Source organism: Manis pentadactyla, chromosome 6 (genome assembly GCF_030020395.1).
Source record: "Manis pentadactyla isolate mManPen7 chromosome 6, mManPen7.hap1, whole genome shotgun sequence".
Taxonomy (NCBI): domain Eukaryota; kingdom Metazoa; phylum Chordata; class Mammalia; order Pholidota; family Manidae; genus Manis; species Manis pentadactyla.
The window spans coordinates 126,310,837-126,382,925 of NC_080024.1; the positions used below are offsets into that span (position 1 = coordinate 126,310,837).

Consider the following 72,089-nt stretch of genomic DNA (forward strand, 5'->3'; position numbering starts at 1 on the left):
CTGCATAGATCAAATTATACCCTAATAACTCCCAAATCTCCACTTTAGTTTATGTCTTAGAGACATAACCAAAGGTGCTTCTACTGTTACGTGCTGACCTGTCCATTTGTAGAAAAGCAGATCCAACTTTCAAAGTTATTACATATTTAAAAAAAAGTTCTTGAAGTTTGGAGGTGTCAAAAATAGCTATTAATAGGTTTTTACTACATTTATCCTCCTTAGGTCAACCAGAATGTACATTTTGTTTGCTTTGCCATTAGTTCTTATGTGTATAGTATGAAGTCCATCTCAGTCAGGATCCATCTCACCACTTATACACAGATGTTTCCACTTGTCAATGAAAAGTGTTTTATACCTGGTCTTCTCTTAGCTATGGGAATCTGATGGATAAAAAATTATGTCAATCTAAGCATATACTACTAAAAGTAATTATTCAGGTATTCCTTCTTTTAAAATTCATAATACCTAGCTTCTGTACTCTCCAAAGATAAAGATGATAATATTCATGTGTATATCACTAGAACCTTACTAAAGCATAGTGGATATTCCATAAATGATTGACTAAGCATAAATATTATAGGTATTAAACATGAATATTATGGGAAAAAAGAAAATAACAATAAGGAAGAAATACAATAAGATCACTCATCTAATCACACTAAGAAAACTTCTGTTGATGTTTTGGTGCATCCTTCTAGAAAGGGTTCAATGCCTAATTTATGTATTTTCAATATTGCATTATATTATGGAAAGAGCTTTTGTAAACCTTTTTTAGTAACCAGTATATCATATTCTTCTCCACATAAATAAATACAGTTCTGTGACTGTGAGGAACTTGGTTTACATTATCATCATATAGGTTTTCACCACTGCCATGCTGCCCGCCCTTATGCAGATGCCCATCTTATCCCATTCAGGCTCTGGCATCTTATGTGGTGTTACCTCCACAGTCCTTCCTGCTTAGGATTTTACACCTTTTGTCAGGCTGCCCCCCTTTAGTCTTGCTTGGACTCTAACACCATGGATCACCACCCCTGGGCCGGGACACCCATTCTCAGACGTTTTCTGTATGGATGCCCTTCCCAGTGCTCAGGCTCTGATACCCACACAAGGCTACCACCACACACAGAAAACCTTCCCTCTTCGCTAGGGCTCTGAATCCCCACACTGAAACTTCCTTCCCTCAAGGATGCCCTGCTCACTCTATGCGAGTTTTGACATTCTTTCTGAGCCATCAGTGGATCTACTCAACCTCTACGTATTAGAATTCCAAAGACCACAGTACGAGTAACACTGGATTAGACTATGATCTCTAATACTCACAGCTGTAAAATACTGTATATGTTTCCAGTTTTTCTCTCATCTCTAAGTATAATCACAAAAATGTTTATTCTCAACTTGTCTTCTATGACATGGTCTTTACAGTGTTTCTACCTGGGTCTTTTGTTATTAGCAAGAAGAATAAAATTGTCTAAATTCCATACTCAGAGATTAAAGAGAAAATGGTGACTTAATTCCAAATTTGACCTTACTGTTATCTCACAAATTCATTCTAGACCTTGTGTAGCTAAGAGAGGAGCCAAAATGCATATGAATGATTAATGGTCCTATTTCTTAACCCTGATGATCTCAACAAAGCAAAAATTTAAAGATATGGAGCTTACACCATTTAAAAAAATAGTGGATTGTATATATTCCATGCATAATTGTAAATAGCTTGTTTAACAGAAAGATGACCAAAGGTACACATTCTTATAGACCCCTTGGAACACCTGAAGTGTCTGCTAGACAATGTCCATCATCCCATTGAAAGGAAATACAGTAAGAAATTCTTCTGTTCATTTCCAAATCTTGTACATTTTTTTTTCTGTCTGTAGATATTTACAAATTCTTTTCCTCAGATATATTAATTTCCTTTTGTTGCAGTATCTTTATTTCCCATCAAAGACTGCTATACCTATACAACTTTATGTGGAGTCTATAAAGGAAAATAAGGAGTGGCTATTCTCATACAGAGAAGGAGGACTGCCTCGCCACTGTGTCACTCACCAGAGGACCCTCCTTACAGCAGGATCAACAGACTGAGAAACTGCAGCCAGACTTCCTGAGTTCCAGACCACTGCCAGCAACTAGGTCATTGGGGATTGGAAAGAGCAGCTCAGTGGACACTCCCTGGCAAGGAGTTAGCATTTTTACAGACAACAACATTTACACCAAAAATAAGGAATGGTTAGTACACTGGAATTCAGGTGGGTATATATATTTATGCTGGAAAGGTTTTAGAACAGGGGGTCTGAATCAGAGAGTAAATTAATAAGGATATTAAGATAAAGCCAACTTCTGTGATATTTAATCCCATCTGGCTCACACGACAGCATACCTAACTGAAGAACCTGAGGTCATGCTAGTGGATTCCAATCCCAGTGGAACGGGAGTTGTTATGAAAATCTGCCTAGATTTCACACCTACCTGTTAAAAGATGTTATCACCCTGCCAGCTCTCTGAAGGAGACTGGCTGTTCTGGGAGAAGGAGAGCAGGCTGACAGCCCTGAAATGCACCCTGGGTTTTTGCAGCTGGAAAAGACATTGATCGGAGTGGTAATTCAAGAAAATCCTGTCCCACATGGATTCTGATAAATACGCAAGCACTGAAAGATTAAGCTACCTTTGTCAGCAATCTTAGATACTATCATTTTTTTTTCTTTCCTTCTAAATTCTTTTATTAGCTACAATGCTAATGATGCTAATAATAATCTACTTATTCCAGCTTCTGGAATGATTCTTAATAATTTATGATCTCCATTTTCGTCTGAAATTCAGTACAATTCAACCTTAAAAAAAATGAAGTTACACATAGAAAATGAATTATGCACCAAATTGTAAATATTCCATTTCTTTTGCTGATCTGAAACTCCCCAAAGAAATATGAACACTTGATTTAAAATTCAGCTACAGTGACATTTCCTAGCTGGAAAGAATACTTGCACAAATTCACAAGTATTTGCAAAAATATAACTTTTTAGTGGATACTGGTACATTCTACTGTGTTTTTAAAAACTATCCTGTGCTTATATTCCCAAAAATGAATAAAATATTTCCTAGTGGAAGCTTGTTCTGTGAATAGACTTTTGCAGCATTTCAGCCAGAAGGGACTTTGCTTTGCTAGGGATAACTTCATGATGGTGAAGAGGTTTGTGACAGCAACTTCCTTCCTGGAAAGTAGCAAAAATCATATAAATGCTCACCATTACTCTCTGCCTTAACTGTTAGATATCTTGTCCAACTAATATATCACAACTGAAAACTATGAGCCCATTAAAGTAAAAAAAGAGTTGAGTACACTACCTCTTGTGTTTGCATGAGGATTTTCAAATGTAAAGGGTCACACTAAGCTCAGAGAAATGTCTTTTTTTTCCCAGGGACTTTTTAATTTATTTTTCTCTTTTGTTTTGTTTGCTTGTTTGTTTGTTTCTTTAAAACACTGGTCATCTATGACAGGATTAGCTTCCATTCTAGACCTGCTAATGTTAAGTGATTTACAATGAATCAAATTCACCAACTGTCCAGGTACTTTAGGCACGTGGGAGAATAATCAGAAAATGTAATTTAGCCAGCATTGTTTATTTTAATGATATTCAGAACACACCCCCTGATGAAGCACATTATTGCACCCTAAATATCTTAACACTACAGTGAATAGTTGATATAAACAATTTTATTTTTTGCATTTTAGTAATAACAAGTGTATCAGTAGTAATAGCTTCTATTGATACTAGTTTATTTAACATTAACTCAACACATACATGGTGATTATATATTTCATAGCTTTTTTCATGTCATTTAATTAATCACACACCTCTGATAAATGGCATGGCAGTGACAATTCACCTTATTTTTTTCTATGGATAAATTGAGGATTATAGAGTTTATAAATTAGAATTCTTGGTTCCTGCTTACTAACATGAATCATAATTAATTAGCAATCAAGAGGAAGTCTACAGACTCTTGATGTCAGAAACACCTTGGGCTTATTAAAAATACATAGTCAAAAGCTCTAACACACAGGTAGGTGCTATAGAATCAGAATATGCGGAATCAAGACCTGACAATTACATTTAACAAGCACTTCAAAGAACCTGCTTCTAGGAACTTCTTCCCTAAATGTCCTTGGGATTTACTTCTTGCTTGTTTGTATGTGCCATCAATATTAGCTGGTAAATCCATAAGCATTCTTTTAATCTGGAACAGTGGCAACAGCAGCAGACACTTGGTCAAACAGCCCAGATTAGAGGAAAAGATGATGATAAGCAGAGGGAAGCACTTCAGAGTAAGGCCCGTGTCTGAAAGAAATGGAAAGTAAGAAACAAAGTAAAGACTGAAACAGGAAGTCCACTATGTGGTGGTAGATCCTGATGCGCAAACACAGAGATCTCAGCCTTCCCTGAGCTCCATAAAACACTGTTACCTCTCCAAAGGATTTCAAATTGGGCAAAAGATAGTGGAATGAAAACGGGGAGATTTTATTTAATTTTATTTTGGTAACTGATTCCCGTAAGCAAATCTATCTCAAAATGTGAGTGATATGATTTGTTTTTATTATTCTCCCACCTCCCCTTCAAACCTTTCTTCTTTCCAGACCTGCATACTCTAACCTCACACACTTCACTATTTCTCTGACAGTCTTAAGAACCCAAGCAATAGACTCTCTAATGGAGGGGGAGTGACCCCCGTGGTCACCACTGAAGGATCACACAGCACTTGTCAGGTGGTGGTATCATTCCTTATTTCCCAAACCACCCAACACAGATGTTGCCTCCCAATCTGCTAGGAAGACACACCCAGATTCTTAGACTTGTGGCCAAACCAATCCTGCTTTTATTTCAACATACTTCAACTCAGATTGCTCCCAGATTCATTGTAGTTCGTCTATAAAGCCAGCCTGGGACAAGATTGGAAAAAATACTGAGATGAGTCCCTCAGGAGGTGCCAAGTCACTTTTCCATTACATTGCATCCACCCACAGTGAGGCAGCAAGTTGCAGGGAACCTAAAGAGCTAATCGATTCCGGCAGAGAAAAAACGTCAGTTACACCATTTTTTGTTTTTGCCATTGTCCATAAAAAAAAGTAACTAGTAATTGACCTTTTTCACTTTTTCTATAATTTTGTTGTCCTTAAAGAAATAATGTGGCTGAAAAGCAAAAAAGTGATCAAAATAAAATGGACATACAGGTTTCCATTCTCTCCTCCTACTAATATTTTACATAATATGTCTTTGCTAGGTAACACAAAGCATTTGTCACATGCTAAAATGACATAACACACACACACACACACACGCACACACACACTTTCCAATAAAATGCTAGCACTATTATAATTGACAAAGTAACCAAATACCATATCACAGTATTGCTAAAAGCAATAAAGCTCTTGCTTTTCCCATGAGATATATCTTAACAACAATTCACCCTCCCTCTCTCTCTGTCTCTCCTTCTCTTTCTCCTTCCTCTTGCCACCCCCTTTTTGGTCTTCTGGCTTATCAATATATCAAAAAGCAAATGTGGTGACTCCTCCATATATCTGCTTTTCAGATTTCATTCACCTCTGACCTGTAATGTCCCAATTTAGCTCAAGTACTTTTATTTATGCTATGCCTAAGACCTATACATTTTGATCAAAGAAAAGACACTCACTGTTCAGTGCCTTCAGAGAGCATTTTGCAGGTACCATCCGTTCAGAAAAAGCAGTCACCCAGTACATGAGATTGTGACAAGGTATAATGTAATGGTAGTTATGCGAACCTCCAATAAACCAGTGCTACTTCACAGATTACTTGGAGAGAAAGTCTCTTAGCGTGCTTGAAGAAGTATGAAATGAATTTCATTTCCTTCTCATTTGCCTTGCTTCTGAAAGGTTTCATGCAAGATATGTGACCAACTATTATAGTACTAATCCATCCATGACAGAGCTCAATTTTCTCTGAGAATTTACTTCTGAATGGGCTTCCGAAATACTTGAAAGCTCAAAATTAAAGTACACTGAACAGAACAGCCACTGAGCTGTGGACAACTGTCAGTCAAGAAAACCAGTTGAAACAAAATGTAAATTAGATTTTATTTTATTTTATTTTATTTTTAAAGTGATCTATAACGATGAGGTGGTAAAGTTTTATAGCCCATTTCCAAACAAGAACAATAAGGAGGGAAGTGGCAAGAACTGTTGTTGTGAGTTTTTCTCATTACTGCAAATGAAAATGGGAGCTTGTGTTATGGAAACTCTAGAAGTGATGTGCAAACACTGTGGCTTGTTGCATGCACTCTTTGTTCTGGTGGGTGAGAAAGTGGAATGAGGGGGACTGTCTGCCAGTCACTTGAGATAATGTCTATAAAACAACTGACACGGCGTGTGGCGCTCCAGGACTCAGTGAGGAATTGTGGTCAGGATAACATCACAGATGTTACCGATGCCAAAGACAGTTTAGATCTATTGAAGAGCAGCATGGATGGGGGGGAGGAGTGGATGAAGAGTGATGCTTCCAGAAAGTCACCAATTCATAATGTAAGCAACAAATACAGCATCACATAGCTGCTCAGTGTGGAATGTATTTTTTTTTTTGCTGAAATATGAGTGATTCAGTGAATAGATCTATGTAAACAATAAACTCATGTTATTCTAGTTGAATTAGATACTTACAGAGTATTTTTATTTCTTTTTGAGAGGCAAGGCTACAATATTTTAAGGGGACAATGACAACTAGGGGGCCATCAGGCATCTGAGTACCTCATAATGACTTTACATGATCTGTAACTCCCAGCCTTATAAGAAGAAATGACTTAAGGGAGAGTTGCTTTATTAAAATATAAATAGGATATACATGGGCGTTATGATGCCAAACAGGGGAAGAAAATAAGGGCAAAGGTAAAGTATCAGAGAAGAAGCTACCAGCAGATTTCATTCTGTCACTGCCCCAGACTTTCTGGTTTTGTTCTTTTCTTTGTGTTCTGTTGTCATTTTTCTCAATTTTTTCTTTCTTGTTTTTGTTTTGTTTTGTTTAATAAATAGAGGAATTTAGTTTCCTAAGCCCAGAAATCAACTTTGTGATTTTAATCCAATCCAATCAACCAGATAAAGAATAGAAAGTGATTATGTGGGGTTTCATAACGGGGTTTCATAAATCTCCAACAAGCAGCTCTATCTTCCAAGGTTTGTATAATAGATGAACATTTACAGTAGGGTGATGCATTTCAGAACCCTCTTTTTCCTTCTCTTTTGCATGCCAGAGAAGCATATGTTCTAGTATCTTTCCATGATGACATTTCAGGACACTTGATTAAAAATGCCAGTTCATTCTGAGGCCTGGACTAATGGAAAATTGGTGGATTGTCTTTTTTTTTAAAGGCCAAATTTAGCAGGTTTAAATCATCTTTCCAACTTTAATTACTGAAAATAGGCTTGGGCTTAATATTATATTTGAGTGCAATAATTAAAAGAAATTTATTTAAAGCTGTTTTAATAACCTAAAAGCTTAGAAAGGTCATTGCAGTAAAATAATCATTTAGGCATTTATATAAGCATAGATGTGAAATATAACCTGGGATGGAAGGCCTTATTTCCAGAGTTAAAATTTAAAATATGATGTGTTTCTTCAGCAAAATGAAACAAGAGTGAGTAAGAGAGGAATAGAAGGGGACAGGATGAAGGACAGTGCTTCCAGAAAGTTCTCAGACTGTAAAGGGAACCTCAAATTCAGTGTCACATAGTTGTTGGGAAGGAATATAGTCTGAAGCTGAACAGAGAAAGAGTTATTGAAAAGATATGTGGAGACAGGAGTCATTATTGTCCAGTCAGACCCCTTTTAGAGAATCTTTTTTTTTTTCTTCAATTTTTGATAGAAACTTTTAAGTTTTGATTATGACAGGCAACAGTATGGCAAAAGCACAATCACGAACTTGTATGAAACATGGTCAAAAGACTAAGGCAATTTGAGATAGAGGACAGAAGACGGAGAGAAGGCAGAGGGATTCAACAGTACAGTCACATAGAAGACTCTTATTTCCTTCTACTTAACATGGATTTTGAAATAATTTGAGGTATCAGTAAAAAGGGAATGTCTGTATTCTTCGGTCTGTATTCTAAGGTGATAACTTCTGTCTATATTCTGAAAAAAAACAACAAAAAACAGTTGATGTTGCCATGAGGCAGTGGATGGTAGAGAAACTAAGAGCATGGGCTCCAAGTCTGGACCATCTAGGTTTAGTCCCCAGCTTGACCTCTAAGTTCTCTACAACTGGATATATTAATATATCTCTTTGGGCTAAACTTTCTGTAAAAATATAAAAATAGGAATGTAGTGGTTCCTGCCTTGAAGTGTTGTCTTGAGCATTACATGGGCCAGTACTTGTAAAGGGCATAACGATGCTTGGCCTCTGCAGCGCATGCAGCAGATGTGAGACACTATCTTGCTGTCCATGTGAAAAGACCATCTAGCAGCAAGAGCTGGTTGCAAAAGGAAAGGGCAAAAAAAAAAAAAAAACCCTGAATGCCCATCTGTCATGATGACTATAGCAGGGTAATTGGTTTATGGTTCCTTCCAACTCTAATCATTTCATTTAATATTCCCATGGACTAAAGAAGAATTCCTGGAAGTGCTTCAAAATAGCTGTATTGCAGGAATAGCCCAGTCCAGCAAGACCAGGTTCTAGAGTAAAAGTTAACATAAAACCTTCCGGAGTTTGTCTCTTCCCCTCCCATTTTTATTGTGCACCTAAGAACCCCAGAACCATAGGACTACTATGAGGGTTGGACTGAGTTTGTCCCTTGGCCTATGGAGAAGTCGCTGAACCCCTATCATCTGAATTCTGTTTGTTCACAACCTGCACTACAAACTTCCCCAAATAAAATATCTGTACATTTCCTTGTTTCCACCCATTGACAGAAAGAACCAAGAGGATGTGGATGTCATAAAGGAAGGTAGATCCAGATGATAGAGGGATCTTGGGCCACGAGTCACAGCAAGGAAAACCATCCACCAAACACCTGAGTGGAACTCAAAGAAGTAAGAAATTAGCTTGTATTGTTAAACCCCTGGAGCCTGGGGTTTAACACAGTTTTTGTATTGTCTATCCTAATACAGCAGGGAAATAGATATTATTCCTATTTTGGTCATGGAGGAGGAAACTGAGACTTAGAAGACCCCAGGCTTCCTTACTCCATTTCCATTTTCTTCTTGCTGTAATAGATGTCTTCAAACACTGCACCCAAAGAGTAACAATAGATAATAAATTAGGCTCACAATATGCAAAGCATGCTCTTATTGGTGTGCATGTGTCACATCCTTTGTATCTTCAAGTGCCTGTAGAAAGTGAGCATTGTAATTGCTCTCATTTAACTAATAAGGAAATAGAACTATGAAGACACAAAATAATTTCCCCAAGGCCATCACTTAGGTAGGTGGTAGTGTAAGGGTTAGAACTCAAATAACGTGACTCAAACTGAATATATACTCAGCATACACCACAGCCTCCAGACAATAGGAGATTCTGCTTCATTAAGGAGCTTGTGCATTTTGGAGAGCTGATCAACATGGAAAAAGATCATAAGTGAGAATTATATACGCCCTGTGCTATGTGCCTCCTGCTTATGATTTTGCTTGATTTTCAGTGTTTCCATGTAGTAATTGAAATCATGCAGGGCTTTTGCAAGAGATTTGTCCATTTGCAGTAAATAGAGGGCTGTTCTGCACATGAATGCAGAAGTCTGAATGGCTGACATAAAATTCATTGAACTACCTGCTCCTGGTTTGGGGTTATGGCAAAAAGAGCTGAATTACCATCTTGTTAGCTCCATTAGAGGTACATCCCTCAGCAGCAGTGACTGATAGCTACTTCTTGCTTATTCCTTTTCCAAGGTAATTAAAGAGGAACGGACAGGCTCTCATCATATCTAGTCAAAAGACTAATACAAGCATTACAAGTATTCAAAACCAAAATGAAACAAGAGAAAACTAACAGCTATATTTTGCTTGGTTCCTCTTACCTGTGTTCTCCTCTGCAACTTCACTGTAGCTAATGTACTGTGACATTATTTTGTGTCTCCAACATGGTTTCTTCGTCTTCCATTTCCTTTCTTCTCCCTCCTCTTCCTTCTCCTTCTATTATCATAATCACACTTTGCTCTTGATCTAACAGCATTGTAATGGGTGCAAATATAATGAGAAATCAGAATTTCTGTCTTCTAGAATAAGTACTATCACCATCTGAATTATTGAGAAAGTCCCTTAAATTACCTTAGCCTCAGTTTCCTCAATAATTAAAACAATGATGTTTAAATTAGTCCTATTTATTCTCCATATATATCATCATAATAACATTCAAAGATATTGAATTTACATACATTTTAGTTTTAGTGAAAACATAATATCAGCTGTTCCTATTTTCATCTCAAGCTAATTACTGTACCAGAAGACACCTTCATCCTTTCCTATGCTTTGGGCATGCTCTGTGGCCCATTTGGAATGGTCATCTCATATATATAACTGCCAATTCTTATAATTCAACTATTCTCTTTATTCTCTTTCTTTTTTTTTCTTTATCATTAGACCTTGACAGATCAAAGGACACAACCATCTTATTTCTGAATTCACCACACATATTTGTACTATTCATTTGGCAGTGTTTGACACATGTAATACTCTATTTTGAATTGCTACAAAAACTTTAAATGTATTTAAAATTTTGCAGATATCAAATTCTATTTAAATTTTGTTGATATAAACTGCTTCAAAGCAAAGGTGTTTTTCTATATCCACAGTAATATCTTGCACAGGGCTTTAAACATAATAGCTGTCCAAAAAACCCAATTATTAACATTGGCCCAATTACCCAATGTTGACAGTTCTGTACCCCAGCAAATGCTGTAGTTGGCTGATGTTTATGGCCTTTGTATGAAGTCTTTGGTGTTCTTCTGTAAGAAAGATTTTGTTCCTAACTAGTAATAATCCCACAGATGCTTTTTTGTGATTTTCATGTTTACATGGAACTTCCTGGAACTTCTTAGTATTTCCAGAGGTTTTCAGTTATTTTACACTCTTTGATGGAGATGAGTGAGGGTGAAGAGATGAGGCATACAAAAATTTTCTGGCAATGAGATTTACCATCAATTGGTTAGTGCCCACCTAATTATGATTTAGCCATGTCTTACCTTCTCATTCATTCCCTGTGATTTTGGCAGGGTAGAACAACAAAGAATTCTGTACTGTCAACCATAAGAAGTAAAAGTGGAATGTGAATATTTTTCATCTGCCAAGTAAGTATTTTTATTCCATGGGCATAGTGTTTTTTGTGTTTAAAATGACAGATCCTGTCACAAAGGGTCTTGATATTATATTGAAAAGATATCTGTATTACAGCAGAGGTTAAAAAACTCATTTATTTATAAGACTCTCAGGTCCTGGAGAGGTCTTCTGCCTCTTTCTCCCTGCAGACAGTTAATATCATTGAAAATAAAAAGCTGTTATATTATATGACAAGGCTCAGTGGTAATAAAAACAAACACAGGCTGGCTGGTGCCAGAAATGTGCTCCAATGCTGGTAAACTGCTGGCTCTAATTGGAAAAAAGTAGGTGCTGTTTTTTGTTGTGTTTTGCTTATTTCCTTTTTTTTTTTTTCCTTCTAGCTGTTTTTGCATTTCTGCATGCAGAACCTGTTTCATTAAAAGCTACACAAAATAAAGTAGGCTTTATTTCATGGGGTTTTTAGGTTAAGACAAAATAAAGCCACCCAAGGAGGAGATGAAAGATGAAGACTGACCATGGATCTGGCTAGAGGTACAGCAAGGCTCACTTAAAGCTACAGAGAGTTTGCAACTTTAACAAGGCAAGGGGCAACCAACCAAAAGAGCTGGCTGAAAGGAAAAGGGCCATTAATTCACTGGCCTGCAGTTAGCATGGACTTTTATTGACTTCATCCCTGAAGCTTTGAAGTTTAGCTGAAAGACTGAGGGCAGTTGGAGACTGCTATGCTCCGTACTGAACGCATGGCCAGTGGGATACAGGAGCATTTTCACCTCACGTCAGACACCCACTAAGCTTCCCCCACCACATTCCACCCATCTCCCATCTGAGAATCAGCGCACCAAAGAAGGCCAATGGCAGCAAGTACTGCTAAAGTAAAGACCATGGAGTGAACAAGCCTCAGGAGTCACGTGTGACTACAACCAACTGCCACAGACTAGTGGGCTATTTTAAGAACCACCTGGAAACACATTAGCAAACCTGTCTAGAAGATAACGTATGCGAAGCTAAAGTATAATTCAGTGAGAAACTAGTCTCATCTTTCTACTCAAATATACAAACTGGACAGAGAAAATAATATGACTGAGGCCTTTCACCCAGTAAAAATTTCGTTTAACTTTTCTTCTCTAAGCCAGGTTTCATAAAAGGTGAGGAAGAAACAGCTGGAAGGGTGGTGATAATTTCATTTTTAAATTTGTCCTCTCTGCTCTAGGCATTCTTCAGCTCAAAGCAATGCCTTCAGCTTCCTTCATTCTGCTTGTTTGTATGTGAAGGAAAATCAAATTAAAACTAGGGCTGTATCAGTCAAGGCCATGGTACACCTTGCATCAGTTCATTCAGCAAGGATTTACCTAGTAGTGCTATGGAGATGGCATTGGATAAAGTATTATGGGGAATCCATAGTCCCAACCCAAAGCACCTACAACCAAGGAAGGAAGATAGACATGCAGACAAGGGTCTGACAAGCTGTGCCAGTGACAGGGATGCAAAGCATAACATAATTTTGAAAGAGTCAGTTCCTAGATTAACTTTACTTAAAATACAATTATGTTTTTTTCATCTTGATTATCTGAAAGAAATACATCATGTATCTATTATACTTGAAAAGCAGACCTAGTTTATAAATATGCTAGTGAAAGTGCAAACATTTTCTTTTTTCTAGTTTGAAGGAGAAACTGTGATTTAAATAAATTTAGTTCATTTTTTGAAAAGTTGAGACTGGAGGACAATGCTTATTATTTCGATCAGATTCCAACATTCTACAATATATTTGTAAACTATGGTGATACCACCTTAAGATGCAGTGGCAGCTCTCTGTTCTCTGCCATGTGAGACCGTAATGAGAAATTGGCATTCTCATCATTCTGCAATCAGAAATAGGGTCCTCACCAGAATCTGACCATGCTGACGCCCTGATTTTTGACTTAGCTGTGAGAAATAAATGTCCTTTATTTATAAGCTGAGCAAAAACAAAAACAATGCAATAATAAAAATTTGTCCCAGAAAAAGTGTAAAGTGTATTTTCAGAGATCTAGAACAATGGGTCATGCAAGATTAGACCTGTACTATACCATTTACAGTTCTCTAGGTCATTACGGAAGAGGGAGATCGAATTGTGGTTTAGACAGTGATAAAGCCTTCTCTAAAAGTTTTCCTTCACTAGTCTTCTTGGCCATAGGAGAGATTAATTGAGCTCATATGTATATGTTTATGTATCATTTAGACCCTAAATTCCTGGCAGAAACTGGTTATAAGCAACACGTGGCATGAAGTTGTGGAACAAGCCTTCTCTGCTTACTCTCTCAATCGGACTACTAAAGTTACAATCTTAACAACAGTAGTTCTCTTCCATAATAGTTGATACTATTGCAGATGTTATTTTTGACATACTTGGGTGTGGCTAGATATTGACATGTAATTCTCAACATGTGGTTGAGATCAAAATTTCTGATTGGGATATTATTGGCAAGAATTCTAGTTTCTCTAGTTTCCTATTCAGCTCACATGGATTCCTTCCTTGAGTAACCTTCCCTAATGTGTGTGATATGATATGAAGCAGATATTTTCATACATTTAAAATTCTGTCTTTCCTATTTGCAACTTTTTCTATATGTGAGAACTTACCTGCTTAATCTATAGAGCAGTGGCTGAGATTTCTTATTTGTATCTCTGTGGGTCTTCTTTTGGGAATGAGTCCAAAACAGGTGCTTGAGATGCCTTCAGGAGACAGTAATCAGGCTCTTGCAGAGAAGGTGGTTCAAATATGGTACGTATATGGCATGAGGATATCAGGATGTGGCTTTATGCAGAATGGGTTCGACTTCCAATGCACTACAACAAGTTTTTAAGGAGTGCCTGTGACGTAGAAGGCATTGTGTTAGGTACTGTGCCAGGGACAAGGCACAAACATGAAGAAAACATGATTCTTACCTAGCAGGTTTTTCCATTCAATTGAGAAAGAGATGTTCCCTAGAACAATCACAAAATGCCCTTAAATTCAAAGGAGGCTGTGATTAGTATTCAAGCACAGTAAATTGTTATGGCTGTAGGCAGAGGGCGATAAAAATTCCAAAGGGCATAATTTTATCAACACAGTCAAAAACTATTACATAAACCCACTTTCTACAAAGTGAAAGCCATGCTGTCTGGTTAAAAGGAGGGGGAGAAATGCAGGCAACAACTGGGGTGATTAGTCTAAATGGTGACAGAAATCTGTATGTTTTAAAATATCCAGATAGTCTAAAGTCTCAATTTTTATTCCACTATTTGGTGATCCATTATTTGGTGATCCATAAACAATGTAATTCAAGACTGACTTGGCCATAGAAATATTCTGTGTGTTTAGATTAATCACTTCATCAAATTTGTTTCCTGGGGATACGTACTTCTGTTTTTAAAAGTCCGTATCTATTTACTACATTGTGTCAAACAACCTAATAGAATGGCATTCACTGCTTTCCAGAAGGCGCTGCCCATTCCAGGTTTAGATATTCTTTCAGACTAAATTTACATATATAGAAATGTCTTTAACATTTAAAATAGGCAAAAGGTGAGCCAGAGTTCAATCAAACTAATGGTGAGGGATCAGTTTGACTCAGAATGCAGATGCTGGATAACAGAGCTGGCAATTTTAGGGTGTGTGTGTATGTCTTTTTTTTTTTCTTTTCTTTAAGTTTCTTTACAGACCTAATGAGATAAATTGCTATCTGACCCATTGCTTGGGGATAAACATTAAATGCTTTATCTGTGCAACCCAATCACCTCCAGCCAGAGTGGAGAACTGGCCTAAATAATGAAGGTGTGTGTCATTCATCTCTTTGTCTGGCTCCTGGTAACCTTGACAGGAATGAGTGGAGACACGCTGATTTGTATACACTCAATAATTCAAGGTGTTTGCTTATCTTTCCTTGTCAGATGCTGCTCATCCCAAGTCTGTGTTACCATCTAATTAGCCATTTTTTTTTACTCTGCTTTTTCATGAAGCTTTCTTTTCCTTTTCATGAATTTAATTTGCAAGCAGCCTCACTTTTATTCAATGCCACACTTATTTCATTAGTTCACATGTTTATTAGTTTTTTATTCACATCCTTAAGGTACCCCCTCATATTTGATTTAGCCTCAATGTAATAATCCATTTGATTTTGCTTTTTAAAATATATATGAAGTATTTGTACTAAAAATAGTATTCTTTAACTCTCTTACTGAAATCAGATCATATGTATTTTTGCTTCTCAATTTTTTTCTCAGGCATATATCCACCAGTTTTTCTGGATTTTTAATGTTCTTTATAGAACACTGTGCTTTTTCTATTTGGGGTCCCATACTAGTTCTTATAAGTATAAATAATAGGGCTGCTTATCAATATTTCTGTTCCACCTGCTTCTGAGGAATAGGGAGTCTGTGTCCCAGCCTATGCAGGAAGGTAGTACCTTAACTTTGTTAGTAATGCCAGTTCACAAGCCCAGTTGGGTTTCACATGGACCAGCCTTTTCTTCCCTCTTTTTACGGTGTTTCACTCCGTCTCTACTGAGTCTCCCCTCCCCTGCTCTTATTCCCTTACTCTCTTTGTAAACTGCCCAGTTCTGTACAAATCAAGGTTGGGTTCAGTTCACACTGGACTCTTCTCTCTATTGTGACAGTCTATTACTGACAAAAATGTGTCCTCACCATTTTAACTGGTATCTGGCTTTGTTTATTTTTGACAGGGTCTAAGCAGGAAATATGCATGCAGATGGCATTCTAAGGATGGAAATTTATGATATCAAGGGTGAATTGTTTTTCTAATACTCAATAGTAATACCAAATGCATTGCCCAGCTTTCCAGTGAGAGTGCCCCCGACCCTGCACCCTGCCTGCTACCTTCTCAGACATTTGTACCGACAGCGCAGGAAGAGATACAACACCTCCTTTGTTTGGGATTTTTCCTCTTGAGATCTAAAACTCCTCTAGAATCTAGTCATCTTTTTGACAACAACTAACAACATTTAAAGCACAGAAAACAATTACCTACAATCTATCATAGTAAAAACTTTCTGGGTCTTAGATGACTTTGAGAATTTCTTATTGTTCTTCAAAACTATAGAAAATGATTCTAGAAATGTGCTTTTATTCCCATGTTGTATAATATAATGAAAATTTCAGTTCCATGTACAATAGTTTGAAGCAGTTAATTCAGACTAGGTGAGTTTATATATTAACTTATCTCATCCTTTTCACCTACATTTTTTTAAGAATGGCATTGGTCCCTTCTCATTTTCCTGCTCAGATCTATATGTTTCTCATTTCTTTAAGGACAAAAATGCTTTCTAAGGAAATTCATTCATTTACTCTTTCAGAAACTGCCTCACTATGGTCTCTGAAAAATGCTGGAAATGGTGGTTGGGGGCTATGAGGTACTTGAGTTCCTTTTCTTTCTTAGGTAATCTGTTCAAAGGGTCACCATAATTTAATCCTATGGTCCAGCTGAGTGGAAACAATTGACTCCTCATGGTCTGTACCATTTATCGCTTTTAATACTCTCCACTCCAACATACATACCTCCTATGCACATGCTCAAACTCACATGTTATTAAGAAAATAAGCCATGTTTGGCCTCTGCAGAAACTATCTTTAGTCAGAGTGATGTGTTTGCCTGTCCAGCATCCAAAACCTCAAAGTTCACTCGAAGACCTGACTTTATTTTACAAGATGCTTTTGATCAGCTGGACACATGCTCACCATTTGATTCGAACCAATGACCCAAGTCTCAAGTGCTCCATCTATTAGACCAGCGTAATCATCCGGTTTAGCTGCACGTTGTCCATTTTAATTAAGGGTGTGATACACCGTTAGAGAAAGTTTATGAGCCAGAAGCTGAACTTATCTGTGCATGTACCAATCCCACAAATGGAGCTTTAGCACCTCCAAAAGAGTAAGAATAATAATAATAATAATGAGAGTTGTGTTGTCTTGAATACCAACTTCCTGTTAAGTGCCCTTTCTCTGTTTGAATTTCTTGCTAATTCAATGCCATTAAAACAGATTCTCTTAAAGACTCTGTTCTGTCAAACACAGAAAAGAGAGATATATAGAGTGTGGGATTTAATTATCACTGCTCTATATCTCCAAATGTGAGTTTTCTGAGTAATAATTGCCCAAGTTTGTCTTCAAAAGGCATTTTAATAGTGCTAATACTAGTAAATATTGCTCATTTTGATACTGATGTGCCGTTTTAATGGTTCCCACGGTTTCCAGAAGTCATTTCTTATCGTTTTACTGTAGAAAGAATCTTACTTTAATTATGTCATAATTGTTTGGAAGCCATAGAATCTTAATTAATGCCAATGGCTTCAAGGCACAAACCAAATGTAGAGTTTATATTCGTGTTTGTTTCTTTATCTTTTCCTGCCTGAAAAGAGGCCCCGCATGAGCTTTTTCAAACTACAGACATTCATAGATGTTTTTAAAAGATTCTGGTGATGTCATTCCTTTATTTTTTCAAGTCAGATTTTCTCAGCTTCACCTCAGATTTTAAAGGTTAATAAGGAATCAACATTCTGTTTTCACAGGGAAATCTTTATCTCGAGGATGCAGTTGTTCATCCTTTATGGTAAGAGCAGGAACCTCTGACTGCTCCTTAGGTGGAATGGGATGAACTCCAAATAGCTTCTCTTGGAATTCCTTGATGCTACAAAATAACAGTATTTTGAAAAATCACCTCCAGTTCACATTCCACCCCCTTATTCTATTGATACTTCCTCACACATGCATTTGCTCACTTTCCTCCCTCTACCCAGAACCCTACTGTGTCCCATTTCAAATCCCAGAACCTCTCCTTGCATATTACACCAAAGCACAGAAGAATGTACTCCACTCACCTGGCTTCAGGAGTCACATGTTGACTTCATTTACATCCATGGCTCTTTTATCTCTTAAAATCACTCTACAGAAAAGACCATGTCTTAAAAGCTTTTGGATTTCCCATGGCATTTTTTATAAGACCTTGCTTGAAGCAGATATTCCTTAAATATTGGCTTAGTGATTGTTTGTTAACTTTCTCCCTAGGACCTAGCAAGATTTCAAAGTTAATCTAGAAAACATATTTCTGCTTCGTACCAAGGAAATCAACATAGAAATTCATTCTCCTAGAACAGAAAGTTGGAAGTGTTTTGAAGATCACACTTTCCTACATTTAATAGAAAGAGAAAACCTGTGCCCAGAAAATAAAATGATGCTACGCAGGGTCCCACAACTAGTTAGTAGCAGAGCAGCAACTAGATCACAGGTTTCATGATTCTAAGTGATAATGTTTTCCTTGTAACTTTCACAAGTATTACATCACATTTCTGTTTAGCTATTCCAAGTATGTCTGATTGCTGTAGTCAAATCTCCATTACACATGCTAGCTGGTAAGCAACAAAGAGCTGTACGGAAACCATTGCCACTCTTACATCTCATTTTCTCTTTTCTCTCAATCTCCTCCACAAACTGAAATTCAAATAACAAAAATCCATTTATCTGAATTGATTTGCAAAAGACTTTAGATTTTGACTGAAGTGGGGAGGGAGTTTGTGAATGGGCCCCTGAAAAATAAGGGGAGGGAGCAGAAAAGGAGCAGGGAAAAGGGAAAATAGTGAGGGGAGCTCTTAAACTTGGTTCAGCTCCATGACCCGATGCCTCAGTACAGCCAGGCATCCTGAAGTCACAACAGAACCAGCAATGCTGTGAATGCTATAGAGGTCCAGAAGAGAAATGCTGGTGACTTGTGGCAGGGAGAGACAATCTCCTCATTCTCTTGGAAAATAACACAGGTGAGGAATGTAATTTAGTGACTTTGGAAGAGAGGCAGGAGAAAGCCCTATCATTCTGGCACTGTCAAGGTTGGCCATGCTAGTCATGGCAGGAGTAAGGCTCCCTTAAGTCTTCCTCAGACATGCAACGTAATTTGGGTGAGATAGAACCAGAAAGGCAGAAACAGCACGGAGTCTGGCCACACAGTGCAGCAGCAGACTGATCAGACCAATGAAGTACCCTATGGACTGCAGATGTAACTCAGGAGACATTTTCAGGGGGTTTAATTGGGGAAATTTCTGATACAAGACATCTATTCTGATGACCTTCTCTTATGCACAGGGTTGAAGACACTTAAAAACTTTGCATTCTACTCCATCATTGGCATCCAGAAGAGTCCTGGAATCTGTGCTGGACACTCCACAATCAAAGCTGCAGAAGTGCTCGGAATTTTCTCTTTAGTTCTTCCAATGACCTTTGTTGCTACTATGGCAAAATTAGTCATTACCTTTATATGCCTCCAGAGAACACGTCAACCTGAGCATTCTGTGGGTGGACAGCAGTGTTGGAATACAGGAGGTTTGTGAAGTTCTTAAGAATTCTTTTACCTTCATGTCCCAGGCCTCAACCGCCGTATCTGTGATCTTGGAACAAACATTGCCTCAAGATGAATTAAAGATTTTGCAGATAGAAAGCCTATAATCATAATTGCTATCATCGATATACGTTACTGACTATGATCACTGTTGGTACATAAGATGGCATTTAGAACAAGGTGTTATCTGAATCAACTTTGGGGAGCAGGTATATGAGAATTATTATGAACACATTTCTGGACTGTTATCTTTTCTCATGTTTACCATCCATTATCTGCCTTTGTTCTGGTTCATGCTAGTCTTTTTATAATCCTTTTTTAAAAATACAAAATCAATACAACTTTAATTACAAAAAGCCTGTGGTGCCTCTTGAAAAACACGACAAACAAAAAAGGACATTTTGAAAAGGGGCTAGGGATCTAAGCGCGTGACCTCAGGCGATCCTATTTCTAAGGGGTGATGTTGTTGATCTGTTGGTCCCATTATAATGATTTACACATCCATATCTGGCACCTTTTGTTCTCCAGCAGGCTTTGTGTGTGGCAAATGGAGAATTGCATACCAACCAGGGGTTTGACATTTACAATGCTTTGTAGCATAAGATAGAGTCACATCTGGGCAAACATTGTCCCTGGTGGTTAGCGGCTCATATCATCTGTGCATAGTCTGGCTGCCAAAATGATGAGCACTCATTAGAAATGTCCCATTTACTCTCAGAGCCAAATAAAAAGCACAAACTAATCTAGAATGAACATTTGCAGGGTGTGTATGTGTGTGTTCAATTTGTGTTGGCTTCTTCCAGAGCATAAGGCTGCTTGTTTTTCCTTTGAATATTATTTATATCATTGGTCTGCATCAATGTGAGTGTAACAATGTAGAAATCCTAGTCCTTCATCATGTTCCTCAGTCTGAGCTGAGGGACATTATACAAAATAGTCAGATGAAACTCTTTTGCTGATATGCAATGTGTAGATGTCGCACATTAAATTAGAAAATCTGTCCACTGCTTGACACAGCCTCAGGATTGTGAGAACCATTGGAGAGATTTTCTTTTTTCCTGAAAATGAGAAATAACTAGGTTTTCCCTGAGCAACTGTATTTTTGGGGTTTTCTCTCACTGTTATTTGCTTGCCTGTGTTACATCTACTGTAAATTAAGCACCTGATTATGAATCCATCTTTGAATTGGCTGTTAGAAAGATAAAACATACAAAAACCCATATAAAGTGTTGTGGAGAACTTCACAGCACACACTTGTATCTATCAATCTCATCCTTGAAATTCATCTTGTTTTCTACCTTGATTTTATGTCTTAATTTTTCACTTCCTTATGCATTTATCTGGCTGAATTGTGAGTTCTTTTAGTCACTTAAAATCCTTTCAGGAACAACTTAGATATAAATACCTGAAACAAATAAAGTAAAACAAAACATAACTGATCTTTGACCTCAAAGAGCTCATAAATTACTTTTGGAGACTGTATAAACTTAGGGAAAGATAAAAATATAAGGTCTATACATTGTAGACATTTAAAGCAATAGTACCTGATGGGATGGGAGATTATTCTGGGTTGCTGGGCTTAGGGCAAATGAATAGGATGGGATTCAAATACTGGATCTCTAGTCAGTTATGTGATACTAAGCAGGACATGAACATGCAAGATGATACTACATGCAACATAACTGAGTAAGGGAGTGTGCCCCTAGCTAGGCAGACAGGGTAACTGAGGTCTTAGATATTCAAAATTTCTTGAGTCATTCTCATGGCTTTCATTCAGACCTTCCTTGACCTTATTTTTAGACACAATTTCAATGCACTGTTTTTGTTTTTTCAGTCACAGCAGATTAGGAGCGGTAGGAATGCCTACAACATGAAGTGACAGCCTGATGAGAGTGGTGGAGGGGAAGCAGAGAGCAGAGACAGGACTCCTGAGTTTAGCAGCTCAGGGCTAACCCCGTGGGCAGACACACCTCTCGGCTCGGCTGCCCTGAAGCAACGTTCTGCCCGTGCCACTCTCTGATTTGTAAGAAGTGGGTTTACAGGCTTTAAATCAACTTTGGATAAGACAGGTCATATATCCTGTATTGAAGAACATAGATAAAATAATTACAAAATGGCTCTAGGCAAATAACCAAAATCCCCCAATCCAATTCAACCTGTTTTTCTGTGACTGTGTTCAACAATCACCTTATAACAACACCATCTTCAATGCCATCACTGTTCGTATAAAAATGTTTCTAATACCACTTCTCTACAACTGCATCTTCAATCTTTCATAGTAGTTTCAGACGAACAGTTCTTTTGGCTTCTGACCAGTCTTTTAATCCTGCAGCTCTGGTCTCATTTCTCAGCTGATGGCTAATCAGGACCAGGGTTTAGGTGATCAACTCACCTCGTGCCTCTAGTACTGACACATAATTATTGAATCAAGCTTTCTTTCCCAGGAAAAGTTTCTGTTCCTCATGTCATAAGCCTACAGTTGCACAGTTGGGTCACATTTCTACATACAAGTAAAACATAAAAATTGTCCTTTGGACATAGCAACGTGGTGGTCATCAGTATCTTTGACAAGAATCATTTTGCATGTGTTGGGAATGATTATCTGCTCAGAGTATCATAAAAAGGTATACAGAAATGTGGCAATATAGACAGTGTTTATAGAAGCTCTGTTTTGAAAAGGGAGAAGGGAAATGGGACAGTAGCTAGAATGGGATATGAGCTTACAGAGGCTTGTTTCACTGTTATTTGTTTTCTTTTAAAATTGTAACATGTCTTCAGCTAATGGAAATGATCCAATGTCAAAGAGAAAATTGGTGGTACAGGAATGAAGAATTTGAATAAATGAGAGGGATCTCCTGACAAGGGGAAAGCAAAATAGGAAGCCAGAGAAACACATGGGCAAGGAACAGCTGGGGTAAGGCTGTCCCATGCAGTGTTTTCCTCTTGTCTCCCAAGGTCCCACCTGTATGAGAGACGGCAGAATGGTCACGTAGTGGGGACAGGGATGATAACTGAACTCCACATGTCTTGAGATTCCAGTTGACACAACTTGACCATGTTAATTTTATTGATAACGAAGTCTATTTTAAAAGTCTATTTTGTAGAAAGAGAAAAAAAAAGAAGTTTGAAGACATAGAGCAAGCTGGAATGAGAAAACAAAGGAGATTAATGGGCTAATTTTCTTCCTTTTTGTAAATACAGTTTGAAATCTGACCAAAAACAACCCAGACTGAAAATAAGCTGCAGCACTGAAAACTCACACTAGCAATTCAGTCATCAGTTAAAGAACAGTCCCCTGGCATTAGGGTCAGGGCACTAGCACATGAAAGGGAGGAGGGAAGAGAGAAAAAGACGTCAAGGAGGGCAGAGGGACCTGAGAGGACAATAAGGTAGGAAAGAAGTTACAGCAAGAGAAACCTTAACAGAAAGAAGTGGAGAGAAGAGAGGAAAGGTAAATAACAGGAGGGATAAGAAAGGTTTTCAGCTGTAAACGGTTATCATTTCTTTCTGCACACAAACGCCAATCAGAGCAGCGATATGCTGTTAGATTAAAATGCTGCAGCAGTCCAGGCTCACGGAGTGGTGTGATGTTTTTGGTCTGGGATCTTGCTCCCCAGATACAATCGTTACACAAAATAAAGACAAATGAATAATGTTGGTATTTTTTAATGGACAGTGCCTTTGAGTCTGACTCACAGTGGTCTGTGGCTGCATCTGATTATCACTCATCTCCATGGGGGCAGAAATAGCTGTTGTGAATGTCTGAGAAATTGTGAGCTTCTTTAGCAAGATGAGCTCTGTGATTATAATGACACTTGGCATTTGCACATTTCGTAGCCTTTTTCATCTGAAAATCATAGTTATTTTTATATTATAACTAGATTATATATGTCTCTTTTGGTTATATACCAATAAGTGTTCCTTTCTTTCCCTTTATTTTTCTCTCTTTTCCTGAAGAGGAGGGTGATGGGCACCTATTTGTAATATTGTCATTCAGATAGGTATTACCAGAATTGGAAGAAATGTGTGAGACAGAGCTCTCAAGGAAGCAGGTCCAAGGTAGGTGTGGCTATATACTAGCTCTCTAGGAGAACATAGATGATTGGAAGTTAGCCTAAATGTAACTCCAGAGTCCAAAGATTTTCTACTCCCAGAAGGCAGAACCATCCCTACTTCTAATTAGTCTCCAGTATGGCCTTGTTTGAGATACAATGAAAGATTTCCTCATCTGTAAACATCCTCTCACTGGCTAGTAAAGATTAACACTTTACCCCTTACTTCAGGACAAGTATCTGAAGGATCTTACTCGCATATGTTGCCAATTGAAACTATTACCACCCATTACGATTTAGCATGTCTTAGTCTACAGAATTTGCTTCAGCCATTTTATAGGAAATTGCGAAGTTAGGGGACACTGAACAGATTTCAGATTTGTGTGTGTAGCAAAAGCAAAAAGAAGGCCAAAATGTGTTTGGGAGAGTGGGAGCCAAAAGACACTACAAGGGCTCTAGCTGTGAGAGGAAGAGGTAAAGCAAACAGGAAGCAGAAAGATACTGTAAACTGGCTCTGACCATGTACTAAGTCAAGTGACTTCCATGTCAATAATAGTTTGGTTACATTTTCCTATGTACTTTCTACTAAGAAGAAAACAGAGTAAGGGTGGAATAAAATACCATGAGATATATAGCAGCGTTGGAAGTTTCAGAGTCTCCAGTTAACCAGATCCTTGGCTTGCCCTACTTTCCATCATTGACTGACTCTGTTACCAATTGGTGTCAGAACCCTTCCAGCTCTGCTTCTTTCCCTACTCCTGTGGGTCTAGCGCTGCCAGATAAAATACAGGAGGCAAAGCTAAATTTGAATTTCACATCAAGAATGAATATATACACATATATATATATATGTTTATATATATATATGTGTGTATATATATACATATATATATACACATATATATACACATATACATATATATGTATATGTGTATATATATTTGCATAAAGAATGCACATACAGATAGATATTAGTCTAAGTACATCTCATGCATTATTTGGGACATCTTATACTAAATATTTTTTGTTGTTTATCAGAAATTCAAGCTTAACTGATGGCCTGTATTTTCATTTGCTAAACTTGTCATTCCTACCAGAGCCATTCTATCCCAGTAGAGTAAAACAGATCACAGAACTGGTCTACCTATATGTTAAAAATTCGTCTTTGGGCTGCTCCTTGACTTGAACTTGCTGGTAGTGTCTGACATTCCATATGCCAGATTCTCATCATCAGGGCTGCCTCTGGCATCCTGCCTCAGATTCCGGGGACACCTGCCTGCTGGTACCTTGGCCTACCAAATAGTGAGTGAATCACCAACTCTGCATCCTGGGCTTGCTGTACTGGCCCTGTCCGATTGCCAACTAACTAGACCAAAGAATGCAAACAACTGGGGGAGACAAGACTAGGGGCTCCTAAAAATCTTAATTTGATTCATCAGATACTTGAAGAAAATTCATCTCTGTAACTTACAATTAGAATTGCAAAGCTCTGCAAATGTTAAAGAGACATAAATTCCATGATGCTACCCAGATGTACAGCGAATATTGGCAAGTTATGCAGTGGAGAAGGAAGTTAAAAGGAAACACTGAGATGTGCTTCCTCACTTACTGTAGCCTAGTCCCTTAGGTCCTAAAATCCTGAAAGCTCTTTTCTTTCCTACTCATCTTGCCTTCATCTCCCCTTGAGAGTGACCTGGTTTACCTTGTCACAGGGTAAAGCTCAGTTTTGGCAATCAGCAAATGTCTTTACTATTCAAAATTGCTGTAGCAGCTGCATTTCAGTCCCCTGCTCAGTGAGCAGGTCTCTGGTCAAGTTCAAAAAAGGAGCCATACCTTCATTTCTGGGATGCTGTGTTGAAGTCAGACTTCAGAGACATGGCTTTGTGCAGCCTCCTGGGATTTAGCTAGGCTTGAATCACCGTGACCTCTGTGCCCTTACAACATCACAGAAAACACCATCATGGTGCTCACTAATTGGTCACCTTGATGTCAGTCACAGCACGGAGATCAAGGACAGAGCCGGTCCCGGAAAGTGAACTACACACGCGCTCCGAGGTGGTCTCTACAGGTCAGGCTAGCATCCTGCTGAGAGCACAGTGCGAGGGAACCTTACCCCAGGACTACTTGAAACATGGTTGTGCTGCTCATGAACAAAGGACAGATGGCCTCACAAGTGACCCTCTCCTTGCCACCTACAAAGTCTAAATTGTCAGCCTTTCACACCTATTATGCTTCCATTATCTGTGGAAAATACTAAGTGCCATGCCCTAGATCTAACATGCACAGGGCAGGCTCCTGAAATTAGTTTCTTCTTATTGACTTTAAAGATTAAGATTATTTTATTTTTAAGGTAGCAAATCAACAAAAGATTGCTGGGGTGTTACATGCAGAGTTCTTTTTAGAGACTCATTGTAATAACCAAACTTTTTTAGAATCCAAAAGCAGTGTGTTTGGGGAAATAATTTACACAGCAGTAGGAAAAACAGGAAGACTCAAAGGGAATAAATTGAATGCATCTTTCTATTATTTCCCTTGGGTTGAATACATTTATGGGTTACCATCCTTACCTCTTTAAACCAGACATTTTAGATGGTAGGAATGACTGGGATTAGGTAGAAATTCTAAAATTCTAATCAAAAAAGAAAACAAAAGCAATAACCACTGCAGAGGGTGAGGTTTATTAAAAGTACTTCATTCTGTGGTTCAATTTACCAAATGAGATATTACATGGAGCCCAGTTAAATAATATAAGATATCTCTCCAAATGTACTGATCTTCCTCTGTTCCCAATGCAAAGGCCCAGGAGCCACTGGAAAGATTTACTTCTGTCCTTAACATGGGCACCAGTGCTGTAGGAATGGAAAACAAATATTAGAACAGAGGGGATAGTTTGGTCTATTAATGGTCTAGACATCTACAACCATAATAGGAAGCTACCTGAAACTCCTAAAGATAGAATCTGCTGAAAATATCACAGCCTGAAGTCTTGGATGCTCTTTTAAACATATAAGGAAAAATGCGATTTTTCATATGGAGACGTATGTGGGGCCTCAGGGTCTCTTTCGTCTTTTGAAGCAAAAGTAGTTGAATATCTTTTGAGTAACTTTGGGAAGGCAAAGCTTTTGGGAGTTGTCTAGGTATGGTATGGTTCCCCTTTGAGAAGTTCCCTATGCTAGGAAGGTATGAGAACCAGACTGAAGCAGGTTAATACCCACTCATTGGTCAGGTCCAGCTATAGGGACCGAAAACCCAGCTAGTCAGATGGCACTGAAAGGGCCAGGAATTGAGGCATTATGTATATGCATTACTGATTTTGAGGCAACACTGACATTTTAAAGAGTTTCCCTTCTATGGAATACTTGAAGGAAATAGGATCAAGCATTGATTATGGAGCTTACTAAGACAAAATAAGAAGAAATTGTGTAAGAAATAGGAGGAAGAATTGGATCAATCATTGGTATTCTGAAGAATGAAATTGAATGAAGAATTAACTTGTCTGTTTCTCCATCTTCTCCTTAATGTGGCCAATTATCAAAGCTAGAGAGTGGTTCATGTAGAACTATCTAGGTCAGGGTCAGAAATAGAGCTCCTAAAGTAGTATGTGCCTGCATTGTCAACACAGGACTATAGCAAATAGTCTGGGATAGTGTACATTATTCTGCAAATGAGCTAATGAAAACTGAGCTGGGAGAAAGAGAATAGGGAACGCATTAGAAGATTCCTTCCCTAAATGTCAGACTTACAACAGACTGCAATGATAACTGTTCAGCTTACTTGCTTAACTGATTTAAATAGATTTTTAAGCACCCTTCTATCTCTACCATCCTGTGACAGAAGAATCAAGAAAAGGCCTGAGAGAGGGGAAAAAGAGGCACCAGAGAAATTGTTTTGTAGCATGATTCCATTTGAAAAGGGACCTGAAGTTCCAACCTTAATAAAAGCTTAGGTAACTTCCTCATATCATGGGAATGAAATAAAAGGCCCTGAGGGCTAAGTCCTTGTTTCTCATGCAAGATTACTATTGAGAGTTCATCATTTCAAATGTGAACTCTACTGGGTAATCATTCATCCCCATGGTAACCCAGCAACTTTTAATTGTCTTTAATTAAGGGGCCACAGAGGCAATCAGCTACATTTCCAGCACATTAATGAGAGAAGCATGAAGTGCAAAATGGCTGCCAGTGGAAGACAGTGCTTATATAAACTAGGACTCCTGGCAGAATTTTTAAGGGCAAGTGTGATGGTTGGCATGTATCTTGAGTTTGCAGGGTCTAGGAAACTCAGTTTGAAGAAGAGAAAAATAAAGAAAATTCAAGACTGTCTAGAGAAAAGAAGAAATATGAGAAGGAAATTAAAAAAACAAAAGATCTTCTTGGTTACATTAATTTTAAAAATAGGGCAGGATTTGGGGGAAAAAGATGGTGGAATGTGAGGGAGCAGAGCAGAAATCTCCTCCCAAAAGCACATATAACATGAAAATACAGCAAATACAACTAATCCTAAAAGAACAACCCAAATATTGCAGAACAGACTGCCTAAAATCTGGGGAAAAGAAAAGACCTCACAGAAAAGGGTAAAGTAGAAAAGCTAAGATCTGGAAGGAACCAAAACCTCCCCGACCCCACCTCAAAGGTGGTAGAAGGAAGAGAAACAGAGTCATGAGGAAGTAGAAGCCCATACCTGCTAAACACCCAGCCCTGGAAATCTGTTCTGGGAGCACAAAGCCACATTATATGGAGACCTGGAGATTAGTGGGGTTGGAAAGCAAAGACAGGCAAAACACTCAGAGAGACTGAGATCTCAGCCACTTGAAGAGAATAGGCATGCACAACCAGCTCTCCCAGACAAAAGACAGGTGAGCAATTTGAAAGACTTTCCAACAGTGAGAGGGGTGCTAATGGTGCAAAGACTACACAGAGCTTTCTACTCAGGAGAAAGGGCAGGTGGACAAAATCCTGGCACACTCAGTCCAACAGGTTGGGAACTTTCAGGAGCTTCAGATGCTCCATCCCCCAGGCTGGCAACAAAACCCCAAGGTCCCACACTGAGATACTCAGCCTGCCGTTCCTTCCTCCCTGCAGGCACTGGATCACACAAGCATTGCACCTCCTATTGCTCCAGACCAGCCAGAAGGTTGCCCAGACTATAGCAGCTACTGGGGCATAATGCAGAGGCTCCTCCAGGCCCTCTTGGCCCACTGGCCTTGACAGTTGTGGAAGGCACTGAAGCCAGAAAGCAAGAAAGAGCTCATTCCTCCTGGCAGGCACTGTTGCTGCTCACTTGAGACCCCCACAATTGCTCCAGGTGCTCAGCAGATCCAGAGAGTAGAGCTTCTGGGCACTTGAGGGTGACACCTATGCAAACTTATTCCATAGGATTCACTAGAAAAATGAAATAGTGAAAAAATTTCATACAAACAAAAATTGAGCAGATACCAAAAAGAGGGTTAAGTGAAACTGAAATGACCAACCTTCTTGTAAAGATTTCAAATAAAAATCATAAACATGCTCATGGAGCTACAGAAAAATATTCAAGATCTCAGAGAGAACTTCAAGAAAAAAATAGAAACTTTGAAAAATACAGTATCTGAACTGAAACATACAATGGAGGGATTTAAAAGCAGATTAGGTGAAATAGAGGAGATGGTAAATGAAATAGAAATTAGAGAAGAGGAATAAAAGAAGCTGAGGCACAGAGAGAAAAAAGGAACTCTAGGAATGAAAGAATAATAAGAGAACTGTGCGAGCAATCCAAATGGAAAAATATTCACATTATAGGGGTACCAGAAGAAGAGGGGAGAGGAAAAGGGATAGAAAGTGTCTTTGAGGAGGTAATTGCTGAAAACGTCCTCAATCTGGGGAAGGAAATAGTCTCTCAGATCATGGAAGTGCAGAGATCTCCCAAAACAGGACACCAAGAAAGACAACACCAAAAAATATAATAATTAAAATAGAAAAAATCAAGGATAAGGACAGAGTATTACTAAAGCAGACCGAGAGAGAAAAATGATCACATACAGAAAGCCCATCAGGATATCATCGGACTTCTCAGTAGAAACCTGACAAGCCAGAAGGGAGTGGCATGATATATTCAATGCAATGAAACAGAAGGGCCTCCAACCAAGAATACTCTACCCAGCAAGATTATCATTTAAATTTGAAGCAAGGATTAAACAATTTACTGATAAGCAAAAGTTGAGGGAATTCACCTCCCACACAGCATCTCTATAGTGTAATTTGGAGGTACTGCTACAGATGGAAGTGCTCCTAAGGCTAAATAGCTCTCACTAGAGAAAATAAAACCACAGTAAAGGAAGTAGACCAATTAATTACTAAGCAAATGCAAAATTACATCAACTACTCACAAAATCAATCAAGAGATACATAAAAAGTACAGAATATGACACCTAATATATAGAGTGGAGGAGGAAGAAGAAAGAGGGATAAAAAAGAAACCTTTAGATTGTGTTTGAAATAAGAATAAGCATGTTAAGTTAGACTGTTAGAGAGTAAAGAAGCTGCCCTACTACAAAGCCACAGTAATCAAGACAATTTGGTACTGGCACTAGAACCATGGATAAATGGAACAGAATTGAAAGCCCAGATATAAACCCAGGCATACATGGCGCATTAGTATACAAAAAAGGAGCCATGGATATACAATGGGAAATGACAGCCTCTTCAGCAACTGGTGTTGGCAAAACTGGAAAGATACATTTAAGAGAATGAAACTGGATTACTGTCAACTTCCATACACAAAAGTAAACTTAAAATGGATTGAAGACTTGAATGTAAGTCATGAAACCATAAAAATCTTAGAGGAAAACATAGGCAAAAAACTCTTGAATGTATGCATAAATGTTTTTTTCCTGAACACACCTTGGGCAAGGGAAATAAAAGCAAAAATGAACAAGTGGGACTACATCAAACTAAAAAAACTTCTGTACAGCAAAGACATCATCAGTAGAATAAAAAGGCATCCTACAGTATGGGAGAATATATTTATAAAGAACTTATCCAGTAAGGTGTTAACTTCCAAAATATATGAAGAGCTCACATGCCTTAATTCCCAATACACAAATAACCTGATTCAAAAGTGGGTTGGGACATGAGCAGACATTTCTCCAAAGAAATTCAGATGGCCAACAGGCACATGAAAAGATGCCCAACCTCACTAATTATAAGGGAAATGCAAATTAAAACCACAATGAGTTATCACCCAACACCAGTTAGAATGGCCAATATCCAAAAGACAAGGAACAGCAAAAGGTGGCAAGTGTGTGGAGAAAGGTGAACCCTCCTACACTGTTGGTGGGGACATAAATTAATTAGTTCAACCATTGTGGAAAGTAATATGGAGGTTCCTCAAAAAACTAAAAATAGAAGTACCACTTGACCCAGGGATTCCACTCTTAGGAATTTACCTGAAGAAAACAAGATACCTGATGCATAAAGACTTAATGCACCCTATGTTTATCACAGTACTATTTACAATAGCCAAGATATGGAAGCAACCTCAATGTTATCAGTAGATGAATGGAATAAAGATGTGTTACATAAACAGAATGGAGTATTATTCAGCCATAAAAAGACAAGAAATTCTACCATTTGCACCAACATGGATGGAGCTGGAGGGTATTATACTAAGTGAAATAAGCTAGGCAGAGAAAGACAAGCACCAAATGATTTCACTCATTTGTGGAGTATAACAAAACAAAACTGAAGTAAAACAGCAGCAGACTCACAGAACCCAAGAAGCGACTAGCGGTTGCCAAAGGAAAGCAACTGGGGAAGGTTGTTGGGGTGGGAGGGAGAAGGGGATTAAGGGACATTATAATTAGCATACACAATATAGATCAGTCTTGTGGAATGACTCCATGATACCTTACTACATTGATGGACAGTGGTTGCAATAGGCTTGGGGGGGACTTGATAATATGGGTGAATGTTGAAACCAAAATGTTGCTCATGTGAAACCTTCATAAGATTGTATATCAATGATATATTAATTTTAAAAAATGTAGGACATAATAGGTTGAGTTAAAAAACAAAATTCTACCAAGTGAATTTGCAGATCTAATTAATTTTATTACGTGATTCATGAATTAGGCAGCATCCCATTTAGCAAACAGTGATGCTCTGAGGAGCTGTAGAAAATGGAAGGTTTCTATAGGGAGGTAAGTTGTGCAAGGAAATTGTTATTCAAAGAAAAGAAGGATTATTTCAAGCCAGGACATCTTTCTTTTTTTTTGTTTCTGGGAAGGAACTGGCAGGGTTTTTCTCATCAGATTATCTCACTAGTGCTGATTAGGAAATTCTAGATCAACTGTTCAAAACATTCCTGAGATTGGCTGAAAATGTAATTAAGCCTTGGTTGGCTGCCTTGAGGGGCAAATGACTCCATTCTGGGCTTTTTTATTTTATTTTATTTTATTTTATTTCTTCTTCTGTTTTAACAATGTGCACAAAGAATTTTTAAAAGGTAAGATCAAGAAAGGAGACAAAATGAGAAAGTTAAATGAAGCTTAAGAGTGACTGCAACAAAAGCCTGGTATTGAATTACAAAGTTAAATTTGAAAATTGTGACTCTTTTGTGGGGGTTGAGATTATTTTCCTTGGTTCTTGTTCCCACCGCAACAAAGACTTGAAGGGCAGACATAGTAGTGAAGCAAAGTAAAACTTTCATTTGAATGTACTCCAAGAGAAGATAAAGGCAGGCTTACTTGATAAAGAAGAGAGGAAGGAAAAATGGAGGAAAGGGAAGCTCATTGAACTGCTGCTTGGCCTAAAGGCATAATCCCTTGCCAACTCCTGAAGCCAGGGTCACCTGAGGTCCAGTGTCCACTTGGATCTGCACACTGTGAGAACTAAGTCCCAACCACTCCAAGGTTTGGGGAAGCCACAGATCACTGAGTGAAGTGAGATTATGTTCTGAGAACTTCCCAAAGGCAAAGAGATTTTCAGAAGGCTACTAAGGAGCATGACAGTACATCTGCAATCCTGTGTAGGTTGCCCAGGTTATGGGAACTTGCAAGCCCAAATCAGGGCTCTCAGTAGCCCTTCCTACTTAACTGAAGTAGGAAGAGAGAGTGACACACTTAGAGAAAGGCACCACTGGGCAATCTCAGAGCTGAGGCACACTTAAGGGTTTGGGTTCTGGGGTTTTATAGGGTCTTACTAGGTAAGGGTCAGCATAATGCATGATATATACAGATGATTCATAATTCCTTTGGAGTTTTGTCTTAAGAATAGGTTATTTAGGTGACTGCTGGTTTGGGACTTCAGCATTGTTTGTCTGCATAAATTTATTTTCACTTCAGAGGTCTGTCTCCTACCCTGGTTACAAATTTACTTGATTAAGGGACTGGAGAAAGAGGAAAACACAGCATATAGGTTAAGTTAAAGAATAAGGTGGGCCTTTTAGCAGGCTAAAGTAAATCTTAAAATGGCATGATCTAATTGATAAAATGAAGACATGGGCTGTGCTCAGATACTTTTCTTTATCTGGCAATATTTGGACATTCTACGTTGCTCCTGGCCTTTTGAGCTTCAGCTGATAAACTCATTAACTCTCTGAGTCTTTTCTGGCTCTCCAACTTCATCTGGTTAACTCTTTGAGTCCCTTTTGGTTTGCTTTACTGGCCTATTTTCCCTCCACCAGCTCATATCTATTTTTCTGCCTAAGAACTCTAGTCTATTTTAAAGCTCACTTGCTCCATACAGCTTTCTCTAATTACTATGGTGCATTTTAATCACTCTTTTTTTAAAAAAAATACTATAGTATTTACTACCTGCACATCTGTTCACCTAATTATAAATGCCCATATATGCTTTATTTAGTGGATGAGATGCCCTGATTCCTTGAGACAGTTTAAGAGGTGATTTTATAAATATTTTTGTACTTGGTTATCACTACATCCCTGTGATTTTCCTTTGCAGTGTCTGCCTGCATCTGCCTTTGTAATTGAAGAAAATGGACTATAAAACCCAGCCTGGGTCTTACTGCCCAAGGTAGCAAGGGTCAGCCTAGAACCTGCAACCTTTCACTAAGATTTATTCTTCTGTCCTCTATCACATGTGGCCCCAGGCAGGGGCATGACTCATATACCTGCTGCATACTCTCAACCCTTCTGAGCATACTGTGGTTGGTCAACACATTTTTGACCTGATTCAGAATAACTTCAAAGTAAAGATGTAGCTCAGGAGGAGGAACATTTTCACTTAGTTTGTAAAAGTGTAAATATGTGCTATTTTTTTCTTCTCATAAAAAAATCTTAGACCATATTACAGAAAATTATATCCAATTCTTTGCAAGGTATTTTGCAGAAATGCCTTGGAAGAAAAGACCTTTAGAAATAAGGGTCTGAGGGAATAATTATCAGAGGCTGGACAGCTCTAATTCTTCCCCACCGGCTTTTTCCCAGCCTTCTTGTATATCCCTTCAATTGGCAATAAGACTTCCCTGCATTGGGACTGATGCCTAACAGATAAACATTTTTCATTAATACTTATCCTAACTTAAAAATTCCCCAAAATCTTAAATCAGCCAGTGTATGAAATCTAGGTTATTTGACAGAAAGAAAGATATAAAACAGGCTCTGTTTTCAAGGATTTTACAGTTTAGTTCGGAGGTAAACTCCACACAGGAAAGAACACTACAAAGGTGAGCCCATGGACCAGGTTTTATAATCAGTCTATTTTGACAGCAGGCACCAATCAAGCCTGCTAGCAATTTTTATGTGCTGCCTTTCCAGACATTATCTCATTTTATTTTCAAAACACTCTAGAATGTAAATATGATCATTATTCACATTCAGATTAGGTGTGAGTACAATCTAGTTCATCTTCAGCTCAAAATTCTTCAATAATTGATTTTCTCACATCCAGTAATGGTGGAGTTCTTATGATGGCTACAAAGTCCATTAGATTGAATCTGGTCTTCCTCTTCCACATCATTCCTAAACTCCTATCTCTGGACCCTCATTTCCTACCATTCTTCCCTTACTCCCCATGCTATGGATACATCATCTCCAAAGTACACTTAGAGAGTAGCTAGCTTGTTTCCACAGCAGGCCTTGGTGTTTCCAGGGCTCACATATATTGGATTTCTTCAAGTCCTTCGGTTCTTTTCTCAGACCAAACCTTATCAGGAAGACCTTTGTTGAAGGAACTACAGGCCCCACCCTAGCAGCCAATCCATTCATTAAGCTTTATTTAATTTTTTTTCTCTAAAATCTTCTCACGATGTCATGTTTATATGTTGATCGATTTGTTGTCTCTCTCCTTGAAATAGCAGGGGCTTTGCTATTTCACTGATGCAGTCACAGTGTCTAGGGTGGAACGTAGCATTAAAGAACTCAATAAATATTTTTCTAATTGTCTGGATGAGGTAACTAAGCTTTGGGGGAGTAGGTGACAGCTCCATGGCAGGAATGGGGCAGAATCCCTATCTTCTAATATTAACTATCCAGATGGTCTTTGAGGAAAAATATCACCACAGGCTGTGGACACTGAAAACACTTCTTGTAACAGAATTTTAGAGACTGAGTTCTGTCTTTAAACTGAAATTCTGACAAATGTGAAAGAAGGTATTAGGATATTGAGAGTGGGTACACATTTGTTTAATTATTGTTCTCTGAATACATCAGTTCAATTAAACCCCTAAACAATGAAAACTCATTATTTCCTCAGATCCTTACTATACTCTAGGCACAAGTACATAAATTGACATTAAGTTTTTACTACTTCACATTTCTGTTAAGACTTGTATTTAGAGAGTTTCTGAAAACATAGCAGTAATGGTAAAAATTGCAATACTATTTTAGGTCAAAGAAGAGACCTGTAACCTTCATATTGTATTATTTAATTGTTCTGAATTTGCTACTTAAACACAAGCTGGCTTTGGTCTGGCAGGAGAACAAAAGTGGAAAGAAAAGAAGATAATGAGCTGTATGGCTTAAAGGAAAAAAAAATTCTGCATTTGTTTTCTTCCTTTTTCTTGCATTTCACTTTCTGCCTTTAGAGGTATATTCTTTCCTCTACAAGAAATAGCTTCTTTTTCATGCACTGAAAAATGTCATTTTTTTAGTTTCTTTCTGGGATAGTTTGACAAATTTTCAGGCTGCATGGGAAGCACAGACCTCTGTCTTTCCAGTTGCCTTCAAACTAAACAAGAAAGAAAACAAGAGTGTGGTCCACCATCATAGAGGCTATTGTTTGGGTCTGTGGAAAAATATAACTCAAGTTTGTAATAATGGCAACAGTGATGGTCCTATGTAGCTAATACTATTTGTTTTCTTATTGGTTTTTGAAATACAAAACCTGTTTATGTAGAAAATAAATTTCTTTGAAAAAATATGGAAATGTAAGTACAAAGTAAGAACATATGACTTTTTTTGTTTAACTTTCTTTCCCAGTTAATTAAATTGAAATGGGGATTCTGTTGTTTGCAGCTTTAAAAAATAGCCAATTGAAATTTAATTGCTATCTTTTTTCTTTAGTATTCATGCCCTGAAGCTAAATTAATGATCAGTTGTAAGCACTTCAGCTAACAGACTATTATGACTTTTGAATGAAATTAAACCTAACATTGTATAGTGGATAAAATAACTACTCAGATAAGAAGGACAAGTGTGCTATAAATAGCAAAGGGTTAACATGTGTCTCTGTGTGCTCTCTCTCCTCTCTCTTTCTTTCTCTCTCTCTCTCTCTTATTCCTAACAATACAGAGAGACAAGAGGCTCAAATGTAATCTAGGAACAGTAGCTGTTGTGAATCAAATTCATTACTCTTGCCCAAAACTGTCCTCAGTGGAGGATTTTTGCCCACTGGACTGTTAATGCCTCTTTACTTAATCAGTGTCCTATAACGTCATCTCCCCATAGAGAAGATGGGCTGGTGCAGTGGCAATCTTTTCACATTTCTCAAATCCCCACAAGACTCTGATTCACAGGGTGAAAATGCTACGTTTCATTCAGCCAAAGACTGCCTGGCCCTCAGGAACTTCTTTTTTCTTTGGGAGCAGAAAAGAACCTAAAGAAGTTGAAGTGGGAGGTGGGTTTCCTATTTATGTCTCTCACAGCTGTATCTCTGCTTTCAACACATCGTAAATTTCTTTCTTTGACTGAATTTAAAAACACCTTTGATAGACATTATATCCATCAAGACTTTTCACTTTCCATCTTTTTTTTTAATTGCAATATATAGGATATACAGTATTGTATTGGTTTCAAGTAAAGAACAGTGATTCAACACTTATCTACATTATTAAATGCTCACCCCAACTAGTGTAGTTACTGTCAACATAGAAAGATATTACAGAACTATTGATTATATTTTCCATGCTGTAATTTCATCCCTGTGACTAATTTATATTATGATTGAAATTTTGTGCCTCTTTATCCCCTTCACTTATTTCACCTACCAACATTTCACCATGAAAACCACTAATCATGTTCCAGCGTCTTTGAGTCTACTGCTATTTTATTCATTTTGTTTTGATTTGATTTTAGATTCAACATGTAAATGAAATTATATTGTCTTTGTCTTTCTCCACCTAATTTACATCACTTAACATAATACCCTCTAGGTCCATCAATGTTGTCACAAATGGCAGCGTTTCTTCTTTTTAATGGCTGAATAATATTCTTTTGTGTATATGTACCACCTCTTCTTTACCCATTCATCTACTGATGGACACTTTAGTTGCTTCCATATCTCATACCTTGGCTATTGTAAATACTGAGGCAATAAAGGGGTGCATATGTCTTTTAGAAGCAGGATTTTTTTTCTTCAGATAAATTGCTGGAAGTGGAAAAACTGGGTTATATGGTATTTCTATTTTTAGTTTTTTTGAGGAACCTCCATACTGCTTCCCACAGTGGCTGCACCAATTTACATACATACTAACAATATAGACTATTTTCTTTTCTCCATATCCTCACCAACACTTGTTATTTATTGTCTTTTGAATAGTAGCCATTCTAACTGTTGTGATGTGGTTTCAATTTGGATTTCTATGATGCTTAGTGATGTGGAGCATCTTTTCATGTGTCTGTTGGCCACAACAAGAGGAGATGAAGGCATCCAAATTAGTAAGGAAGAAGTAAAAATGTCACTATTTGCAGATAACATGATATTATATAGAGGCAGCCTAAATACTCCACTAACAATCTATTAACTAGATTCAGCTAAGTTGCAGGATACAAAATTAATACATGTAATTCTTTTGTGTTTCTGTATACTAACAATGAACTAGCAAAAAGTTCATTGGAGAAATGTTTATTCAGTTCCTTCACCCATTTTTTAATCAGGTTATTTGTTTTTTTTAGGTGTTGAGTCATATGAATTCTTTATATATTTTGCATGTTAATCCCTTATCAGATAAATCATATTGAGTATATTCTGCTATACTGTAGGTTCCCTTTCTGTTTTATTGATGGTGTCCTTTGTTGTACAGAAGATTTTTAGTTTGATGTATTCCCACTTGTTCATTTTTTATTTTGTATCCCCTGCCTGAGGAGATGTGTCCAGGAAAAAAATTGCTTATGCTTCTGTTCAAGAGACTTTTGCTATGTCTTTTCTAAGAGTTCTATGGTTTCATGTCTTACATTGAGGTCTTTAATCCATTTCAAGTTTACTTTTGTGTATGGAGTTAAACAATAATCCTTATTTCATTCTCTTGCATATAGCTGTCCCATTTTCCTCACAGCTATTGAAGTGACCATCTTCCCCATTATATATTCACTGCTCCATTATCATAGATTAATTGACCATATATGTGTGGGTTTATATCTGGGCTCTCTAGTCTGTTCTTTTGATCTTTAGGTCTATTCTTGTGCCTGTGTTTTTGATTATTGTACCTTTAAAGTCAGGGAGCATAATAACTTCAGCTTTGTTCTTCTTTCTCAGGGTAGTTTTAGCTATTTAGGGTATTTTGTGGTTCCATATGAATTTTAGGATTATTTGCTCTAGTTCATTGAAAAATGCCATTGGTATTTTGATAAGGATTGCATTGAATCTGTATATTGCTTTGGGAAAGAAGGCCATTTTGACAATATTTAATTCTTCCTATCCATGAGCATGGGAGAGACTTCCATTTATTTGTTTGTTCTTTAATTTCTCTCATCAGTTTCTTATGATTTTCAGAGTACAGGTCTTTCACCTCCTTGGTTAGGTTTATTCCTAGGCATTTTATTCTTTTTGATGCAATTGTGAATGGAATTGTTTTCCTGATTTCTCTTTTTGCTAGTTCATTGTTAGTAAACAGGAGCACAACAGATTTATGTGTATTAATTTTGTATCCTGAAACTTAGCTGAATCCAGTTATTAGTTTTAATAGATTGTTGGTGGGATATTTAAGGCTCTCTCTATATAATGTCATGTCATCTGCAAATAGTGAGATTTTTTACTTCTTCCTTACCAATGTGGGTGCCTTCATCTCCTCTTGTCTGATTGTCATGAACAGGACTTCCCTTACTATGTTGAATAAAAGCTGTGAGAGTGGACATCCTTGTCTTATTTCTGATCTTAAAAAGCTTTCAGCTTATTGCCATTGAGTATGTTAGCTGGGTTTGTCATATATGGCCTTTATTATGTTGAGGTATATCACCCCTATCACCATATTGTTGAATGTTTTTATCATGAATAGATATTGAATTTGTCTAATGCTTCTTCAGCATCTATTGAGACGATGATATGGTTTTATCCCTCTTTTTTCTAATGTGGTGTATCATACTGACTGATTTATGAATATTGTATCATCCTTGCATCTCTGGAATAAATGTCACTTGATCATGATGGATGATCGGTTTTATGTATTTTTTTATTTGGTTTGCTAATATTTTGTTGAGGATTTTTGCATTTAAATTCATCAGGGATACTGGTCTATAATTTTCTTTTTCTGTAGTGTCTTTGGTTTTGGTATTACAGGGTTGTTGGTCCCATAGAAAGAGTTTGGAAATATTCCTTCTTCTTCTACATTTTTAAATGCTTTAAGGAGGATGGGTACTAGGCCTTCTTTAAATGTTTGGTAGAATTCAGCTGTGAAGCCATCTGGTTCTGGAATTTTGTTTGTTAGGAGTTTTTTGATTACCAATGCAATTTCATTACTGGTAATTGGTCTACTCAGATTTTCTGTTTCTTCCTGGGTCAGACTTGGAAGGTTGTACTCTTCTAGGAATTTGTCCATTTTTTTTCTATGTTTTTGAAAGTATTGGCATACGCTTTTTCATGGAATTCTCTAATAATTATTTGTGCTTCTGTGGTGTCAGTTGTGACTATTCTTTTTCATTTCTGATTTTCTTTATTTGTGTATTTTCTCTTGATAAGTCTGGCTAGGATTTGTCTATTTTGTTTCTCTTCCCCAATAACCAGCTCTTGCTTCTATTGTTTTTTTTCTATTGTTTTACTCTTCTCTATTTTATTTATTTCTGCTCTGATCTTTATTATGCCCTCCTTCTACCAACTTTGGGTTTCATTTATTCTTCTTTTTCTAGTTTCTTTGATTGTGAGTTTAGATTGTTTATTTGGGATTGTTCTCATTTCTTGAGGTACACTTGTATCAATACAGACTTTCCTCTTAGAACTGTTTTGCTGTGTCCTGTGTATATTGAACCATTGTATTTTTCTTTTCATTTGTCTCCATGTATTGCTTGGTTTCTTCTTTGATCTGTTCATCAATCCAATGATTATTTAGAAGCATTGTGTTTAGTCTCCATGTGTTTGTGGACTTTTTTGTTTTCTTCTTGTAATTTATTTCTAGTTTCATACTCTTATGACCTGAAAAAATGCTTGATATCTTTTTGAATTTATTTTAATCTTTTTGAATTTTGAATTTATTGAAGCTCTTTTTGTGTCCTAGGATGTGATCTATTCTGGAGACTATTTTATGTATACATAAGAAAAGTGTGCATCCTTGTGCTTTTGGATGGAATGTTCTGTAGATATCTGTTAAGTCATGTGGTCATTCAATGCCTCTGTTTCTTTCTTTTAATGTCTGGATGTTCTGTCCATTGATTTATATAAGTGGGGTGTTAAAGTCTCATAATATGATTGTGTTGCTGTCTAATCCCCCCTTTAGGTCCATTAGTATTTGTTTAATAGATATAGGTGCTCCCATCTCCTTGATTAAGAAGAATCCATCATTTTAATTGTTTTTACCAAATACCACACCAGATTAGTCCCACACATAAGGACATGCATGATCAAGGACAAGGCTAGATGGAATGTGGATCACTGAATTAGAGGAACTTGTTTGTTATAACTTATGGTGCAGCCATCTCAGTCTTTGTATAGGTAAGTCCATCATTTCCAACAGCAAATGAAGAATTCAAAAATAGGATTTTAAGAAAAAAATTAATTGTAGAGTTATTTACAACTGATGTTTGAGTTCATATTGCATATTATTTATTTTTAACTGAACACTTATTTTTCCCATTAAGGAATGCTGAATCTAACATAATAAAAAAGTCTTCTGTAATCAAATGTGAACTGATTATAGTATGACTAAGACATATTCTGAATAAGAGGGGCACTCTGTGTTTGAATACAAAATATTCCATACCCAATTATACACAACTGACATCTGAGCATTCTGAAGTAGCATTTATCAAGTTTGAGCCCCAGAAACCAATAAGTAATGTTATCTGACTTTAGGGCTTTCTTAGATGAAGTTCTACAAACCCTGTGATTTCAGGGGGAAATTCCTCTTTCACAGATGTTTTCCTCACAACAGGTTTTAGAGAGAGTTTACTAGGTATTTTAAGGAATAGAGGTGAGGAACTCTGAAAGTGTCTATGAAGAGGAATCAAGTTTAACCTTTTCACTGCTCTGTTGAAGAACTCTATGATTCTTAAATGCCTAGATTTGGATCCCCAAATATGAATATCATTTTGTGAGCTCTAATTTCTCTTCTACTAAGGAGATTATAGAAAATAATCAGGAATGGTAGGGCCAGGTGCATGATCTCAGGAGAATGATCTCACACCATGCCATTGAATGTAATATACAAAAATGATAATGAAATTTGTTTAATAGGAATTCTTAAGATGGAGCTTGCTTTTAGTCCATCTGTTCATTGTTTGTATTTCTCTCTGTTCTAAAGGGTTAATGTCCTAAACATGGGTGATGAAGCAAAGGAAAGCTATTTTGCTCAACAATATATAATTTAAAATCCCAGTGTTTATCTTTGGTCAGTTTCTTGCAATATGAAAGGTAATTTTTTTCAATTTATTTGGAATTAGTCAAGTGCACTATTGAAAAGGCAGAGTGAATTGATGCTAAATAGTTTTTGGAAGATGTAATTGTCTGATGATTTGTAAATAGCCAAGCTTATCAAAAAAGTAATTTAAATGTTATGCTGACAATTTTGTTCAGTTTGATATACTCTGTAAACTGGGGAATCCAATTTTTTGCCTTCATTAGCAAAATAATTATTTCAGGTAGGCTAAATGGTTTGAGGGTCTAAGGATGTCTAGAGTTTTGGAATCTGAACTTTTAATGATCTCTTGCCCAGCATAAACATAATTCATAGGATAATAATACCAAGTGTTTTTTCATAAATGTTATGCATTCTTTGATCGACTGGATCCTTCTATGTTCTATCAATTTCTATCTTGGGAGAAAGTAAAGCCTATCTGTCTTCATTTCTCTCATTTCCCCACTACTCTATTTGTACTCTTTAATGTGGTTGTTCTGCACTCCAAAGTGACCATTGTTCATCAGACAAAAGAACTCTGCTAAATGTATACATATAAACATCTTAGGGGCTTGAATGTTTTGATGACTTTATTCATAAAAATAAGAAAATAATATTTTAAAAATTAATATTTACAAGGTGACAGATTTGCTAAGTACTTTAAGTGTTTTGCCATATATCTTTTTTTTTTCTGACTCTATAGCAACTATAAAGTAAGCATTTTATCTCTAAATACTATAAAGTATCTAGGGATTTGTTAGATGGAGAAACTAAGCCCTGATGTTAATTTGCTATGGTCACATTTCTAATATGTCACCAAGCTAAGACTCAAAACGTATGAGCTTACTGACCTCAGGTGATAACCATCAGGCAATATTGCCTTAAAAAAAAATGAAGAGAAAGGAAAGAAAAAGAAAAAGAAAAAGGTCATAACTAATTCAGACAATCATGTGCTTTCAGGTTCTGGAATGGGAACATCTGGATATACCCAGTGCCAGTTCTATAGTTATTTTAGATCAGATTTAGGGATAGTAATCTGTTTGGAGGAGGATTTGAAGCTGTATTTGTATATTACTATATGAAAAAATTGAAAAAAGTATTCCAGATTAAAAATAGAAGTAGGAAGACTGACCGAGTTTATGAGTTGACTGAAAACCCTGACCCACCAACCCAATCAATACACCCCTTGTCAACACCACTTATCAGATGAGAAAATGAGCCACAGTTTCACTGCCAGACACCTCTGAGTCAGGTTTACAGAAAGATGGAATAAATGGTTTCCTTCTCCTAAGCCTCTTGCAGGAAATGCTCATTAAGGATATGATAATATTAGAATGTGGAGGAGTATCTGGAAGGCATAAGCCATCCCTAGTATTTGCAAGAATATCTGAGTCTAAGTGTGCTATCATTTTAATCACTTAGCAGGGCCATGGATCATGGGACTCATCCTAGGGCAAGAATAACAGTGGGAATAGAAGACCCCAGGCCAAGGCTTCTTGTGAAAAGCAGCTAACATGGAGCATTATGACAGGGATCAGAGATGACTGGGAGAAGAGAAAAGGAAGTACAACATGCAGGATGGAATAGGCAAAAGGAATGCAGAACAGTAGTGGGCAGATAGAAAGACAAATCCTGTTTTATCTACTACCTTTTTTCAATGGCCTTGCTTCTAAGGTTTCCATATATTTCAATTAGACCTGGCTGTGTAGCTGGGGTGGAATGCATCCACATCAAAAAGAAAGAATAATGCAAGCAAGCTGGAGGTGTAGCAGGCTCACTGCTCTGCTGTTTTTTGTTCTACTGCATTGAATAAAATGAATCTTTTCAAACAGGTGAATTTTCCAACAGAAATGGCCCAAACAGCTCAGCTCATTGAATAGGAGTAATGGTGATCTAAACCTATTACCTTCAATGGAGTCTGTGACATTTTCTGCCAGCATATTGAACAGGAAGAGAGAGGGTGAGGGAGTGAGAACTTTTTCCTCTACTCACTGTGTTGTGTCAGTCATTGTAATGCTAGTCACATGCATTAAAAAGCATTGAGAATCAACAGGGCTGGCTTTTTTGTAGCAGGAATAATAAATTATTTTACTGAAAATAATTAAAATGCTGTTTAGAGTCTACTCTGTACACATTTCTCAAAATTCTCACCAAAATGACCTCTTCTCTCCTCCCCTACAAATCCAGGTATCAAAAATTATTATTAATTAAAAATGTTAACAAGAATAAATATTTGTCATTGAAGATACTGGTATATTTCTACAATAAAATACCATTAACATTATCTCCCAAAAATGCCCCCCTCATCTCAATGTTTATCTCAAATAATCTCTAATTATAACTGAGAAATTTTAATCTTATTCAAACTAAAGTGGACTGCAACAACTTCTAGAGGGTAGAAAGGCTTTCCTCTTTTTGTTTTGTTTTTAAGTGTTTGTTGTGTTATTTTTGTTGTTCTTATTGCATAACACAGTCTCTGGGAAAAAATAAAATGAAATCAAATCCAGCCTCATTATGGTGAAGTGTTGCTTGTGTGAAGGTGGCACTAGTGTTTGCATTAGAATAGGATTGAAATATCCCAATTTCACTGACTATAATAACTAGTTTACTCATATAATTTGAGGGAATACAGAACTTTTTACAAGCCTCTAATTTCCAGGTAAATGTTATTCATCATTTGCCGTGAATTGCTAATTTTCTATATAGGACATATATTTATATGTACAAACACTATCATTAATTTCAAAGGAATATATAATAACAAACATCTCAAAAATGGATGAGAGATGCACGGAAGTGTCTTAGTAGAAAGGTACCTACTAAACTATATTGAATGGTTATTGAATTTTGTCTAATGCTTTTTCATCATCTATTGAGATGATCATATGGTTTTATCCTTCTTTTTTCTAATGTGGTGTATCATACTGACTGATTTGTGAATATTGTACCATCCTTGCATCTCTGGAATAAATGTCACTTGGTCATGATGGATGATCCCTTTTATGTATTTTTTAATTTGGTTTGCTAATATTTTGTTGAAGATTTTTGCATTTATGTTCATCAGGGATACTGGTCTATAATTTTCTTTTTCTGTAGTGTCTTGGTCTGGTTTTGGTATTAGAGGGATGTTATTAATTTATGCTGAACCCATTTGTTTTGGTTTTATCTTAGTTTGGTCCATTCAACAACTTGTCTATAATATTCATCTGTACCTTTTGTCTCAGTATAAGCTATTGCATTTCATGTTATCTGAATTTTATACTTACAATCTGCTGCCACAGTTGTTATGTGGTGTTTTTATAAACTAAGTTAGCATCTGTTAGTACTATGTAACAGTATCAACCTATACAAATAGCCAGTAGAACTTAGCATTATTGAGAATTACCATGTAGATAAATGGAGTTGCATTGTATGATCCACTCCATATTTCATGGTAACTCAATGAATAATCAGTGTTATCTGGGTGATTTTCTTTTCAGTATTGTACATAATCTACATTTGAATGTAATTGCACTTAAGGCAAAGTATCATGCAAACTACATTTTTAGTAAATTAATTGATAATTTGCTGAATTAAAGAATTCATATACGTAATACAGCAAAATGAGTTTTATACTATAGAAATAAAGACTCTAAAGGCTAAACTAGTAGAAAGGGTACAAGTTGGAAGAACTTTTGAGGAGTATTTTTGTCACTGTGTTCTATATAGACAATTGTAAAATAGTAGCTTTAAGAAAGATCCTATATCCAAAAGCAAAAAAGCAGAAATTGCACAGACCAATCAGGGAAACCCTAATTCCAATTTTAGTTTTGCTGCTTAGTCATTCTACTAAGACTTGAAAAAAAATTAGTCTGTCTTACTTTCCTCCTCTGTAAAATGGGGATGATACCTACTCTTGACTGTACACAGAGTTGTGGGCATCCAACAAATTTATCAACGTATAACTCTCTTGAAGACATATGAGGATCCCTTGCTGGACAAGACTAAAAACTCTCTCTTATGAAGGAACATATAGAGGTCCCTGTTTTCAATTTGGCTACAACAAATAAAAAACAGTAAGAGACAGTCACATAATGATCACTAAATCTTCTTTAGTCCAAGATTGCCTTTAGTCCTGAATGAACTAGCCACAGTAGGATTCCAGGCATCTCCTACATTCAGATAGACTCAACAAAGATGCCTTCAGGAGAATGGAATGAAGGGGTGCTGCATGGCCTTCACATGATCCTTGTTCCCTACTGTGTACAACCAACTGTCTCTGCCTGAAGGCCAAGGGTGGGTCCCAGGAATTTATGTCAGAGAGAGAAATTGAGAAGAATGTGCATTTCAATCCTAGCTTAATTAGCTTCTCTTCTGTGTTCACTATTCTTATCCAGTAGGAGTGGGTAGACTTCATTAGCTTGAATGTGTTTTTAAACTCATTAGATAAGATTCTCATTATATAATGATCTGAACAGGTGCTCAGGACTGTCTTCACATGAATGGTAAATATGGAAGGAAAAGTTAGATATCCTGTCTCCAAATCAGGATGTTTACAACATCAGGATATCTGGCTTCCGGGAGATAAGAATATCCAAGCTTCTTAACAGGCCTTTGAGGGAGCCTAGTTATTAAGCCACATGTAGTAATGGACCCAATATCTCTCTCTCCCCCTCCCTCTCTTTCTCTCTCTCTCTCTCTCTCTTTGTATATGTATATGTATATATATATACACGCACACACATACACACACACATATATACATAATATATAGATTTTATTTACATATAATAAATATGTATATATAAAATATATATATGAATTTCCTGAACCTAATACTCACCATAGCATGCTAAGAGTCCCCCATCAGTTATCTGATTTTATTCTGCAGTAAACTTGTGAGGCCTTTTCTGCAAATAAGTCTCAAGTTCAAAGATAAGCTAGTTAGTGGCAGTCAGGGCAGGAACTTAAATGTCATAGCTTCCATTTTATAGAAAAAAAAATAGATTGCCTTTTATAATTGCAAATTGAAAAGCCTTACTGATCAATCTATCATAATCCAAACCAAACATAACAAGAATTTTAGCAATCCAATTTCTGTGCTGAATTCTTTCTTGTTCTATCTTCCCCACCTGTGATATTTGGTATTATATCTCCACTTTACAGATGATGAAACTAACACTCAGAGAAGAACTAGAATTTGAATACTAAATGTGTTCTAAATCCTCAAAATGAAATGTTCTTTTCTGCAATATGCAGAATTCTAAGATAACTTCCCAATTTCTACTCCCTCATATAGATGTCCTGAGTAATCCCTTCCCACTGAGTAATTTATGACCAGTAAATATGATATAGTCACTTCTTGATGAATATATATTATATATCAAAAAAGTGATGGTTTCCGGGGAAGATGGCGGCGTGAGTAGAGCAGCGGAAATCTCCTCCCAAAACAACATATATCTATGAAAATATAACAAAGACAACCCTTCCTAGAATAAAGACCAGAGGACACAGGACAATATCCAGACCACATCCGGACCTGAGAGAACCCAGCGCCTCGCGAAGGGGGTAAGATACAAGCCCCGGCCCCGCGGGAGCCGAGCGCCCCTCCCCCCAGCTCCCGGCGGGAGAAGAGCAGGCAGAGCGGGAGGGAGACGGAGCCCAGGACTGCCGAACACCCAGCTCACGCCATCCAGGACAGAGTGCAGGGCCCTCGATACTGGGAAAACAGGGCAGCAAGAACAGTGAGCAGGCACTGGAGGCTGGGCGACAGAGGACATAAGAAAAGCACGCGACCATTTTTTTTTTTTTTTGCTTTTTTGCTGCTTTGTTTTGGCGAGCGCTTTTTGGAAGTCTTAAAGGGACAGGGACCCCAATATTAGGGAAACAGGGCAGAAAGACCGGTGAGCAGAGGCCTGAGGCTGGCACCGGAGAATAAAGAAAAACGAACGACCACCTTTTTTTTTTTTAATTAAAATTTTTTTTTTTTTTTATTAAAAAAATTTTTTTTTCTTGTTTTTTTTTGTGGTCGTTGTTTTGTTTTGGCGGGTGCTTTTTGGAAGTCTTAAAGGGGCAGGGTGGGTCACTTAATCCAGAGGTAGGGAATCCGGGATCTCTGGGCACCCTAACCCCTGGGCTGCAGGGAGCAGGGAGGCCCCTTACGGAGATAAATAGCCTCCCAGCAGCTCCTGCTCCAACGCAACTACACCATTTTGGAGTAGCTGCCCGAACCAGGCCACGCCCACAGCAACAGCGGAGATTAACTCCATAGCAGCCGGGCAGGAAGCAGAAACCCTATCTGCGCGCAGCTGCGCAGCACAAGCCACTAGAGGCCGCTGTTCTCCCAGGAGAGGAGGGCCACAAACCAACAAGAAAGGAAGTCCTTCCAGCCGTCACTCGTCCCAGTTCTGCAGACTATTCCTATCACCATGAAAAGGCAAAGCTACAGGCAGACAAAGATCACAGAGACAACACCAGAGAAGGAGACAGACCTAACCAGTCTTCCTGACAAAGAATTCAAAATAAGAATCATAAACATGCTGACAGAGATGCAGAGAAACACACAAGAAAAATGGGATGAAGTCCGGAAAGAGATCACAGATGCCAGAAAGGAGATCGCAGAAATGAAACAAACTCTGGAAGGGTTTATAAGCAGAATGGATAGAATGCAAGAGGCCATTGATGGAATTGAAATCAGAGAACAGGAACGCATAGAAGCTGACATAGAGAGAGACAAAAGGATCTCCAGGAATGAAACAATATTAAGAGAACTGTGTGACCAATCTAAAAGGAGCAATATCCGTATTATAGGGGTCCCAGAAGAAGAAGAGAGAGGCAAAGAGATGGAAAGTATCTTAGAAGAAATAATTGCTGAAAACTTCCCCACACTGGGGGAGGAAGTAATCAAACAGACCACGGAAATACACAGAACCCCCAACAGAAAGGATCCAAGAAGGGCAACACCAAGACACATAATAATTAAAATGGCAAAGATCAAGGACAAGGAAAGAGTGTTAAAGGCAGCTAGAGAGAAAAAGGTCACCTATAAAGGGAAACCCATCAGGCTAACGTCAGATTTCTCAACAGAAACCCTACAGGCCAGAAGAGAATGGCATGATATATTTAATACAATGAAACAGAAGGGCCTTGAACCAAGGATACTGTATCCAGCACGACTATCATTCAAATATGACGGTGGGATTAAACAATTCCCAGACAAACAAAAGCTGAGGGAATTTGCTTTCCACAAACCACCTCTACAGAACATCTTACAGGGACTGCTCTAGATGGGAGCACTCCTAGAAAGAGCACAGCACAAAACACCCAACATATGAAGAATCGAGGAGGAGGAACAAGAAGGGAGAGAAGAAAAGAATCTCCAGACAGTGTATATAACAGCTCAATAAGCGAGCTAAGTTAGGCAGTAAGATACTAAAGAGGCTAACCTTGAACCTTTGGTAACCACGAATTTAAAGCCTGCAATGGCAATAAGTACATATCTTTCAATAGTCACCCTAAATGTTAATGGGTTGAATGCACCAATCAAAAGACACAGAGTAACAGAATGGATAAAAAAGCAAGACCCATCTATATGCTGCTTACAAGAAACTCACCTCAAACCCAAAGACATGTACAGACTAAAAGTCAAGGGATGGAAAAACATATTTCAAGCAAACAACAGTGAGAAGAAAGCAGGGGTTGCAGTACTAATATCAGACAAAATAGACTTCAAAACAAAGAAAGTAACAAGAGATAAAGAAGGACACTACATAATGATAAAGGGCTCAGTCAAACAAGAGGATATAACCATTCTAAATATATATGCACCCAACACAGGAGCACCAGCATATGTGAAACAAATACTAACAGAACTAAAGGGGGATATAGACTGCAATGCATTCATTCTAGGAGACTTCAACACACCACTCACCCCAAAGGATAGATCCACCGGGCAGAAAATAAGTAAGGACACGGAAGCACTGAACAACACAGTAGAGCAGATGGACCTAATAGACATCTATAGAACTCTACATCCAAAAGCAGCGGGATATACATTCTTCTCAAGTGCACATGGAACATTCTCCAGAATAGACCACATACTAGGCCACAAAAAGAGCCTCAGAAAATTCCAAAAGATTGAAATCCTACCAACCAACTTTTCAGACCACAAAGGCATAAAACTAGAAATAAACTGTACAAAGAAAGGAAAGAGGCTCACGAACACATGGAGGCTTAACAACACACTCCTAAATAATCAATGGATCAATGACCAAATCAAAATGGAGATCCAGCAATATATGGAAACAAATGACAACAACAACACTAAGCCCCAACTTCTGTGGGACACAGCAAAAGCAGTCTTAAGAGGAAAGTATATAGCAATCCAAGCATATTTAAAAAAGGAAGAGCAATCCCAAATGAATGGTCTAATGTCACAATTATCGAAATTGGAAAAAGAAGAACAGATGAGGCCTAAGGTCAGCAGAAGGAGGGACATAATAAAGATCAGAGAAGAAATAAATAAAATTGAGAAGAATAAAACAATAGCAAAAATCAATGAAACCAAGAGCTGGTTCTTCGAGAAAATAAACAAAATAGATAAGCCTCTAGCCAGACTTATTAAGAAGAAAAGAGAGTCAACACAAATCAACAGTATCAGAAACGAGAAAGGAAAAATCACGACGGACCCCACAGAAATGCAAAGAATTATTGGAGAATACTATGAAAACCTATATGCTAACAAGCTGGGAAACCTAGGAGAAATGGACAACTTCCTAGAAAAATATAACCTTCCAAGATTGACCCAGGAAGAAACAGAAAATCTAAACAGACCAATTACCAGCATCGAAATTGAAGAGGTAATCAAAAAACTACCAAAGAACAAAACCCCCGGGCCAGATGGATTTACCTCGGAATTTTATCAGACATACAGGGAAGACATAATACCCATTCTCCTTAAAGTTTTCCAAAAAATAGAGGAGGAGGGGATACTCCCAAACTCATTCTATGAAGCTAACATCACCTTAATACCAAAACCAGGCAAAGACCCCACCAAAAAAGAAAACTACAGACCAATATCCCTGATGAACGTAGATGCAAAAATACTCAACAAAATATTAGCAAACCGAATTCAAAAATACATCAAAAGGATCATACACCATGACCAAGTGGGATTCATTCCAGGGATGCAAGGATGGTACAACATTCGAAAGTCCATCAACATCATCCACCACATCAACAAAAAGAAAGACAAAAACCACATGATCATCTCCATAGATGCTGAAAAAGCATTTGACAAAGTTCAACATCCATTCATGTTAAAAACTCTCAGCAAAATGGGAATAGAGGGCAAGTACCTCAACATAATAAAGGCCATCTATGATAAACCCACAGCCAACATTATATTGAACAGCGAGAAGCTGAAAGCATTTCCTCTGAGATCGGGAACTAGACAGGGATGCCCACTCTCTCCACTGTTATTTAACATAGTACTGGAGGTCCTAGCCACGGCAATCAGACAAAATAAAGAAATACAAGGAATCCAGATTGGTAAAGAAGAAGTTAAACTGTCACTATTTGCAGATGACATGATACTGTACATAAAAAACCCTAAAGACTCCACCCCAAAACTACTAGAACTGATATCGGAATACAGCAAAGTTGCAGGATACAAAATCAACACACAGAAATCTGTGGCTTTCCTATATACTAACAATGAACCAACAGAAAGAGAAATCAGGAAAACAACTCCATTCACAATTGCATCAAAAAAAATAAAATACCTAGGAATAAACCTAACCAAAGAAGTGAAAGACTTATACTCTGAAAACTACAAGTCACTCTTAAGAGAAATTAAAGGGGACACTAACAGATGGAAACTCATCCCATGCTCGTGGCTAGGAAGAATTAATATTGTTAAAATGGCCATCCTGCCCAAAGCAATATACAGATTTGATGCAATCCCTATGAAACTACCAGCAACATTCTTCAATGAACTGGAACAAATAATTCAAAAATTCATATGGAAACACCAAAGACCCCGAATAGCCAAAGCAATCCTGAGAAAGAAGAATAAAGTAGGGGGGATCTCACTCCCCAATTTCAAGCTCTACTATAAAGCCATAGTAATCAAGACAATTTGGTACTGGCACAAGAACAGAGCCACAGACCAATGGAACAGACTAGAGAATCCAGACATTAACCCAGACATATATGGTCAATTAATATTTGATAAAGGAGCCATGGACATACAATGGCGAAATGACAGTCTCTTCAACAGGTGGTGCTGGCAAAACTGGACAGCTACATGTAGGAGAATGAAACTGGACCATTGTCTAACCCCATATACAAAAGTAAACTCAAAATGGATCAAAGACCTGAATGTAAGCCATGAAACCATTAAACTCTTGGAAGAAAACATAGGCGAAAACCTCTTAGACATAAACATGAGTGACCTCTTCTTGAACATATCTCCCCGGGCAAGGAAAACAACAGCAAAAATGAGTAAGTGGGACTATATTAAGCTGAAAAGCTTCTGTACAGCAAAAGACACCATCAATAGAACAAGAAGGATCCCTACAGTATGGGAGAATATATTTGAAAATGACACATCCGATAAAGGCTTGACGTCCAGAATATATAAGGAGCTCTCACGCCTCAACAAACAAAAAACAAATAACCCAATTAAAAAATGGGCAGAGGAACTGAACAGACAGTTCTCCAAAAAAGAAATACAGATGGCCAACAGACACATGAAAAGATGCTCCACATCGCTAATTATCAGAGAAATGCAAATTAAAACTACAGTGAGGTATCACCTCACACCAGTAAGGATGGCTGCCATCCAAAAGACAAACAACAACAAATGTTGGCGAGGCTGTGGAGAAAGGGGAACCCTCCTACACTGCTGGTGGGAATGTAAGTTAGTTCAACCATTGTGGAAAGCAGTATGGAGGTACATCAAAATGCTCAAAACAGACTTACCATTTGACCCAGGAATTCCACTCCTAGGAATTTACCCTAAGAATGCAGCAATCAAGTTTGAGAAAGACAGATGCACCCCTATGTTTATTGCAGCACTATTTACAATAGCCAAGAATTGGAAGCAACCTAAATGTCCATCAATAGATGAATGGATAAAGAAGATGTGGTACATATACACAATGGAATACTACTCAGCTATAAGAAAAGGGCAAATCCAATCATTTGCAGCAACATGGATGGAGCTGGAGGGTATTATGCTCAGTGAAACAAGCCAAGCGGAGAAAGAGAAATACCAAATGATTTCACTTATCTGTGGAATATAAGAACAAAGGAAAAACTGAAGGAACAAAACAGCAGCAGAATCACAGAACTCAAGAATGGACTAACAGGTACCAAAGGGAAAGGGACTGGGGAGGATGGGTGGGTAGGGAGGGATAAGGGGGGGAGAAGTAGGGGGGTATTAAGATTAACATGCATGGGGGGGTAGGAGAAAAGGGAGGGCTGTACAACACAGAGAAGGCAAGTAGTGATTCTACAACATTTTGCTATGCTGATGGACAGTGACTGTAAAGGGGTTTATAGGGGAGACCTGGTATAGGGGAGAGCCTAGTAAACATAATATTCGTCATGTAAGTGTAGATTAGTGATAGCAAAAAAAAAAAAAAAAAAAAGGGCAGTTCCTGTGTGGTAACCTCCAACGAGTTCTACACAAGGGTATAAAGGGCATATAAAAGTGTAGGCAAAGGGTCTGTTTGTGTTTATACAGAGGATCAAAGCCTAATTGGGCTACCCCGAAAATGAACTAAGATACGATATGAAAAAGAACTTCCAACATCTGCACCCTCTGGAAGACTCATGCCAGAAGATGATCATCAAAAAACCCCAACAAAGATCCACGCACTGCTACAGCTGTAGATGCACTCATCCCACCAGTTCCTGGACCTGCCATGGGAATGAGGAAGGAGATATCTAAGCTGGCCTGTGCATACAGTAAAACAACAAAATTGGACTGGATCTATACTGTTGGAACTCAACCAAGAATTTGGAGAAGTGCAAATTGTAGCGCTCCAAAGTCTTACAACTACAAACTATTTATTGTTAAAAGAACATATGGCATGTGAACAGTCCCCAGGAATGGGTTGTTTTAATTTGTCTGATTTCTCTCAGACTGTTCAAGTTCATTTGGACAATATCCACCATATCATAGATAAGTTTTCACAAATGCCTAAGGTGCCTAACTGGTTTTCTTGGTTTCACTGCAGATGGCTGGTAATTACAGATATGCTTTGGTTATGTAACTATACTCCTATTATGTTAATGTGTGTGTGCAATTTAAGTAGTAGCTTAAAACCTATACATGCTGAAGTTACTCTACAAGAAGATATATCAAAGAAATAATCAATCTTCCCATGTTTTCTTCCGCCTGCTACTTCTATAGCTTTTCTTCTTCCTTCCTAATTACAACCCTTAAATAGAATTCGTGCCTCATATCAAATTTACCGAGTATCATAATTCTTCCAAGTGGTAAAGATACCTCAAGACAAATGCTGGGCATAGAAGCCACAGGGCATAAATATGCAAAGAAGTAAAAAGCTAACTTTTTCAAACAATAAGGCTTCTCTCTCACTTACCAACTTCACATTTCCCTGTATGGCCCTGGAAGATGACTGGTTAGCCAGAGACGGGTAAGATTCCTCAAGGGAGGAACAACCTAAGACAGGCACAGTCGCAGGGGGGCCATCAGGTGAGAAATTGGGGATCAACAGAGGTGAGGCTTAGAACCTCACCCCCCCGTTCTGAGAGAAATCTTCTGCATACGTGGATGTTTTATTGCCCTGGCCTAGCTTGGATTAACACATAGTCTACAGGCACACACCTGATCATCTACATGTGCTCTCTTACAACACTAAACTATGTTTTCTACCTTTATCTTGTATCTACCTACCACTTCAGCAATTTATTAAAAATAATAATAATAAAGAGAGAAATGTGGTATCCACATATAAATCAAGTATAAAAACCAAATGAGTATTCATATTTGAACTGACTGTTTATAGTTCATAATGCATGAGCAAAACCGAAAGTTTCTGTGATGACTGCCCTTGTACTGTTCACTATGTAACTTATTCATTATGTAAGAATTTGTTCTACATGTAAAAACTTGTTTGTTATGCCTCAGAAGATTGGAGACTGACAAAAATTAGGCTTGGGGTGGAATAATGATTGTGCATTGAGCATTGACTCCCCTATACAGAATTTTATTGTCGTTAACAACCATTTGATCAATAAATATGAGAGATGCCCTCACAAAAAAAAAAAAAAAAAAAGGACAGACTTCCAATGGTAAAATAAATTAGTAACCGGGATGTAAGGTATAGCATAAGGAATATAGTCAAGATATTGTAACAGCCTGTTAGGGTGATAGCTGGAACCTAGAATTATGTATATAAATGTTCTACCACTGTGTTGTACACTTGAAACTCATGTAATGTAATACTGTGTGTCAACTACCCTTCAATAAAAAATAATAATTATAAAAAAAAAAAAAAAAAAAAAAAAAAAAGTGATGGTGTAATCCTAATTTGTTAATGTAATTACCTAATTCTGATTGCTTGCAAACAATAAGATGGGAAAGGGCAAATAAAACTCAGCTATGAAGCAGATTGGTCTACAGGTCATCAGATTGTGATCTTTGATTCAGATCCTGATAGCCAAAGATTTTATGTAAAACAACAGGATATTAGAGTTCGCAGACTTTGTCTACCCTAGTCCAATATCCTTATAGAAGTCACATGATTTTTCCTGAGGCCCCAAGTTGTTATTGATTGGCTGTAGGCAGAAATCATCTTCTTATCACCAAGCTATTCCAGGTTTGGTCCAGGCTAGATCTGCCCCTATTCATATTCTTAAATTTTGGAATTTCATATTAAGAAGCCAAATCACAGGGTTTCCAGTCATCTAGAGAGATTAATTTTGTTGGAGATAGTCAGAATCACTCTTTTCAATAACCAAGTATACAGAAAACCCTGCTAACCTAGAAGGACTACTTGGAGAATTATAGTCCAATTTGAGAGCCATTATTTACTTCCCAGTGAAATAAACTTGGTCTATATTTCACAGACAGATCAGATGGATTGGTTCAACAGTTTAAAATTTCCTTAATAGAATCCAAGTCACAGCCATATTTCTTAAGTTAACTGGTTACTCAAAGGCATCAAATCCAACTTTTGTTCTTATATTAGTAGGTTCTGTCATTTGCTATCTATTACTCAGTCTTTGGATTTTTCTTTTATCAGTTATGAAACAAGAATTTTAAGCCTCTTCATCTCTTCTCAAATTGCTAACTGAGTTCTGAGAAAAATTGTAAAACTTCTAATAACAGGATCACAAAATCGGGGGATATTTTATGTTATTTGTGCCAAGTTCTGTCCTTATGCTGCCACATCCATCATATCAGATGTTTTAAGTTCCTTTTTTCTCTTTAAGCTTTTAACAATAAAGTTATATTCTTGTAATACTTGAGTAATTCAGCAAACAATAAACCAAACAAATAAACTAATATAAAAATGTGAAAAAAGAAAATAAGCCAAAGGAAAGAAATTTTTTTCTTACCTGTAAGTTATTTTTAACTAGTCTTCTGCTATCACATTGCTTGTTTTATCATGAAAACCTATGCTCTGTGATATTGGATCTCTAAAGAAAATGGTCTTTGAAATTTTTAAAGAAAAATTATTGAGTTATAAGTGATATATACTAATTTCAGATGTAAAATGTAACAATTGAATATTTGTATATATTGAGAAATGATCACCACAATAAGTCTAGGTAACTTGTGATGAGAACTTTTAAGATCTTAGCAACTTTCAAATATGCAAAACAGTATTATTAACTATAGTTGTCATGTTGCACATAACATCTCCAAGTAATGCAAGTCCCTCTTCAACATCATTGACAAACTGCATTCAGACTTTATGAAAACCTAAAGAGACACAATGTTGCTCATGTGATTGTATATCAATGATACCTTATAAAAAAAACCTGAAGAAATAAAAAATATTATTCTCTTTTAAGGAAATGAATTCCATTTTAGACATTAATTATTGAATATTTTCCTTTTCTTGGACAAGAATCATATTCCTTTTGTGACTCATCCATCCTAAATATGCCTACTGATTTACATTTCATCTACACTACTGCTCTGCAAATACTTTCAGAACACCACTGTGCGCTCTTTAGATTCTAACTCTCTGGTGTTAGCATCACTGCCTCCTTCAGTGAGTTATCATAGGAGATAGTGCTGAGACACCCCCACTGTCTCAGTATTTATAAGTACTTGCCCAGCAGTGTAGTGCTGTAGTGTTGTTGGTTCCCAAACTTGGCAGCTTCCTGGAGGAGATCTGAAACTGGCCCCCAAACACAGAGGGTAAGGGGATGTGGAAAAAAGAGGCAGGCCTCTCCAGATTGGTAAGTGGCAAGTTTAATAAACAAGGGAATTTATATTTGAAGTTTCTCATGCTGCAAGTTTCTCATCTCTGCACCTGCCTGCCAGAATCTTAAAAATTTATAAAGAGGTTTTAACTGGGTTCACTCATGTAATACCATACAGATGGTCTTAACAACACATTGCTCTCTCAAGTCTGCATCTTTGAAAATGGTTCTCACTGCACAAACTGTGGGTGGAACATACATTCCATGGATAGCAGAGGAAGTGAGGATCCTCCTGTTGCCCAGACCCAGCTTGTGGGTCAACCAGGCATCACACCCTCTTGATGATCTCCTCCAATGAATACTTAAAAGCGGATATAGTATTCTGCTTCCAGTTGACCAATAGCAAAGAGTAAAGTACAAATTAATGATAATTTTTATAAAATCAAAACACCTGATTTTTAAAATCACCATATATTACATGCCTCCTCATATTTACCTGTCTAGCATTAAAATATTAAGCTCTTTTCAAAACTATATACATTTCAGGATAGTGCTAAGGTTTGGTAGGATAGGGATTTGACTATAAAGACTTAAATTTGTTTTTATTAAGTGGACTTAATCAAGTTACACCCATCAGATTTGTCTTGGATTTTATCATATAATGTTTTCTACCGATTTTCAACTTTCAGGTATCTGTGAAGTGGCCTTTTCAGTTCTTTAATATAAATGCACAGAAGGTTAGGATTGAGCATAGAGACCTGGAACACACTAGTAAAGATTCTCTACCAAGTGAAAGTGCCACATTAATAAGTGTATAATCAACCAGCTATAATTCAGTTTCAAGTAGTCCAGTTCAAAGCTTCATATAGGGGAAGCAATTAGGCATGGTCCCCACTCTTCCCATGCTCATTCTCACACACACAATAATAATGAAATATAACACATTATAGCATGTGAAATTGACCTTGCTAATTTTGAAATCATAAACTTTTTGTTAATATTTAGAAAATAAACAAAAACAATACAAGTTATGACACCCATCATTGCTTTGTGATGTTTTGTCATACACACAAACCAATCTAGTCATGATATTTTTGTTTACTTTGGTGAAAATTAGACTGCCCTGGGGAGAGGTAGACATTTGGAAATCTGTCTCTCCAATGAAGAAGAGCTCATTTAACTATGTAAAATCTCTCCTCAGTTGCATGGAGATATTTTCCCAAGAGTCCTTCATTTAACTGATATTTATTAAATACTCACTGTGTTAGAAACTGTGTAGAGTATTGGATAATAAGAACTAAGACTACTATTTCATCAATTTAAAAACCAGGAATAGTATATCAGTTGACATGGTCACTTCCTCCTCTTTTGAAAAAAAGTCATATATGTTTTGTAGATTACCTACATTTTGAATGTTAGTGTAGAACTATTTCAAAATTTGGGTACCTATACTTGACCCAATAGAGTACAAGAACAATGAGAGCAGGATTTTGTTTTGTTCATCATTGTAGTTGCAGAGCCTAGAACAGTGTCTAGGACATAATAGATCCCTAACAAGCAATAAAGTCAATGGCTAATTCCATATCCATTATTTTCTCCACTCTATACATCTCTTAAAGGTTTCCTCTTTGGGGACTAAACTAACATAAAATATGTAACTGTTTTTAGAGATTTAACAAAGATTTTTTTTTTCATTCTTTTCACTTTCAGTGTAACTTTGCATTTCAACAGAATCTGGTTTATAACATCTCAAGCTCTACACTGTGGCAAGGCATCATCCTACTTGTTCTCATGCGCACTGTTCCTGTTAACAACTCTGTAGGCTAGGAATATCATCTCTTTGTATGTGAAACAGGGAGGTTAAGATGAATGGAGCAACTTTTCACAGACATGGGTCAGGGAGACTTGATCTAGGTTTGATTTCAAATTTTTTTCATAACACTGAGAAACACCATTCTAGATCCTTTGAGAGTCACTCCACCTTAAGGTAAAAGTTCTCTATTTATTTCCTTAAACCTAGTCAGAGTGGAGGACCCTCATTCTTTATCACTCACTATAAGTAATTACTTACTCATTTCCTAAGAATCTGAAAGTTTCCCTTAAATCTTTCAAAGGCATAGATAATCTTTACTGTACAACAGAATATATGATGTTACTACTTTTCATCTAAAAAGCAGGTTAACTGTTCTTCAGAAAAGGCTTATTTCAATTATCTCCATTGGTTTAATGCTTTTTCCTTTTTTTTTCTTTCTGTAAAATATTTGTTCATTCAAACTTTTAAAAAATGTTTTATTTGTAGCAATTGTCAAATCTAGCTCACACCCTTTATTATTAGTAATTTTAAAGTTCTTTTTAAGTAAATTTTATATATACATAGAAATCTTAACTGAACAACTGTAATGGAGGGAAACATCAGTACACTCACTGCTTACAAGTCTCAAGAAAAGAAAATAGTTACTTTTATCAAAATAAAAACAACCTATCAAAATTTGTGGGACGCTATAGGGAAAATGTAAGTTACCATGGCCAAGATCATCAACTGACCCTAATGTACTTACCCATTGTGCATGTACAATGCTCACAGGTATATGCTTGCACACCTGTTGGCAATGAGCCATAATTACGTTGCTATATAAAGAGCTCCACCCAGTGCTCCTCCTGGTGGCAGAGAGGCCTGGCAGAGACAGACTTGCTGCATGCAGACTTGTCTGAGGTGGACATGATTCTAGCACTCAATCTGCCATCATGAGACTAAAGCTTGGTCTAAGACCTTTTACCTCCAAGCATCCCATTGTCATTTTTTGGTCTAACCAAATCCAGAGTAAATTTGCCTGGGGCTGAAATCCCCCTCAGGCAAGACAGATGTAGCATTGATATTAGAGAGGGCTATTTCTATCATTGCATACACATATGAACAAGACAGATCTAACATCAGTAACATAAGTTTCTGTCCTAGGAAATTGGAGAAAGAAGAACTTAAGCCTAAAGCAAGCAGAAGAAAAGAAATGAGAATTAGACAAGACATCAATGAAATTAGGAACAATAAGTTGACAGAGAAAATAGATGAAACCAAAAGCTGATCATTTGAAAACATCAATAAAATGGATAAACCCCTAGTGAGGCTGACCAGGGAAAAGAGAGAGGATATACCAATTATTAATATTTGAAATAAAACATGGACTATCACTACTGATCCACAGACATTAAAAGAATAATAAGGAAATATTGTGAACAACTCTGTGCTCACAAGGTCAATAGCTTATATTAAATAGATTGAATTCTTAAAACACAAAATCTACCAAAATTAACACAAGGATTAATAGATTAATATATATCCTGAATAATTAATGAGCTTCTTAAACAAAAGGAATCAGGTCCAGATGGTTTCACTGGTGAATTCCACCAAACATTAATGAAGAAATGATACCATTTCATCAAGAAAATAAAAGTAGGTTGAATGCTGCCTAACTCATTCTATAAGGCCAGCATTATTCTAATTCCAAAACTGGAAAGAGACATTACAAATAAGTAATTTATACACTAAATATAAGTTGTTGGATTTAATGACATAAAATTGTTCACAATAATCATGTATAATCTTCTTGACATTTGGAGTATCTATAGTGATAACTCTTATTCATTCTTCGTATTCATAATTTGAGTTGTCCTTATTTTCCTGATTAGTCTTAATAGTGATTTATTAATTGTAATAGTACTTTCAAAGAACTTTTACCTGTCTTTTCTCTAGTGCTTTTCTCTTCCATTGATTTATGTATTTATTTTGATGTTATGTCTCAACTTTTGTTTAATTTGTTCATCTTTGTGTAGCTTCCTAAGGAAGAAAGTTTGGTCATTGACTTTAAACTTTCATTCTTTTCTAATGTGAGTGTTCAAAGCCATATTGTCTCTTTAGCTGATAATTTAGATATATCCCACATATTTTGATATGTTGTTTATTTCATTATCTTTAACATATTTAAGAAATAATATGTTTTTTTATTTTCCTTCTTATTGCTCCTTTGACCAGTGGGTTATTAATAAATATATCTTTGACTTTCAGGTATTTGTCTATATTATCATTCTCTTGTCATTGTTTTTTTTTAATTAAATCTCTTATAAAAACAGACTCTACAAAATTTCAGTGATTTGAAAGTTATAGATACTTGTTTTGTGGTCCAGCATATTGTATATATTGGTGAATATTCTATACACCTTGGGAAAAAAGTTGTGTTCAGTATTGTTGAGTGTAGAGGCCTACAAATGTGAATTTTGTCAGTGCGGTTGACAGTTTATCTTAACTGATTTTTGTTGTTCTACCAAGAAGTGGGTGTTGGATTTTAAAATCTCTACTATAATTGTGGATTATTTTATTTTCTCTTTTGAATAATCAATGATTTCTCCTTGAAATGTGAAGCTATGCTATTAAGTACATACACAGTTGCATCATTATACTTTCTGATACTGATACTTTTTCATTATGACATATCCCTCTTTATCTCTGGTCATGCTCCTTGTCTCTACTTTTCTTGTGGTAAGTGTTTGATTGGTTTATCTTGTTCCATGAATTTCTTTTAACCTCATTTCTGTTTTTAGACTTAAAATATTCCTCATACACACAGCATACAGTGGGTCTTGATTTTTTTTAATTTAATTTGATTATCCCTGTATTTTAACTGGTATGTTTAGTTCATTTACATTTAATGTAATTACTTATATGCTTGTATAGAAGTTGACATGTTAGTTTCTATTATTCCTTTTTCTTTCTTCTCTGTTTTTAAATTCCTCTATTTTTATATGCTTATGTTTATAAAATACTTTAATATGTTTATGTTGACAAATATGCTTATAAAGGGATGTTTATTTTTATTTCCTCTTTTTTAAATCCTCTGTTCTATTTCTGCAATCTTTTCATTTAATCTTTAGAAATATTTATAGTTTGATCCTTCTGTGTATGCTTTAGCTATAACTCCTTAGATTTTGCATTATTAAGTGGTTGTTCTAAAAATTAAATTATTTATTTTTACTTTATGATAATATACTCAGACTCTGTAGTATAAGTTTATGTGATATATAAGAAATTTTAACAGCATATTTATTTATTTATTTTTGTCATTCCTATTCTTTATGGTGGTGGTATATAAGACATCTACAACATTTTAAGCTCTACAATACAGTGTTAAACATTTTGCTTAAAGTATTCATATACTTTCAAATGAGTTATAAAAGGGATTTTTAAAAATTCTACTATATTTACCTCTTATCTATCCTTAGATCATAGGACATAGATCTGAGTTTCTATCTGATGTCATTTTCTTTTCTATCTGGAGAAGTATATTTAGCATTTTTCTATGTTTATGTGCCTATCAGCTGATAATGAATTCTCTTATTTTATTACTTATTTAAAGTGGTTTTTATTTCATTTTCATTGTTGAGGGCTGGTTTTACTTTTATTTGAAACTGCTTTACTTCACCTTCATTATAGAAGTATAGTTTCTCTCTACTTGTAATTCAGGATTAACAGCTTTCCCTTTTCCTTTCTTCAGTATGTTAAAGCTACTCTGTAACCTTTGGGCTTCCACTGTTACTAGAGGACAACCATCATTTGCATCTTTGATTTCCTCTAGGCAAATCTATCCTTTTCTATAATTAATTTCAATATTTTTCTCTTTATTTTTTAGAAATTTGCCTTTGATGTGCTTAAGTGTCAATTAATTTGTAGTTTCCTTACTAGGGTCTTATTAAGTTTCTTGGACTGTAATTTTCTGAATGTCAGCAAATTTGGCAAGTTTTCAGCCACTAGCTTTTTAAATGTTCTTTTTCTATTCCATTATTTCTCTGTCCTCTTCTAGGACTTTAGCTGCACATACATTAGACCACTTAATATTGTTCCACAATTTCTGCAATATTTATTCTTTCTTTTTTTTCATTTCAAATCTGTTTTTAATGACATCCAATTAATTTTACATGTTAGTCACTATTTTCAATGCAGGAATTTCTATTTCATATATTTTGTAGTTTTCATTTCTATGCTGAGATTTTAAATCTTTTATTTCATTATGCATTTATTAAGCTTTTAAACATATATAACTGCTGATTTAATATCATTTTCTGTTAATTTTAGCATCTGGCTGATACATTTTTTTTTCTTGAATTTGGCTCACATTTTCCTATTTTCCTTGAATGCCTAATTTTTGTGTGTGCATGTGGGGTTTTTTTGTCTGTTTGTTTTCTTATTGGATCCTAGATGTAGAGGTTCTGAATTCTGTAATGGTCCTCTGAAGAGTGATTTCTATGTCAGAAAAAAAATAACTTGTCCACATTCAACCTGTAAATTCTGTCTGCTGAATCTCTACCTTGATTCACTTTTCACTTTCTGCTTTAACCTTAAGCCCCCTGGAAAAGTTCCTCCTCCTCTACATGTCAGCCATGGATTTGGATGCATTTTTATATTCATGTTTTGGGACTCATCCCTTCAGCTACCTACATTGAAGGATTCCATTCCTCTTTCCAGCTGTTTTGCCAGCCTCAAAATCTGCCCTCTGATGCCTCAAGTCTGTCAGGCTATACCTTTTTACAAACTCCTCTATCCAAAGGAGTGCTCTCAGGCAAAATGCAGCAAATTCACAAATCTTACCCTGCTGCAATCAATATTGCAAGAGTACCCCTCAAGCATCTGCATTCAAATAATTATTATTAAATATCATTTCCAGATTTTATACTTCTTGTCTGTGAGTGGGATTGTCTGACCAAGCTATTCCATCATTACTTGAAGTTGGAACACTCTCCTCACTTTAAAACTGTCATTATCTTGTGTGTGACACTTTAGAGTTTCATTTTACTTTCTTGTTTCCTTCTTGTGTTATTTTTCCTATCCACTAAGACCTCCTTATTCTCCTTCATATACCTGAACTTTAAAAAGTATTCTTCTCAAACAGATAAAACACATATTTAAAAATACCTAGTTGGAATTGCCTTCTGCTGTTAGACAAAGAACTGGTTTAATGGAAATATTTCATCAATTTCCAAACTTCCATTTCAAGCATATAAAATGAAGTCTACTGTGGGCTCCAACTAGTATTTACATTTTTTTAAATTATTTAAGCAAGAGTATAAGATGTTTATAGTCTACATTTTACAATCAGGAAACTGAAGCTCAAAAGTAAACTTAAGGAAGATCCCAGAGCAAAAAAAAAAAAAAATACTCTGCTTAAGTCTAATGAACATATCTTTTTTCTGCTATTACCATGATCTTCCTTGGTCTTTTTATGAACATATCTGTTCTGTGGCTACTTTCCAAAAGGAATTGTATTTCCATAAATGTTGACCTGAGTATTAATATCAGTTTGAAACTTAAGTATTCCTAACTACCATCAGTGAATTAACATATGCCTTTTCAACAAGATGTTCTATTCTATTTGGCTTCACTTTCCAATCTATCCATCTGTTGGTACAAGATCTATCTTCTCTTTTGTCATATTCATGACCTGTACATCTCTAAGTAGTCCCAGATTACAATCACTTTCCAAGAGGGAGGGGAGAGGGAGAGAGAAAGAACAGTTTACTATGTGCATAGTTAAGGAATTGTTACTTCTGATTAGGTATTGATCATCTACCTTAATTGTTTATTAAATAAGGCCCTAGGTACGGGGAAGCAGCAAGCACATGCAGAGAAAGAGGGCACTGACAGTTCTCACAGTTTAGTGTGGTCCTGGGAATAATAGACTACACTGATACTATCTTTCCTGCAGGCCCAAATGAGGGGCATTTTTTAAAAGCACATTCAGCAGCCCTCAGGCCAGGCAGAGTTCCTGGATGTGTTGTGTAAAACAGTGTACTGAAGAAGAGGACTTTGGGGAAGACTAAATGATCTAATGGCAACAATTTGCTGCACTCTTTTCTCCGATGGTTACTCGAACTAGTGCAATTCTGGCTGTGAGCACCTGGAAGAAAATGCCCAGGCCGGCACTTGCCATTGAGATATGGTTGGAGAGCCATTCCTCCATGTGAGTATCACCCTGTTATTTTCTTTAGGGTTTTTAGCTTGAAACCTATCAACCTGAAGCCCAATTGAAGACGGCATCTTTACAATCACAAGCTGTGGGAAATTTGGTTGGTTCAGTGGGATCTAATTTGTTTTGAGTAGAGAAAAAAGACAAATTAAAAAAAGGGAAAACACAAAAACAAAACCAGAACTTGGAGCGGTGGGGATTAACAGAAGCGGAGCTGACTGCATACAGCATGTTTGCAGTAATAAACAACAGTGTTATTAGCGAATATAAAGCCCGTGATAAACAATGCCATGATGTTCCATTCACCCTAATAGGCAGGAGCAGATAATTGGGACAAATAAAGTGCTAAAACAGTCTCTAACCACCTTTCTGAGCGTCTCTCCGAATGAGTGAATCGCCCCGCGTGCTGCAAGGCGCAGCGGTAGCCTGGGATACCAGCTTTTGTGTTTCACTAAAAGAATATGCTCCCGTTGCTAATGGAAAACAACAGAAGCTAAAGACGATTGCTGGAATTGTCAGATCTTTTTTTTTTTTTTTAAAGTGGTAATGAGTAGACAAGTAGACAATTCCACATATTCATCAAAGCAAGCAGAGAACTCTTTGGAACACATTACCACATTACCATTTGAAGTCTCAAACACTTCCCACCATGGGCGCTTTTTAAATCTACACTTAGAGTTCAGTATGTGGCAATTTCTCTTTTTCCACCCTCTCTTGACAAACTGTCTTGTCCCAGCAATGGGCTTTTTTGAAGCAAGCCTTGCTTGTTCTTTATCAGAACATCATTTTGACAGTTTCTGCTATTTTATTTGGTTGGTTTGGTTTACCCAGTAGATGGGAGTTGGGCACATCTGAGATGTGATGTTCTTCCTATGGTAGTAAAGATAGTCATCCAATCATTTCTTCTTTCAGCCTCGGTTTCTCCACTCATCTTTTTAGAGATTGTACCGAGCTCTAAGTACTGGCTGAAATTACAAAAAATGCTTCAGGAGGTTTTTTAGGACATTATTTAGGAACACTGAGCAGGCAAAACTAAGTGGAATTAGGCTATTGGTGAATTTCATTCATTCAACTATTCAAGATATATTTATTGTCTACAACATACATTGTACAATAAATTGTCCACAACATTATATTTAGACTCTAAACCAACTTACTACAGAAGCAATCATAGTTAAATTATACACCCTCAAAGGAAAATCATTTATCTTTTTCACTATTGAAATCAATATTTATTTCAAACTCACTGTGTTCAAAAATGTAGCCGTAAGCCACATGTATCAGAATGTAGAGTAGTAGAGGGAAGTGGAAAGAGACTGAGGATGAAAGCATATTCCAGTCACAGATGTGCATTTTCTTTTTTTTTTAATTTGGTATCATTAATATACAATTAGATAAGCAACATTGTGGTTACTAGATTCTCCCCATTATCAAGTCCCCACCACATACCCCATGCTTGAAAAAAAAAAGTGAAAAACATAAAATAAACAAATAAAAAGAAAACAACAGGAGCAAAAAGCTATAAGATAGCACATTTGGAATTGATTGGCACAGAGCAAGATATGGGGAACTAGAATATCCAAAATGGTTTAGAAACTATTCAAGCCACAGGGAGATCAAGTGATGAGTCCAGAAGGAATGATTTAGGTGTCTGATTATTCCAAAGGGCATAAATATTTCTCTTCTTAGAACCAATTCAATGATATTGATCTTTATCTGAAAAAAATATTCATTTGACCCATGATTATTATTGCTATAATACATTGTATTAAAGAACGGGAGGGTGGTGTTGGATTATTTTTCGCTGCAAGAATAGATGAATTTCATTACATTACAGCCACATTAACAGTAGGTGAACTGAAGGAAAACAGAAATATGACATTTTGTCAGGTTTCTTTTACATGTCAAACATATTATTAATTATTTTTATTACTGGGATTTTTGGGTGCCACGTATCTAACTTTTCTTGAAGACCCAAATCTCTTTAGCAAAATCTACTTATACCATTGGAAATAATCATTTTATATATCACCAGTGGTCTACATAGGTTTTAGTAGACTTTGTCTCCATTAATATTTTAAATTCTGTAATTCTATTTACTTAATGAAATACTAAAGGCCTTTTAAAAGTATGTAAAATCAGAATATTGAGCATTACATATTCTTTCAAGTTTTCAGGCATATACTTTAGAAAAAAAATCTATACTTATAGAGCCAAGTAAAATAAATAATAGAGTAAAATTCAACAGAGAAGATCTGAAGTTCAAATAACTGGCAGCTAAAAAATCACTTTCATTGTAAGGGATAATTTATGATATGCATTACATATCATAAATTATGTTTAAGATGGGTAGGGGCTCTGTGTAATGCAGGACTATAGTGTGTCCAAACTGGTCATCTGGCACCATTGTCTCCTCTATTTACTGGCCCTTCTTGCTCTCACTTGTGTCACTCCATTAATCCAGGTCTGCCTTCCCTCCTGTATCCCATCTGTCTAATCCTTGTCCATTCTTCAAGGTGCTCAACACTTGCCTCAGGATACATGCTGGGCTTACCCTCATCTAACTTCCTAGTTTTTACTGTCAGTATCACCCATTTGATGCTGAGAATATGTGGCTTTCTTTTATCTTTTTATAAGTAAATCTCCAACTCTACTAAAAACTTTTTCCCCTGGTTTTCTACTGGGTGCTGCATTTTTTTACAATGTCAGAATCCCAGAAAGTTCTTAATAAATGCCTAATGCTGCTTACTGTATCGTTTCCTGGTAGACTATACCAACCAACTCACCAGTTCATTGCTCACCACCCTCTGGCCAGATCTAGGCTGGACCTCTAGGCAATGGGACTGGGCTTTCTCATTGCATTCCCAGCTCAGTTGTTTGAATCAGATACAGACTGATTTTGAGTAGAAGGTATTCCAGTTTGACAGCTGTCCAGTGTCTTGTTTGTGGAGAGAGAAAATGAGAACATGTTGACTGTTCCGTTTTCTGATGGGCTACAGGATAAAGGGAGAAGAAAATAAGAAGAGCCTTACATTATTATGACAATGTAGAGGGTGCCCACTCTGAGCCTGGTGCTGTGCTCAGCCTTGTCAAGGAAACAAGGTAGCTTTCCCACAGTCCCCTGAAAACAAATGTGGTGACTAATTCTGACAAGCTAGCAGAAAGCCCAATGGTATTTCTGTGTCTTCTTTCCATTAATAGAAGGTACTGGTCTTCACAGCTGTCACTGTACCAGCACTTTTCACTGACACTAAAATTCACCTTCCAATATGAAATCAGTATCAAAACAATCGACAGGTGGGGTCTTACTAGCTGAGTTCATGGGTTTTTCTTCAGGTGTAAGTTTGTTATTTTATTTTATTTTCAGGAATGGAAAATATGACCTTTCTCCCTCTTACTTCATCTTAGCATCATGGATTGGTAAATATATTCTATCTTTCCCTAGATATTTTATTGTTATTACCATATTTCCATAGCAGAAAATATGAAGGGGGAGAAAGAGTGAAAAATAAATATAAAATAGGGAAAAGAAAGAGAAATGCAGAATATCAGTCAGGCTTGACGAGGTTCCCCTAAGAATAGATTACCTAGTCTAATGTTGTGGAAAAATGACTGCTATACATCAGCAGAAGAGGTCAGGAAATTAAATTTTATGTGTCCTGCCTGGGAAAAAAAAAAAAAAAAAGAAGCTTGGTAGAAAAATAGAATCCTTCATGGCCTGTTGGGAATTTTGAACATTTCAATTCTGTTTAAAAAAAAAAAATCCAGTGGTGGAAGTAACCACCAGTCAAGGAACAAAGGAAATCTTCTGCACCATAAAAAAATGAAAGTCTACTGAAGGCCGTGCAGGTGCCAGGTGTCAGGTTCAGTCCTGTGAGGTGGCAGGAGGGGCGGCAGCCATGTTCTGGAGAGTTCTTGAATTCTGTGAGGTTCAGGTTACAAGGAAAACTGTGGCCCTCTCTACAATTATTTATAGTGTCCTAATAAGAAACAACACTTGAATGGATTATGGAACTAAAGAAATATTGCCTAACTTATCAATTTAAGCAGAAATTCTTTCAAAATATGGTTCTAATGAAGAGACTGTTCTCTTTTCCTCTTCCAGTGACCTCACCTGCTTCTGAAGTCATGTTCTGAATCTTTCAATTGTAATCTACATTTTTACCTTTTTTAAATTATTTATATATAATTTATATGAAGCCATGCCACTAAGGATAACTAGTTCGCTTATACCTCTGATATCATTTTACCACTACCTATCTAGTCATGGAATTGGTCCATCAAAAATGGCCATACCACTTTACTGTGTATATTTTTTCAAAGACAAGCACTTGAATATTCACAGTAGCTTTTTTTAAATGGCAAAACATCTGGACAAATTCTCAGTGCCAATCAGGAGGTGAATGGGTAAACAAACTGGTATATTACTAGTGATAAAAAGGAATGGACCACCAATAGAAGAATCTCAAAAGAATTCTGTTGATCAAAAGAAGCCAGACTAAAAAAGAGTATATATAGCATGAATCTATTTACATAAAGTTCTCAAAAATGTCAGTTAATTGCTAGTGACAGAAAGCAGACTGGTAGTTGCCTAGAAGGGAAAGACAGGGATGGATTACAAAGTAGTTTAAGGAAACTTTTATGGGTAATAGATATATTCATTGTCTTAATGTTTCATGGTATATACACGTCAAAACTTAGCAAATTGTAGACTTGATAGGAATTTTACTCTATGTCAATTATACCTCAGTAGAACGTAACAGAAAAGATAGTAAGAATATAGATGATTTGATCAAGACATTACAAATCTGACTTAAATTTCTTGTAGGATATATGATTCATCCAATTAAAAATATGTATTTATTTAAAATATTCACAGAAAGTGTGTAAGAGTATAATAATAAATGGTCCACACACAAAAAAAAAAACCTCAAAAATTATCAGTTTAATATCAGACGAAACTCTCTGATCACAAAATAACACTGGGACTAGTTCACAAAAAGATTGACAATTAAAACTGCTTTTCATATATTTGTTAAAAACTTACAGATTATATACTTACTTTGTGCCAGGCACTGTGGTGCATTAATTGGCTCTAAGTATTCTCTACTATATTAAGGTATCTTATGTAAAATTGTAAACATTATTAATGATAAATATTTTGGCATTCTATAATTTTCTTTGATTATTTTTTGCCTTTCATTTTATTTCCCAACCAACTGTGTTATAAATGCCTTTAATATCACTTACCAAATCTTTTCTCTCTCAAGTGGAACAAAATAGAAATACCAATAGGGCTTTCAAAGCTTATTTACTGAATTATGTTAAATTAAAATTTCTAAGATTATAAATCTATAAGTAAGTGGATAAGTTAAAAAGTATCCAGTCTTCTGGAAATTTTTCTTGTATTTCCTACACAGAAACAAGTCTCTTAGTTTCTCAGTGAGTATTTTGCTGTTATCATAAAGGATTTTAGAGCTATGTCTATTCTAAAAAATTTAGAGTGTACAAAGAAAATTCACAATGACATTTTGTATTACATGAATTTCCCAACACAAACCTTAGTATTACTGTTGAGTTCCTATAGACTTATTTTATACCACATTTCAGAAAGTCATTTCCATCATTTATGAAAAAACCCTGAAAAGTGTTAAATCTAAATACTGAAAAAATCTCATAAATTGACATTTGTAGCATTGAAGTACACAAGATGTGAATTTTACTGTTTCAGTACAGCAATCATGAAAGATTTCTTGAGCAACACCTATGTTGTTCTCAAAATTTCACTGGCATTACAGCAGATGCGAAGAAATATAAAACTTTGTCTTTCCTTTCAACAACTTTCTAGTTGTGGAAGTAAAAATGGAAGTTATGAAATAGGAAGGAGAGCAAAAAAAACATCTACATAGAATAAACCTTCTCTAAAGAGAAACTACAATTCAGGCCTTAAGTCTTCCTTCAAGTGTTGAGACTTGACCTGGATCCTGAGTAAGACTAAGTAAGTAAAGAGGAAGAAAGAAGACATTCCAGAAGGGGAAAAAGTATCAGGAGCAGAGAGCAGGAGCTATGGGGCTATGAATAAACCTGTAAGCATAGAGCTATTGTAATGTGCTGGGGGTAATGAATATAAGGTCTTAATGCTCTACATGCAACTGTTTCTGACAGTTTGAGCCATAGGCATAGAAGTAGGACTTGATGGAGTTGGTAATAGGGAGTTATCAAGGATACTTGTAAAGAGAAAGAGGAATCATTCTGTATGATGAAGATAATGACTGCAGTTGTTCATCTAATATCCATTCTCTATTTTCTTTTTAAGAAATCCCCAAATCTGTTGGGGATAGCAAATATGCACAGCTAAAAATATTACATTTCCCAGTCCCCTTACAGATGGAGGTTGCAATTTGACTCATTTCAAATAAATGCATGGAGAGACACTAATTGTGGTGCCACAGAAGCCAGAGCTGGAAAGTAAGTCAGCAAAGTGAGCAGTTGACTGTGCCAACTGGGTATGGGGGGCAGAAAGACATCAGTTGTCCCAGAATACATCCAGAACAGGAGAGATGTCCATCTGGATATGTAAGGTCAAGCCATCTAGATTCAGAAAAACACATTAAATGTTTTCCTTATTTATAGATCAAATACAAGGATAAAAATGAACTTGATAAGAAAGAAAACAGATGAATGCCATAAACAGAACTAGGTATACTTACTTCTATAGAGAAATACTGAGGATGAACAGACTTAGAACCAAATTTCAGATTTTGAGATTAAATGTTTGTTATAGAAG

General features: G+C 36.7%; 1 long non-coding RNA gene across 1 annotated transcript; it reads right to left on the reverse strand.

Moving 5' to 3' along the window:
• Window positions 1–3,628: 3,628 nt before the first annotated feature.
• Window positions 3,629–14,076, reverse strand: LOC130684245 (uncharacterized). Its single transcript, XR_008998434.1, has 3 exons — window positions 13,917–14,076; window positions 10,037–10,181; window positions 3,629–4,340 (listed from the first exon to the last, which is right to left on the reverse strand). It is a non-coding gene; the product is annotated as an uncharacterized LOC130684245 (long non-coding RNA).
• Window positions 14,077–72,089: the final 58,013 nt, after the last annotated feature.